The following is a 57918-nucleotide window of genomic DNA, read 5'->3' as shown; positions in this document are numbered from 1 at the left end:
CCATCCGATCTGATCCAATCAATTTCAGTCATCCAATCGATCCAACGTCCATTGGAAAATTCATTTGATCGGTTCTATCCATTGGATGTATTTCATATATATTTATTGGTTTAATTTGAGTTTATCTAATATTTTAAACCTAGTATTTTTTCGATCGGATTGGATCCATCCAATATTTTAGGTCAAATATGTATTGGATTGGACTGGATCCATCCAATCCAAGAAAAAAAGAGTAAAATTTTAATGTTAATTTTCATATATACATATAGATTTGACGTATAACAATATAAAATCTAATTACTCATCGAAACTAAATGTAAATACAAATTAGTTCGATTGGATGTCAGATGTATTGGATTTTTAGACGCCACATCCACCATCCGATCCGATCCAATTGGATATTTAAAAATAACATCCAATCCAATCCGATCATAATTGGATATTCAATGTTTGGCGGTCGGTTGTAATTGGATCGGTCGGTTCTCATTGGATTGGATCAATTTATGCACACACCTAGTCAGGGTGGATGGCTCATTGTTTGCTTTGTTGTTTTTTTTCTTTTTTTATTTGATTACTGCACTTTTTTCTAGTATTTTGTTGCTTGCTGCCTGTTTTTGCAGCCAAGTTTTGTTGAAGTTTGCTTTAGTTTCTCTGTTTCTGCTGCTTTGTTTGCAGCTTGGTTCTGCTTGTCTGTTTGCAGTCCCGTAATGTGGTCTATATCTATTATTTTTAGGTTATGGTTATAAAATTAAACTTGGTGTGGTATATATATATTTTTTTTTTTTTTTTTGAGAAAGGTGTGGTATATTTTGATTTGTCATATATTAATAACATAAATTAAATTTTAATAAATATCTTTTTTTATTGGGATAATTGCATAAGATACCATTTTTTTATAAAAAAATTACATTTTTACGGTTTTTCATAAAAATAACACGAAAACAATAATATAAAACTACATAGAAGTAACTTGAAAATAACATAAAAACAACAACAAAAAAATAACATACAAATAACAAAAAATCAACAACAAATTAACAAGAGTACAACATAAAAAGACCGTATTTTCTGTTAATAAAATCAAAAAAATTGTAAGAATGTCTAAAATTCCATAAAACCGTATTTTTGTAATTTTTTTGTTCTTTTTGTGTATCTGTGAAATAATCCTTTTTTTATTTACTTTTTTATACTAATTAATGTAATTAATTTTTTTACACATTTCTATAAGAAAAAAAAATTTATCCTAATATATTAGAACATAATTGTAAAATTTTAACTAAATATAATATTAATTCATATTTTGGACTAAATTTAGCACAAAATTTACACTATTCATTAAAAATAGTCTAAAATTTCCAACATGTAGCATCTTAGATCAATTTTTTGTAATTATTATTAGATCGTCAACATAGCATTCCCTGATTAATTAGTAATTTAACATATTATTTAAATTAAAATGTTTATAATCAAATATATAATTTATAGTGTTTTAGTATCTTAAAATACCACTTAGCATTTCACTCTGTGTGTATTTAGAAGTAACTGTGTAATTACTAAGTAGGGTAATTACTAGGGTAGTAATTACACAGTTTAGTACACTATATTTAAAATGCAAGGTGTGTTTGGATATAAGGTGGTAATTATAAATGAATTCCTAATATCTTGCTTAGCAAAATAGTTAGTAATTACATGGGAAAATAATATTTTTTTAATAGCTAATGTTTAATATGGAAAGTTTTTAGTAATTAATGTAATTACATTCAATTCTCATGGGAGGCGGAGAGTGTAATTGAAACCCCTCAATTACTTCCAATTATTACAATGTAATTACATGGTCAGACAAACATGCCAAATTGTGTAATTACCTCTAATTACACACAAATCTAATTACATTGTGGCTTTCCAAACGTACCCTAAATAAAATATAAGAGATTCCATATTGAATTTCAATAATAATGTCTCAAGTGGTGTAAATATAGTACAAATGTTGTAAGAAGAATCTAGCTCACACAAACAAAGGGTTTGTCTAAAACTAACATTAAGTTATTTTAAGAAAATCAATCGATTAAGTTTTAAAGGAAGAATAATAACAGAAAGGGAAAAGACACACAAGCAATCTAAAGAAGAACAATATGTTAATAATTTCATTCAATGACTTGAATTGGTCAGCACAATAATTACTTCATTTGACCCAAAATAAAAAAGAAAAGCAATCAATGTAAAGTGATTGCTGAGACAAATCTCTTGTACACAAAATGAGGTGACCACCAATTTTGGACTTGTTCCTCGTTTGCCTTTGCCTGAGTGAGGTAAGAATATATAAAAATATGTGTATATATATTGCATATACAGAATTTGCGTGTTTTGTCCTTCTTATGTTCAATTTTTTTGAATAAAAAATGTGTGATTTCTTTGAAAAAATCTTTGAAGCAAGAAAAAATGGCCACAAAGAACCACCTATTTTTTGCTTCTTCCTAATTTTGTTAGAATCTTTTGTTCCAACATAGATGTTTCAGTGTGAAGATCAAACATTCTGTTTAGAGCTCTCATGTTCTCTAGTACCTCGTTTAAGCTCCGACCACTGTCGTCGCTCCCATCGCATCTGAGATGCTCCATTGGACCATGGAGGAGCTTTTTAACAATGCCCATGCTAAGATCATAAACAGCTTGTTTGTCTTTCTTAGAGATGTTTTCACCCAATTTGGACAAACACTTATCTAATTCTGCAGCCCTTATTCTTTCGACATAAGCTCTGAACTTCTTTATGGTGGGAACAGTTTCTCGAGAATCTTTCCAGGCTTCGAATTTGCCTAATTCCTCATCGATGATCACCTGAGCTTCCCTAGCTTTTCGGAGTCTGTCTTCCATGTTGGCTGACACAACTTCTTTTAGGTCGTCCACATCATAAACTCGTGCAGTCTCAAGATCCGAGATAGATGAATCCACATTGCGGGGAACAGAAATATCAACAAACAATCGGTTGCCAACTCCTGGATGAACTGGGGGAAGCATCTGTACTTCTTCTTTTGAGAACAAGATGGTTTCTGATGCAGTACTGGTGAAAATGAGATCAGCTTCAGCTGCACTTGATAGCAGTTCGGAAAAGGGTTTATAGGTAATCTCAACGTTTCGAAACTCTTCTGTGATTGCAGCAACTCTCTCCTCACTCCTGTTGACCACCACCATTTTTTCACACCCTTTTGCTATCAAGTGTTTGATCACAAGTTTCCCCATCTTACCTGCTCCAACCACCAACACTCTTGCATTGGCGAAACAAGGTTCGTGAAGCTTCAATAGAGCTAGCTCCACAGCAGCCGAACTGACAGAGACCGAGCCTGAGGAAATGTTTGTTTCAGTTCTAACGCGTTTCCCAGCAGTGATAGCATGCTTAAACAGCCCACCAATTCCACTACCAAAGCCAGCAACTCCCTGCCCAACTTTTACAACATGCTTAACCTGAGAAAGAATCTGACCCTCGCCTAAAACAAGAGAATCGAGCCCAGAAGCCACCTCAAACAAGTGCTGTGTAGCATCTTTGTTGTACAGCAAAATTCGGTGCTTACAAAGCTCTGAAACTGGAACTCCACTTGTCTGCCAACAGAGAAGAATTATGTCAGTATAAATTACAAACTAAAAAAGAACCAATAGTGTATAAAGTATAAACCATAAAGACAGTAAACCGCACCTTCGACATCCATTCAGTCACTTCTTTAACCCCGCGATGCTGAGATAAAGCCTTAACATATATCTCTATTCGGTTACAGGTACTAAGAACAGCAGCCTCCTCTATATGGTTCAAATCACAGAGTTCACTTATGGCTTGAGGCCACTGAGATTCAGGGATGTTAACTTTCTCGCGTATCTCAACAGGAGCTGTGTGAACATTGAGTCCTACAATCACAAAGCTACTCTTTTCTTTTGTATACCCTGATAGAATAAAGTGGACAAATTGAACAAGTTAGGTTAGGTTACATACTTCACTTGATGAACAACTTTTGGTAACAAGAAAAAGAACCAAAAGTCTAAACTCAAAAAGTATTCTGAACTTGATTCATTTTTTGTTGAAAACAATTAAATTTGCATATATGTCTCTATGCTCCAAAAGAGAATATCACAATTAAAGAATTAACCTTGACACTATTTTTTTTTTGCTGAAAAATCTTAACACTATCTGAAAACTCATGTTACCAGCAAAATAACAGATAAATTTGCCAAAATATAATAAACTAGCAAAAACAATTTACTTTTTTTGATGTTCTTGGGCCAAATTCATATTGAATATAATATTTAATAAATGAAAATTTTCATAATCAAAAAAACAAAAGGAATTTGCTATTCTACATATAAATGTTTTAACAACAAATTTCGAAAGAGATACTCTCAGCCAAGAGAACAATTGACAATTAATTCAGCAAACTAATTAAGCAATTTCGGCAAATCAACGATTAAAAGAAAAAACATATATTTGAATGAAACAAAAAATACAAGCCTACAAATAATCGGGACTCACTCTCAGCCGCGGAGGTCTTGAGTTTCTCGAGAGCCGAAACACCAAGAGTCATGGACTCCATCGCCATACGACTGTTTTGCATCGAATTATCAGAGTCATCAATCATCGAACATCTAAGACCCAAACTTAGAGACGAAGACCGTCTATCGGAGACCAATCTCTTGATCCGCAGAGGAGTGTATCCAAATCGGATCTGAGAAAGAGAAGTCGAGGAGGAATTCGAAGTGGAGAGCTCAGCAACCGCGTTCGGAGAGCGGGTGGGAAAGCCATTGGTGGCGGTGGCGGCCGCCATTGATGAAATCGGAAGCTAAGAAAGGTGTGAAAGTCCAGATCAGAAGGAAAAAAAAGCGCTTGGCCGGCACACGAAGATAGGAATTTATGTATATATATATTTATATAAAGTGGCCTGCGAAATGGTTGACCGAAGAAAAAACACGTTGTTTAGTTGTACCTAATCAATTTTTTTTTTTTTTGAACAATAACCAAAATTATGTTTGGGTTTTTTGCTTATATTTTTTTGGAAATTTATGTAATAACTCATAAAATAATAGGATTTTTTTATTTTTACACTTCAAAATAATTTTGTTTGTATTTTTATGAAATTCTATATAAAAGTTTCTATTGCAACTAGCGCTGCAACTTAAATTGCAACCAAAAATCGTATAGAAATCCCTATTGCAACTAGCGCTGCAACCACTTTAGAAACTTAAACCGTAAATTTAAAAAAAAAAGTTAAAAAAATAGTATATGAAGTAATTCTCCTATAATAATTAATAGACTAATATAAATTGTAACTAAAATTCATATAGTAACCTACATAAAAACTATACGAATAACTACTGTAGCAACTTAAATTATAAATTTGAAAAAAAAAATAAAAAATACGGTTTTGGTTGTTGTGGTAGTTTCTATATGGGTTACTATGTAGATTTCGGTTGCGATTTAGATTACTCTGTTAGTTCATATGGGATTTTTATGTAAAATTTCATAAAAAATGCAAAATTAAAACTATTTTGAAGTGTATTTTTGAAAGGCTAATTAGGATTTTTACCTTTGATGTGTACTAAATTATGTCTCGGAATTTTTTTTGTTGTTAAAAAATTTTCTTAAACTATTGAGATTGTTGAATTTAATGACTTTTGTTTAATTTTATTCAATTTTACTAATTCAGTGATTATTTATATGCTAAATCATGCTCATATATCTACCTAATTACATTTTTTGAACTTTGATATGTATCAAATTATGTCTTTTAAACTTGACATTTTTTATTAAATTAGACAAAAGTCCTTAAATCTAACAATTTTAATATAGGGGATTTCTAACCGCCTTAAAAATTTAGGGAAATGATTTGATACGGAAACAAAAATCATAGAGTAATTTACGGCCAAACTCTTTGTACTTTTAAGTTCAGTAGGATTTAACTCTCATACAGAAAAAATTATGGCTAAAGTCATTAATTTTTACAATCGTTTTGTTCAACACTCATATTATCTACTTTGGTCTATTAAGTGCTAAAGTGGATTGTCACGGTGAACCAATAAAAATTCGCTACACATAACTTTTGTACACTGTAGCAATTTACTTTAGAGCTTAACCGATTAAAGTGAATAAAAGGACTCCTAACCAATACGATTGTGAATATTAAGAATTTTAACTATAATTTTTTTAACATGAAAATTAAATCGTACCAAATATAAAAGTATAGTGAGTTTAGCTTTTTTGAAAACATCAATTTTAAAAAATTAAATTAAAAAGAAAACGTCAATTTAAGGCAAGAGAAAACGTCGATTTTAGTTATAAAAAAATAATAATAAGATAAAACGTCAAGTTTAATTTATTTTTTGAAAGAGAAAAAAAAAAAGAAAACGTTCATTTTTTCACGTAGTTAGTGGCCGCGTGACTTACACGCTCCCGCCGTCAATTTTGTTAAAGTATAATTTCCAATCCAAAATTAAAAGCAAAAACTTCTTTCTAATTTTCATTTTTTTTTTTCTGAATATTTTTATTAGTTAATTGGACGGAGAGGACACATGGGTTGAGATTTTGAGATTATTTAAAACATGTAAAATATTTGAGAAATCTTAAAAGAAGTTTAATATGGGACGTTTTAAATGTAATTTTTAATAGAGAAATTTGAATTTATATGTATGGATTAAGGGATAATTTTTTTCCTAAATTAATACTTTACAACATTGAAAATATATGACCACTTTTCCAAAATTCTAAAAATACCCCTCTCAAAATTTCAAACCCTTTCTCTCTCCTTCCCTCAGACTCTCTTTGCCTCTTCCCCTTCGCCTGAACCCACATCGCACAACCCACTCCAACTGACCACTCCGAATGAGACCTACACCCACTATTCCGACCCTCATCATCACCCTTCGCCCGAACCCACATCGCACAACCCCCCACACAACCCACTCTGACTGACCACCCTGACCGAGACCCACACCCACCATTCCGACCCTCATCACCGTGTCACGGTGGAGACCCACTTCGGCACGGAGGAGACCCAAACGGTGCCCAACAATGTCCAAGGTTTAGATTGCGATTTGGGTAAATCGCAGTTTGGGGAAGACAATGGCCCGATGGGGTCCGATGTATGAGCGAAAAAATATAGTTTTTGGGTCCGACGGGTCCGATGCATGTGCTGTAAATGGGAGTCTGACGGGTCCGATGGGACCCCGATTGGGTCTGACTGGTCCGATGAGTATGAAGAAAGAGAGAAGAAGAGAGGGGACGGGTCCGATGCATCTGCTGTAAATGGGAGTCCGACGGGGACCCCAATTGGGTCCGATGGGGGTCCGATATGGGTATGAAGAAAGAGAGAAGAAGAGAGGGGATAGGGGATAATGTAAATGGGCGTATTTTAAGGATATTGTATAATGTGTCACATCCCACAAATATTACATGTTATGTGTTTAGGAGAAAAATATTAGTAAGCATAAAAAGTCAAATTTCCCTTTTAATTTTATACGTGTTTGAAATAATTTGTTTGAATTTATATTGTAAATTATTCTCAATTTTTTATTTTTTACCGAATATCTTAAAGGGTAAATAGTGGCACAAGTACCTAAAGTTTTAGGTTTGTAAGCGGCATAAACCGAATAAGTTTTTTTAGTGGCATAAGTACTCAATGTTTATAAAACTGTAATTTTCTTCCAGTTTCATCAGTACATACTCTGTTATTGTCTTTAAACAAGACACGTGTAAGACAAAAAATTTAGATTATTTGGTAGGGGTGAGCAAAAAATCCAAAAAATCGACCAAACCGAATACACCGACCGTCCGAACACTGAAAAAACCGACACCGAAAAAACCAAAAATCGAAAAAACCGCTTTCGATTTTAGTGTCAATGGCAAATCGACCGATTAAACCAAAAACCGACCGAACATATATATTATAAATATATATTATTTTTATACATATTTAATATACAATTTTATTAAACTAGTTTTACTTATATCCATTTTTATTTAAAGTCTCAATTATTCATTACTTTATTTTATTATAGTTTGATGCATTTACATATTATACATACACATTCATAAAATAATACAAGTTTTTTAATATAACTCATTACCATATTAGTAGCATAAATAATTTGAACAAATTTAAAAAAGTTTATTTTACATTATTTATTTAACTAAGAAAGTTTTATTCTTAAATTATATGATATTTGATACAATACTCTATTTTTTTTAGTTTTTAAATAATTATAAAAAATTTTAAAACTTATTTTAAAAAAAATGAAGTTCGGTTTGGCCGGTTTAAACCGACCAAACTGTGGATTAAAACAGTCGGTTTTTTTACATTTGTATAATGGTCGGTCGGTTTTCGGATTATAACCATGAAAACCAAAAACCGAATTTCGGATTTTTTTGTGTAAAAAACCGACCAAACCGACCGTTGCTCACCCCTATTATTTGGTCTGGATGAAAAATATGTAGTATTAGTTACTTCCAAATCTTTTTTTAATAAATTTAAAACAGAGCTTGTACTGACGAAAATAGAGAAAAATTACAGTTTTACAAATATTAGGTACTTATGTCACTAAAAAAAATCATTGGGTAAATGCTTACAAACTCAAAACTTTGGGTACTTATACCGCTATTTACCCTATCTTAAATAAATAAGTATAACATACACAACTAAAAAAAAACTAACTAAATCTTTTTCTCCATGCCAAAACAGTAGAGATGCATTGTTACTCTTTTTTGGGTACATTGGAGAAACACTAAAAATTATGTATTTTCTCTCCTACTCACCCATAATTCATTGTATTTTTATTGAGCATTAATACTTTATTTATACAATAATTATATATTATAATTATTTAAAATATTTTCTAAATTTGAGAAATTTTAAATAATTCACAGTACAGTAAGGTCCGAATGGTCTTTTAGATGACTATTTCCATTTTTATTCTTTTTAGGAGGCGTTTGGTTGGGAGGAATAAAAATACAGGAATAGGAATGGGAATAGAAATAGGAATAGGAATGGAATGGAATAAAATTTAAAATGCATAAAAAAAAAATTGATAAAAAATCATGAATTTTTTTTCCTTGTTACATTGGAATGGTGATTCATTTTTTTTTAAAATGGAATAGCCATTCCACCAAAATGGTAGAAAGAGCATTCTATTGGAATGCCATTCCAATACTTTAAAATACAACCAAACAAAGGAATAGAATAAAAATTGTTTCCTTTCCATTCCATTCCATTTCATTACCTCCAACCAAACGCCACCTAGTTTTTTTTAAGAAGAAAGACTTATTCTCTTCTACTCTTTAATGTTCATGAATTATACAATAAATTAAGTATACTAAATTAGGAAAAACATTATAAATTTTAGATAGAAACTAGCTAGGTATAGTTTCTTTCCAGAAAATAAATAAATAAATGTAGCTAATTATAGTACTTTGTCAAACTTTGGTTAAGAAGTCTAATATTTTTTTTTTTTTTTGAGAAAAAAAGTCTCATATTATTTTTTATTGTTGGGCACCTAACCTTGAATCTTATAACATGTCATGTTATATGGCAGTTTTAAAAAATTATGGTCAACCAAATTAAAATGGTAAATTTGACTTTCTTTTTCCATTAAAATTTACTTAACAAATTTCTCTCTTATCTCATCTTTTTTATTATTAAAGTTTAATCCATTTTATTTTTTTTAGAGTAATTTGCATCATAAATATTTAAGTTTAATTCTCAGTTGCAAATAAATAACTAGTAATAATATCTAAATTATAATTTTATTTACACGTGACAATTCTAATTGGTCCAAGTCATTAAACTTTTATTAATTTAAAAAAAATTTATTCAAATATACCAATGAGAAAATGACACGTAGATATAATGGCTTAACATTTAACGGTTAGATACCTACAGAATTTCAAAAATATAACTTAGGTATTATTACCGCAAAAAATTAAACTTAAGTATTTATACCATAAATTACTCAATTTTTTATTGAATACAAGTGGATGAAACAAGAACCAAAATTCAAATAAGCGCATATATATTACTATTTTAGGTGTGCCTCGAAGGAATAATTATATGAAACACTATTTTTATAAAGAAAATTATATTTTTACGTTTAAAGATTTTTTTTTTTACATTTTTACAATTTTTTTTATAAAAACAACACGAAAACAAAAAAAAAATTACATAAAAAAATTAGAAAAATAATATCCAAACAAAAACAAAAAATAACAAGAGTACAACATAAAAAACCATATTTTTTGTATATAAAATCATAAAAATTGTGAAAATATTTAGAATTCCGTACAACCGTATTTTTGTCATTTTTTTTTTGTTGTTTTTGTGTATTTGTGAAATAATTCCAAATTTAAATGAAAGTTATTTAGACACAATAAATATAGGAAAATTCTACATTGCACTTTCTTAAAGAGAAATGCTAAAGGGCACCCATGGTGCTAAGCACCCTTTGCGAGGTGTAATATCGTTATTGGTGCAACTCAATATCGTGTCTCACTTATTTTACTTAAAAAAATATTATAAAAAATTGCTAACTAATTATAAGGCGCTCTTCATCATGGTACTAGGCACTATAGGTGTCATATAGCAATGTTCCTTCCTTAAAAGGAGTGCACCGATTTACTCCCTTAAAAGAAGTGCACTGATGTACCCTTAGTAACTAATTAATGCTAAAATATGTATATTTCAACTTTCAAGGCTTTAATTGTACAAGTAAATTCCATTTAAATTACTTGTTTTCATGATTTTAGTTGTGAGGTTATTATAGTTGAAAATATTTAATTCAATCAAATTTGTGCTATATTGCAGATTTTGTGTATAATTGATAAAAATAAAAATAAAAGTGACAAAGGTGAAAAGCCCAAAGATAAGTAAGCACATTCACACTAACCCAAAACAAAAATACTTAATCAACATTTCTCCCATACCTAAATGCACGAATCTTATTAGTTTGGGATCAAATTAGTATAAATGAAGGGCTTTAAGCAATAAAAGAGACATCAAAATTTTAGAGTAACAAAATTATAGTTCATTTATTTATTTATTATTATTATCATGCTTTGAATTTACTTATTTTAGTGATTAAATTAGTAATATTGATAGGATTAAAGTGTAATTTTTATATTCTCATCTTAACTTTCGATATTAATTCTTTTTATGTGCTTTTATTTCTATAATTGATATATTAATTGTTCTTATTTTTAATTTGCATCCTAAAAATACATGATGCAAATTGATTTCGGAATATATTTTGTCATATTGTATATGCCTAAGGTATTAGACAACTTAGGTTAATCAAGTATTACAAAAAAAGAAAAAGAAAAAATGCATTTATGTATTTACTTACAATATTTACTCACCGTGCATTGTTCTTTAGTATAGAACAATGATTGTATTTCAAATATATACACATCAAGCCAAAAAATTAAAAAGGTCTATAGATTCAGTATATTTACCTATGTCCCTACTTATTGATTATACCTCCATATTTTGGAAACTTTCAACAATGATTTGTGCTTTAGAGAAGAACTTGACTTATCCCAAGAAGTAATATGATGTCTTAACCAACCAATCTAATTTTCACATTCATCCAATTTTACTCATATCTCCATAGAATCATAGCCACTGGAAATGCTTTCGAGAGCTAGCCACCATAAGTGTCACAATTCCAACCTAAACTTGTAAATAATAAAGCCCCAATTGCTCCATCCAAGAATAATATGAAAATAGAGTAACAATTCTTGTAGAGAAAAAATGAAAATAATATGCTCTGTACTATGCTATATATGACAAATGAATTTTATGTATCAACCCATATAAAATGCCTAAACCATTAAGAAGAAATTGAATAATGAATGACTTAAAGCAAAACATGTATGATTGATGATTGGTGAATGTGACAAATGATGACATTTATAACAATGCATGAAGCTAAATATTATGTGGTTGTGTCACTAATCCCACAAGACGAAGAACAAGTATACAGAATGCAACTACAAAAAAGAAAGAAAAAAAAGGGGGAAGATGTTGACCGATGACGACGAACTCTATGACAACTGACATGTTGTACCAATGCAGAATAATCTTTGATTTAACCATGGCCGCTGAAGGGGCCGCCCCGAAAGACTGAGTTCAACCCCAGAAAAACAGTATGACAGGGCAGGTGGGGGCAAATTTTCCATCTCATTCATTCATAATTTCATTGATTTTCTGCCAAGATGGCAGAAAAACACACATGGTCATCGCCACTGACTTTCCTGCACGGCAATGCAAGGACAACGGAAAATTATAAATAATTGACCCCGAGCTGCTGATTGAAATACTGCCCTTGCCACCGACCGACCCAAACAACGTCATTTTCCCAAAAATGTGATGACCTGACTCATGGTATGCAATCCCAGACTCCAACTCTAGACACCCAATGCATGCAGAGAAAAGAAAAATATGGCAAGTACCAGCAGCCTCAAAAAGAAATTGCACGACTTATGGCCAACTTGGCCCACTCAGCAGATTCCTTAATCAAATGATCATCTGATGTCAAACATTCATTTAGAAAGTCTTTGCTGGACAGTGATTGCTGAATCAAGATACCAGCATTACTACCCAGTGTATCGGCTAGATCACCAAGGACCCCAATGGCTGTCTTGGTCACCACGTCGTCCCTGAAAGAAGTAGCAGAAAGCATGAGAAACAATAGTAGTAATGATTATATAAAAGGAAAAGAAATCACTGTTATGAACAAGATGTACACAAATAAAACTGAGCATACATGTCTTTCTCCATAAACAGACTGTCCAAGAACTGCAGGACATGAGGCGCAAAAGGCATCAACAGTTGGATCTTTGCGGATCCTTTGAATCCCTGAAAGATCCCAGAGTATGCCTCCAAAATTCCATTCCTCAAAGTATTGGTGTACTCTATCATGTCATCATCAGCCCCAGAAGTATTGACAGATAGTTCTGCAGCACCCTGAAGCATGGGCATTGAGTAAACCAAGTACTTCTCAAAATTCTCTCCAATTGCCAAAGCAATGTCACCAAAGCATGAAAAGATGGGAGGCTTCACCGAACGGTGCAACTGGTTGCTGGACAAATTCTTCAGGAGTTGAGTCATTATCCCATCACAATAAGGCAATATACCACCTTCTAGAGCTCTGCAAATATCCCCCACCACACCAACCGTAATGGCGCAGACCTGGTAGTCCTCAAAATCTTGCAGACCCATTTCCAAGTATTTATAGAACTCCTGCATGTACTTGGCGAAGTCAGTGCCTGCACAATAAGCAAGAGCTCCAATGGCAAGCATAGCCTCCTCGTGTGCTGTGGCACTTTTACTACCGAATACTCTCAGAAACAGGGTCATCATCTGGTCAGCATGATGCAAAAAATTACTCTTGGTTGGTTCCGATGAACCTAGCTTCTGAATCATGACCTGCAAGCAACCACAGAGAAGACCTTGTAGTTCATTGCGTTTCTCTCTCTCTTCAGATGAATTACACTGTGCAGTAAATGTCTGATCTAGCTCCCGAATAATGACAGGAACCAACTGTAACACTATTGGAGCTGTATCGTCAGTGGAACACCTGACAACTTCGTTTAAAGTCTCATAGGCTGCTGTTCGAAGACGCGACTCTCCAGAATCAGCCCGATGAGTCACATTGAGAAGAGCCTGAATAATATCTTGAAAGAACGGAGTCAACGGGGAGGAAGATTGTTCCACATCCTCATAACCCTGAGCTAAGAAATACAAAGCACCACAAGCTTTCTCAGCAACATTAGGCACATCATTCATGCTCTGAAGAAGGACTGTCATAATCTGTTGGCAATTTGCTTGAGTAATTATTGGTGTCTCCGAGATTGATACATGCATAAACTCAAAAATTCTTCCAAGGGTCCATGCAGTAGTGTCTTTCACATGATTGTTTGGATCATTCATCAGGGCATTAAGCATAAAGGTCAGAGCTACATTAACAAGAGGCATGAGCTTGTCTGGGGATGGGCCTTCTAGAATCGAACCAAATGCATAAGTGGCTGCTTCTCTTTGTCTCCAATCTGGTTTTGCAATGTTCTCCTCAATAAATGGCATTACCAATGGGACTACATCATCACCAACTGTTCGTGCAACCAAACCCAAGCATGTGCCTCCAGCCATTGCAATATTCCAAGCCCCTTCATCCTGATCCTGATCTTCTTCTTGCTTAAGTAAAGTTTCCAACAGCAATGGCACAAGAGCCGGGAGAGCCTGCTTTACAAAATAAAAGCATGGAACATCAGAGTCTCCACTAAACTCCCCTCCGTACTCTTCTAAGATATCTATCTCCTCATCACAAATCGAACTCCAAAACTCAACGGCTTGTAGTGCAACAGGTTCTTCATCTTCCTTGATAGCCTTCGCTGTAATGTTAAAAATATCCTGAATATAAGGAGCCAACCGTTCATAGTAAGTTGAAGATATAGCAACTAAACACTCAAAGGCTGCCTGCCGAATCCTCAATTCAGGAGAGAGAGTGGCCTCACAAACAACTCTCATAATATAATCTCGTTCCATGTCATTAGAAAAATTTGCCTGAGCAAAACCCAAAGCATTATACAATGCTCGAGTAGCAGCAAGTCTGACATCATTGTTACTCTCAGATGCATTCATGCCCTGAACAACAGCTGTTAGTATCTTATTCACTTGAGCTTGCTCTATCACATCAGGAGAGACTTCCTCACAAATGTAGCCAAGAGTTTCCAAAGTTGCCTGCCTCGTGTGAGCCGGAAGCTGGTGAGTATTTGACAACAAAGCTTCTATTAGTTCAGGCCATTGTTTGTGTGGCAACTCAATGCTAGCAACCTTTGCAATGACTTGGGATGCAGTTGACCGAGCCTCAAGGGCGGGAGAGGTGAGAGTCTTTAATAAGCATGCTTTAACATGGGCTTTTACAGTTTGGTCCAACGATAACCATCTTTGTACAAGTTCAAGCTTCCTGTTGTGTTCCTTTGCGTCCAAAGCATTCTTAAGTATCAAACCAGCTAATTTACGACTCTCGGCAGGCTTCTCATCGTTTGCCAACTCCCCAGCAAGTGAAAGCAAAAAGCTTGGAAGATTTTGCTCTTGAAATTGTTTAAGATTTTCTTCTGCATGATTACGTACGCTACTATCCACGGCCTGTGCATTTAAAAGTATTTGTGTGACTTCCATTGCCATTTGAACCTGAAATATGTATTTTTTAAATTACAGCAACTTAGTTGGATTAAACTTTAAAGGATGCACAGATCTTACAGCTAGTGCTATTATCACTATATTCTAACAAGCCATATTATATTGCAATGCACAAATGTAAAAGATCAAACATGTAGCTATATAGTATTAAACATTGGTCATTTTTCAACAGAAAATTATAACCAAGGAAAAAAATGTAAATATAAGATTATCAAGTTACTAAAAACTCAATCAAGTAACCAAAACAGTAACAACATCCATTTTAACTAGATTCCACTTGTATTGCAAGGAATTAAATCATAGACACACGCACACACTGAGATACGAAAGTACAGACTGATGGAAATCTAGACAACTAGAGCTTCATATAGATGGCAAAATTCATGAATTCAGTATAACATAGAATTAGGATAAGAAACAAGGAAAATAAGTTGTATACTAAATTCCTGTTACACAAATGAGTAAGAGTTTAATATAATAAATGATTTCTTGTAAAATCCTTAAAATGTAGACAGTTGTTGATGAGTTAAAAAATCGTCTTTCTTCCTCCAAATCCTAACTCAATAGAAAATCAACCAAGTGATTGGAGCCGTCAATGAATTATAGCAAAGATCATATACTAAATCCTCTTCTAACCAACCAAATAAGATTATAAGAGAAAAAAAAATAGATAATACCCATAATTCATGAGAACAAAAAAAGAATAGAGGCATTTCTTTTTCATTTTCTCTTACTCCCAAATCCTAAATCAATCAAAAAAAAACTCAGTGATTAAACTGTCAAAAAAAATCAATCTTTTTGGCATGAAGTCAAAATTAATGAGAAGCTAAAAAATTATTTTCTCTTTTATCGTCAAACTTATTGTTTTACCATCAAAACAGAACCTAAACTAATAAACTAAAGATCTATGTTGGAAAAAAGAAAACACCATCAATTAATCGTTTCATAAATCATGAGCAAATTTTATCATATGATAAACTGAATAAGTGACTATATCCCATTGCTCCAATAATAAATACTTAAAAAACATCGAAAAAAGTAAAAGGGAACTAGCAACCCTAAAGGTATCACTTTCTCGCGCCCTAATTCCAAAACTAAAAAACTCAAAACGTTCTCCACCATCAATTGTTAAAATCCAAGTGACCATTTTCGAATCAGATTTTCTTATAAATCAAATATCTTTTTTTTTAATACATTTGTAACCATTTTACCGCAATCAAACATACACAACAATGAAAATCAGATACAAAAGCGATCTCGTTAATATTCAAAGTATTCACATATCATGGATCTCAATACACAGATCCATAATCCAATAAGATTCAACTGTTAGATAGCATACTGTAGAAAATACGAAACAAAAAGAAAAACAAAAACCGCTTACTTGGAGCGAGTTGGCTCGGGACAATAGTGAGTGATGAATCCGAGTTAGGCGAACAAACGAAGAAGAAGAAGAATGATTCGTGACTCTGTAAAACCCTAGCAGAGACTCTGGAAAGGGAAACACAAGCAGAAACGCCGATATTGTAATGCTGGGATTTACAGAACAAAGAAAACCCAAAAAAAAAAAGGAAAAAGAAAAAGAAGCAAAAAAAAAATAATGTTTTTATATTTTTCTTCAAGTGAGCACACGCGAGGCGTTTAGCGCGTGAGAGGTGTGTGGTTAAAAGAGAGGATCAAGCGTTTGGAAATTGGCTCTAAGGAATTCGTATATTCGTGTTTTCATAAATATTTTTTTTTTTTTTAGTAAATAGCGGCATAATTATTTAAATTTTTAAATTTTTAAGCCGTATAAATTCAATAATTTTTTTAGTAACATAAGTACCTAATATTTATAAAATCGTAATTTTTTTTTTATTTTTGTTAGTAAAAGCTCCGTTTTAAATTTATTAAAAAAAATTAGAAGTAACTGATACTACATATTTTTCGTCCACACCAAATAATATAAAATTTGGGTCTTATCCTGTTTAAGACAATAACAGAGTCTGCACTGATGAAACTTGAAAAAAATTACAGTTTTATAAATATTAGGTACTTATGTCACTAAAACAAATCATTGAATTTATGCCGCTTACAAAACTAAAACTTTGGATACTTATGCCACTATTTACCTTTCTTTTTACAATAAGTTTGAAAAGGGTGGAAGAAGAAGAGAGAGAATGGATAGTTTTTTTTTTTGAAAGACCAACAAGTTCATTAACAAAGGAATTAGATGAGAATCACAAGAGGACTTTCCTCTCCTTGGCAAAGAGCAACCAATTGGCTAGTAAATCTAACACTTTTAGCTATACCATCCGCGACAGAGTTAAAAATACAATTAATATAACAAAACTTACAAACTGAGAACTTCTTAGATAAGTTAACTACTTCATAGAATAACTTGAAAATCGTCCAATCCGGAGGACCTTTGATAACTGACAAAGCTTGGACTAAAACCTTCGAATCCAATAGAATTAGAATTATCTTCCAATTCATCTCCTTAGCCTAAGTAAGAGACAGGAAGATAGCTCTCCACTCGGCTTCAAGAACCGAAGCATCCACAATCTTCTTTGGATTGGATGCCTACCATCCAGTACTTCTATCGATTCTAATGATAGCTATGCTGACTTCCCCACTGACCCAGGAAGCAATGGTGAATAAAATAAAATTTGCCTCTTCCTCGCAAAGGATCTTCTTGGTACTATCCTCTAGCCTCAAAGAAGGCCCATCAGGGGGTCGTCTCCTGTCACAGTAGAAAACTCAAAAAAAAGCTGATGTTATACTAACCATCGCCCGAGTAGGATCTATAACAGCTCCAAAAGCTAAGAAGGTTCCTTTGATGCCAAATTTCAGAAAAGAGACAACCAGCAAATAAAATGAGATCCTTTCTAGAAGTACCAGGGCTACTTAAGATTAAGTTTTCCATGAAAAGAATCATGGAATTTCTTGGTACTTTCTCAATCACCATAGGAAAACAACTAGTTAACCATAAAGCCTTTGCGAAGCTGCAATCTCTAAAAATGTGAATATTGTTTTCATCATGCATTCCACAAAGATCACATCCCTGGACAAAAGGCAACTTTTTCTTTATCAGGATAGCTTCTTGAAGAGATCTCCAAAGAAATATAGAAACTTTAGGATGAATGTTTCTATCCCAAATCTATTTCCATAAATCTCTCTTTGGGGCAAACCTCCAGCCTTAATCCGCCATATAGGCGTCTTTGACAAAGAATTGGTCATTATATTTGGATTTCTAGAATAATTGATCCCTAAAGGTCTTTGGTAACCTCGGAATAGCCAGAATTCTATCCCCCAACTCAAGACCAAAGATTTGAATGACCATTTCTTTATTGTTGGGTTTTGTGCCCTAAATAAAACCCATTACAATCTGATTAGTTTTCAATTTAAGAGTTTTGAAGTGGTTTATGTTAACATGTATTTTTCATGTTTATGGTTTAATATATATTTAATATATGCACAAAATCAGTTAAGTCCAGAACATATATTTATTCACAATTACAGTATTGTCAGCACAGTGGAATGTGATTGTGATTATATGATTCAAAAGACTAAGTCCATGTTTCATCAGTGTTCTGAATTTACACTGATGTGATAATCAGCGATGAAGTATACTTACACTTGGAGTAAGTGTTATGTTCTTTCCAGGACATTGGTAAAGTATACTAGTTTCGAATGTATGGAGTATACATTGGGAATGAGATATTGAACTTAGTTAAGATATTATAAACTTACCGTTGTATCTTTCCAAGTCAATATTACTAGTTGATCTTAGATTAAAAGAATCTAAATCCTGATATGCTTAGGCTCAATCTCAGGAGTGTTATTCATGTTCTTTGATTTATTAGTTAAGCCTACTTTTGGGTCAAGGTGCTACGTATATTTTGGGAACATGATAGTATGACTGAGTGGGAGCGCTGAACATAAATATGGAATCTATAGCTTCTACTAGTGTATAGAAGTCAAGTGATGATTCCCTTTGAGCTTAGCTAAATAGAAGTAAATGGATGAGCTCTTGTTTCAGTGACTATTTCTTAGATAACTAAAACATCATTTACAGGTAGCTAAGTGTTTTAAGGGGCCAAATACATTGAGGGGTGAAAACGGTAAATTTATCCCATCTCGATGTAAATCATCTATATAGAGGATCTTTGATCACATTAAGATTATAACAAGGTTAAATGAGATAGCATATCTATATCGTGGAACATATAGAATGCTCTATATAAGTCTGAGAGTGCAATTCCAAATTCTAAGAGTGGATTCAACAAGGAATTAATAAGTTAGGGAGTTTACTTGGTAAATTCGGTTCGACTTATTGGGAGCTCCGCAATATAGATCCATGGTCCCCATTCTAGTTGAGACCATACTGTTTGTAAGACTCAATAATTGATTTATGTTTAATCAATTATAATTCTAAAAGTTAGACTATGTCTAATTTGTGAATTTTCACTAAGCAGGGGTGAAATTGTAAAGAAAAGAGATTCTAGGTATATTTATTCATTAAGAGACTCTATATGTCTAATTAATAATTATGTTAAATGACAATATTATTTAATAATCTATTTTAGTTATTAAATAATTAGTTTTGGCATTTAAATGGTTAGAATTGGAAAATTGGCATTTTTGGGAAAATAGAAATAAAATTGTGAAAACTGCAAAATCCAACTGAGGCCCAATAACACCCATGGCCGGCCACTTGTATGTGCATCTTCCAATTATTATTTTCAATTTTTTAATGCCAAATAATTACTAACCTAAACCTAGCAGTTATCTATAAATGGAAAGTGGTGGCTCACACCAAATAAAGCAGTTAAGCAATTGTTCAGTAATTCAGGAAACTGCTTCTTTCAGGAATTTGAGCTTCCCTTTTCTCTATATAAAGCCGCCCATCTCTTCTTCTTATTGGATAAGAAACATACAAGCAAGTAGGGGTGTTCGCGGTGCGGGTGGTGCAGTTTTTGACTATTTTTTCAAACCAACCCGCACATGCGGTTTTTTAAATTTCCCAAACCGCACCCGCACCGCGAAATTAAAAACCCGCAAAAACCGCACCGCAAAAAATAGTGCGGTGCGGTTTTTGTGGTTTATGCAGTTCAGACTATCACTAAATAATTAAACTATCACAAATACAACAAACTTTGAGCAAAACTTGTCAAAATACCATAAGGCTTGAAAATAAATATTAAAAAAAATTAAGTGTCAACAATACAATAATTAGTAGACTTTAAGTTTTTTTTTTGAAAGAATAGTAGACTTTAAGTTGAATATTCACATATTGGACCTAAATAAATATAAAAATTGGTATTTTTATAATATGCGGTGCGGTGCGGTTTGAACCGCATATTAACAATTCAAAACCGCAAACCTCACTGCACCGCGCGGTTTAGGAAAAATTCAAACCGCAACCGCACCGCAAAGAATTTCAAACCGCATTTTTTTGCGGTGTGGTGCGGTGTGGGCAGTTTGAGCGGTTTGGGCGGTTTGATGAACACCCCTACAAGCAAGACACAATTTTGAAATCTTAGTGAGAGAGTAGTGCCCACACACAGCAAACGGTACCTCAATCATAGATTGGAAGACTGTGAAGGATCCAAATCCAAGAGAAGGACATCGGACTCAGATCTTGATTATACTCTGCAACAGAAAGGAATCAAGGGTTAGAGATCTGAGTGGAAGGAGACATATTATTCCGCTGCACCCAATGTAAGGTTTCTCATACTTTATATGTGTTTATTTATTGTTTTAGAAGTTCATATTTAGGTTGTTAATCAACATACTTGTGAGTAGATCTAAGATCCTGGTAAAATAATTCTAACATTTATTCCATTCATTACCGGTGGAGATGTCAGCGGAGACGTCAGCCAGGTTCTTAATAGTGAAGCCCTTATTCTTGAGTTCAACCATTGTCTCCTTGAAAGTCTGAAGATCCATCTAGGGAATCCACAGTTGATTCCGAAAAATCAATAGATTTTCCACTTGCTACGATGGAGATTGATCCTTTAGCAAGGATATCCCTCACTTCCAGAATGCATTTCAACTGATATGAATTATTGCTTTTCTGCTCTAATCTTTAAAAGCTTTCGTGATGGAAATACTTACTCAACAGACATATGACACACGAATTTTCTTCCCTGTTAACTAGACTCCAAGCAAGCTTAGCAAGTAGGGCTCTATTCATATCCTCAAATCGTCTAATACCCAAACCCCCTGACTCTTTGGGTTGACAAATCTGATCCCAAGCTTTAAGAGCCAAAAATATGTCCTTATCAACCGTACCTAGCCACCAGTATTTTCTCAACAAGGCATCTAGTTCCCGGCAGGTTGATATGGGAATTTTGTTGGTGGACATAGCGTAAACAAGCATTGAGGACGCTACTGACTTAATTAGCGCGGGTCTTCCTGCTTAGGAGAGAAGTTTCATCTTCCAACCTTCCAATCTATGTAACATTCTTGTCTTTAACCTGATATAATCATCTCTTTTTTTCCTCTTGAAAATGAAAGGGTTTCCCATGTGTCTCTCTTCACCATAAACCGGAGCAAAGTGTAGGTTTTGCTGAATTGGTTTTTTCTTACTAGTACTTAAATCTTTGGAGAAAAGGACACTAGATTTGGAACACTACAAGTCTGGCCAGACCAATTTTCATACACCGATAGATATTCTGTCAGAGTTTTAGCTTCATTCACATTGGCACCGATGGAACCACCTCACCTTTTGATTAATGGAAGAAATAAGGGTGAGGTGGTTCCATCCAGAGGTTTGAGACACTGTGATCCTTTATCACCTTACTTATTCCTATTTAGTGTTGAGGCATTCTCGAGGTTAATTCAAAAGGCTAAAGGAGATGGAAAAATAATGGACTGAAGTTTGGTAGAAGCACAATTTTAGTGACACTTTTTCTTCGCCAACAATAGTTTTATTTTTATGAACGATAAGGAGGAAGAGTGTAGGGTGTTCAAGGGGATCCTTGATACTTATTTGAAAGCCTCGGGACAACTTATTAATCTCAAGAAGTTTAATCCTAGTTGTGGTAAGTGCATTCCTCGGGATGAAATGATGAATTTGGCTAAGTTGCTTGAGGTTAATCTGGTGGAATCCCATGGTAAATATATGGGGCTGCCTTCTTTTGTTGGAAGGAATAAGAAAGATTTGTTTGCTAGCATCAAAGATAATGTGTGGAAAATATTAAAGGGGTAGAAGAGATCTTTGTTCTCAGCAGCATGGAAGGAGTTTATCTAATTCACGTTGTCCTAACCTATGTAATGAGCTGTTTAAAACTTCCCAAAAAAACTATCAAAAGTATCCAGTATGGCTAGCCATTTCTGGTGGGGATCAACAAAAAAAGAAGAGCAAAATACATTGGTGTGAGTGGGTTGTGCTTTGCGAACCAATGTAGAAAGGTGTTTTGGGATTCAGAGATTTGCATCTGATTAATAAATTAATGCTGGTAAAACAATGTTGACACTTTTTGAAGAACCCAAATTCATTGTGTGCTAAGGTCCTCAATGTAACGTCCCCGCTTCAAGCCTCCATTGGGTCCTTACACCCACGGACTGAATGGCTCTTATACACGAGTACGTCACTTTGGCTGCTTCATGGACTGACGACTGGCCCTACAGACCAACACGAGTGTTTCCAGCGTGCTTTGTCCTCACTCGCACGCTTCCTGGGAAAACTTCCCAGGAGGTCACCCATCCTTAAATTACTCCAGGCCAAGCACGCTTAACTGTGGAGTTCTTTCGTGATGGGCTACCGAAAAACAAGATGCACCTTGTTGACATAGGTAGTACCAATCAATCCATTTAAGCCCTCTTCAACTGTGTAGTCCCATACCTACACGGTCTCGAATCATCCCACTTGACCTTCCCAGGGCGGTGTGGGATTGCACGGCTACCGGTATTTCCCCTTACGGATCACAGGACTACTGACTGTCACAATCACCCCCCCTTATAGGGTCCGACGTCCTCGTCGACCACACTTCCGGCTGGGTCAAGGCTCTGATACCATTTGTAACGTCCCCGCTTCAAGCCTCCATTGGGTCCTTACACCCACGGACTGAATGGCTCTTATACACGAGTACGTCACTTTGGCTGCTTCATGGACTGACGACTGGCCCTACGGACCAACACGAGTGTTTCCGGCGTGCTTTGTCCTCACTCGCACGCTTCCCGGGAAAACTTCCCGGGGAGGTCACCCATCCTTAAATTACTCCAGGCCAAGCACGCTTAACTGTGGAGTTCTTTCGTGATGGGCTACCGAAAAACAAGATGCACCTTGTTGACATAGGTAGTACCAATCAATCCATTTAAGCCCTCTTCAACTGTGTAGTCCCATACCTACACAGTCTCAGAATCATCCCACTTGACCTTCCCCAGGCGGTGTGGGATTGCACAGCTTACCCGGTATTTCCCCTTACGGATCACAGGACTACTGACTGTCACAATAAAAAATAAGGTGACACCACACCACACCCCGGCACGATCGGACGGCGGCGGCGCGCGTGTGGTGGTCCGGTGTGTGAGTCCTCACCCATGCGCACAAAACTGGGTATATTATTATTATTATTATTATTATTATTATCATTATTATTATTATTATTATTATTATTATTATTATTATTATTATTATTATTATTATTATTATTATTATTAACAGTATGTATATGTGTTACGTATTCACGAACCGAACCGAACCTAACGCCTATTTTGGTGGAATGGGAATCGCTCCACTTCGGTTCAATGCGATATTTTGCTTGGGTTTAAACACGATAGAAATTAGGTTTTAAACTCTATTTTCGTTCACCCAAAACAGAGAACCAACGAGAGAGAGAGAGAGCACGTATACGGCGTATACGATACCGAAAATTTTTGTTTCTTCAAGCGGAGTGAAACCTGGGTGAACGTGGGGGTTTGGGATCACTTATATACGACCTAAGGAAGCTTTTTAACGTGGTATAAGGGGCGGAAGTCGTCGTTTTGAGATTCGCCATTTTTGAAGCTTCAAAGGTGCGGCTTAGTTACGGACTCGAATTCGAACGTGTTTAAGCTTGTTCTTGGGTCAAGGGAGGTTATATTTGAGTGCATGGGACCCTAAGGATTGTTTTTGACGTAAGAAAACGAAGCTTTAACGTCCAAAACGGAAATCCAAAATTTTGACTCCATTAAAGGCGGTACACCGCCAACGAAGAAGACAACCCCAATCTACCCTCTCGGACCACTTTTCTTGATCGTTTTGAGGTCCTGAGCATTGTGGAGAGCTTCCCCAATCGAAAGGACGCTTCAAGAGCCATCGGAGACAAAGTTACACTTTACCGGCGACGAAACCGACGAGAACTCCGGCGACACTCCGTTCAGGGGTTTCTGGAGGTTATTTTTCGATTTTCTTTCAGTTCTTGACTTGTGCTAGGTGTTCTTAGGCCTACTATGAAGTTTGATAATTTTCTTGCAATTATTTGATTTATTATGAATTATTTGGTTTGTTTATTAAATTAAATATGAAAAATACTTAGATTACTCAGAAAAATCTAAATATATTTTATATGATTAGTTATGAGATATAAACTATTGCAAAATTGGTAGATTCGAATTTCGGTTAATTTTGTATTTTTCATGAATTATTTGTGTTATTTATTAAATTAATTATGAAAAATACTTAGGGTGCTCAGAAAAATCTAGATTTATTTTATATGATGGACTATGATATATAAACGGTTATAAAATTGGTAGATTGAATTTTCAGGTGATTATGTATTTTTCATGAATTATTGATGTTATTTCTTATTTTAATTATGAAAAATACCTAGGTTGCTTAGAAAATTCAAAGAAAATTATTTATGACCTATTACAGATTATAAAGTGTATTAGAAGAGTTAGATTCGGTTTTTAATCAATTTTGGTATTTTTCATGAATTTACTTAATTAATGCTTAAGTTAATTATGAAAAATAGATAAGTGTTGTTAAAATAGTAAAATGTATTTTTGTAATACCATTTACTGCCTATGTTATCAAATGAAATAGGTTTTATTATTTATTGGTTGCTGTAGGTATTTATTATAATTATTGGTGATTAATTAACTAATTGTTTGGACTTTAATAAGAATAAATAGTATTTTAGTAAATTTTACGTAAAAATGTGTTGTATGAATTCATGTTTTACGTTAAGAATGTTTGTTTGAGTCCATGCAATATGTTTGGGTGAATCAAAATAATAAATGCTTATGTATGGTGTGTCGTACGAAGTGAAATGGACCTATGTGTTACGTATTTTTACGTAAGTTTACGTATGAGTTTAGAGATTCATACTTGAATGTATTTTGAGTGTATTGTTGTGTTAATGAATGTCTAGGATCTTGTTCTCAACAAGGAAATTCGTTGAGGTGCTCGAGGTAGAAGTGTGGTCTTAAGAATCGAGGTAAGAAGAGTGGACATCCGTACACGGGGTGTATGTTATGCATACAACTTGGGTTGGTTGTTATTTAATTTGATAGTGTTGTGATTTCCTTATATTTTTGTGAGCATCATTAGCATGAGAATAATATTAGTGGTCTTCTGCTTGTGTGAGCATAACAACTGCGAGGTTATAACATTATCATGGGTGAGTACAACTTATGGTAATTAATTGCCCTGTTGGATGCCAAGTGTGAGAATAACACAAGGCAGGGTAGGTTACCTCATGTCTGATCAACATGAGAGAATAGTTGATTATCGTATGTGAGTATAATGTGCGGTATGAGACTTGATGTGTGCATGTGAGAACAACATGCGTTGTGGATATATTTATGGAATGTGAATTACTGTTGATTAATATTAAAGAGTAATTTATGTCAAGTAACTAGTTAGGAGGGTTATGTCCTACATAGCTCTTCTTACTGGGCGTTAGCTCACGGGTACTCTGTGTGCAGGTAAGGGTAAGGCCAAGCAGTGAGATTGAAGAGCTCGAGGCGTGGACTGCATGTTGTGGCACGGTATTTTGCTTTTAATGTTTTTAACTGCTAAACATTTTGGAACTATTATTTTGACTTAACTAGTTCTTATTTAAGTTTACAGTACTAAAAGTATTTTGTTTTAAACAATGAGATCTCATGCTTGGATATTTTTCATTAAAGCAGTATTTGATTGTCTTTATCTTATTAAATTGTTTTATACGGACTATCCTATGTGACATCTCGGGAAATCGGGGTGTTACAATATGGTATCAGAGCAATACGGTCCTAAAGATTGTGGTTAGCCCTAACATGTAAAGTTCAGCGCCATGAGACGAGCTCGACTCACTGTACTGTAAGTGGTTATTACTTATAATTAAGTTGCCTTGAATTTCTGCATGCGAGAGGGTAACATTATTTTCATGTAAAATTGATGATCAAAATGATCTTGATGTGTATTGGTTTGTGTGGTTCAGGAGTTTAGAAATGCCTCCTAGAAGGTCAGTTAGAGTGGGACGAGGTCGAGGTCGAGGTCGAGGCCAAGGCCAAGGCCAAGATGATGGAGGGATCAATGAACCACCTCAAGCACCACAGGGATGGGAAGAGCGCATTGCCGCACTGGAAGGAATCATTCATAGGCAGGATGAAGAACTTCGTCAGCTGAGACGTCAACAGGAGCCGCCAGTCCAAATAAGGCAGGATGCAGAAAATAGAGACCCACCAGCTGCAGTGGTATATCCTGCTATAGAGGCTAGACATGAGTTGTTAGCAGAGAGATTTCGGAAACAACACCCACCTGAGTTTGAGGGAGGCATAGACCCGGTAGTGGCTGAGGAGTGGATAAGTCGCATAGAAAGCATTTTGCAGATGCTAAGGGTGGATGGGAATGACCGAGTGAAGTGTGCATCTTACATGCTGAGGAAAGATGCTCGTATCTGGTGGGAGGTGGTGGAACAAACAAAGGATGTAGATACCATGAACTGGGACTATTTCAAAAGGGTCTTTAATGAGAAGTATTATAACTCAGCAATTCTAGCAGCAAAGGTCGATGAATTTACTGGGTTAGTCCAAGGGAGTCTTACTGTGACTGAGTATGCACAAAAATTTGATAGATTGGCGAAATTTGCTCCAGATCTGGTACCTACTGATAGAGTGCGAGCACATCGATTTGTGGAAGGCCTGAAACCAATGGTTGCTCGAGATGTGGAAATTGTGTCAAGGGGTCAATTCAGCTATGCTCAAGTTGTCGAAATGGCTCTTACGGCTGAGCGGAGTGAAAACAAAATTTGGAAGGAAAATGCTGCCAGGAGAGAATCTAAGAAAGGTGGAGCCAATTCTAATGACCACAAGAAACGGGGACGGGGACCGGTCCGGGCGGCCAAGTCAAGACAAGAGGTACAAAAGTGATAACGACCAACGATTTAATGGCGGCGGTGGGCGAAACATTCCGAGAATGCCCTAAATGTACCAAACGTCATCTCGGTGAGTGTCGCGCAAAAGCATGCTTCAAATGTGGAAAAGAAGGACACATCAAACGCAATTGCCCACTGTGGGGACAGACTGGGAACAGAGCAGAACCGAAGAAAGATGACAAGTATGTTCCAGCTAGAGTTTTTGCCATCACTCAAGCAGAAGCTGAGGCCAGTCCTTCGTTGTATCAGGTCAGATTCCTATGGCCAACACCACTTGTAAAGTTTTATTTGATTCTGGTGCAACTCATTCCTTTATTGCTAGCACAATTGTAAATCATATAAATGCACCGAGTGAATTATTTCTTGTGGGGTTTGGGACCATGTTACCATGCGGGGAGGTTGTAATCTCTAGAAGTTGGCTTAGGGGCGTACTGTCGGGATAGATGGTAGAGAATTATTTGTAGACACGATTTTATTAGATTTATTTGATTTTGATGTAATCTTGGGCATGGATTTTCTTACCAAATATGGAGCATCAATTGTTGCAAGCAAAAGAAAGTTGTTTTCACACCAGAAGATGGAGAGACTTTCGAGTTCAGGGGGGTAGGAAAGAAACCCCGCACTCCTATTATTTCGGCAATGAAGGCTGGGCAACTATTGCAGCGTGGGTGCTTAGGGTATCTAGTTAATGTGGTTGATGACAGAGAAAATTAAAAGAAAGCGGAGGAAACACGGGTAGTTGCTTGAGTTTCTTGATGTATTTCCGGAAGGAGTTACCGGGTTACCACCACACGGAGAAATCGAATTTGTGATAGAATTAGTGCCGGAACGGCACCGGTTTCCGCGCACCATATAGGATGGCACCATCGGAATTGAAAGAACTCAAAATACGATTGGAAGAATTGCTTAAGTTAGGGTTTATCGAGACCTAGCTACTCTCCGTGGGGCGCACCGGTTCTATTTGTTAAAAAGAAAGACGGTACTATGAGAATGTGCATAGATTACGAGAATTGAACAAGGTGACTATAAAGAATCGGTACCCATGCCGAGGATTGACGACTTGTTTGACCGGCTTCAAGGGAAAAAGGTGTTTTCTAAGATTGATCTTCGTTCAGGGTATCATCAGCTAAGAATCAAAAATGAAGATATACCGAAGACAGCCTTCAGAACGAGATACGGGCATTATGAGTTCATGGTGATGTCATTTGGACTTACAAATGCCCCAACAGCTTTTATGGACCTCATGAACCGAGTCTTCAAGGAATATACGGATCGGTTTGTCATTGTATTCATAGATGATATATTGATTTATTCTAAGACAGAGGAGGAACATGAGGAGCACTTACGCTTGACCTTGCGGCCGGCCGAGAGAACATCAATTGTATGCCAAGTACAAAAAATGTGAGTTACGGTTGTCCGAGGTTGCATTTTTGGGCCACATTGTCACTAACGGGGGAATAAAAGTAGATCCTGCCAAGGTTCTTTGCGGTGAAAGAATGGCCTAGACCAAAGACCGCCTCGAGAGGTTCGAAGCTTTTGGGTTTAGCAGGCTATTATAGAAGGTTTGTTGAGGGGTTCTCAAAGATAGCCACACCCTTAACGAATTAACTAGGAAGAATCTAAAATTTTCTGGTCGACAAGTGTGAGCAAAGCTTCCAAGAGTTGAAGAATAGACTTATCTCAGCACCAATCCTCAGTTTACCAACAGAAGAGGGACAATTTGCGGTATATTGTGATGCATCTAAACAAGGGTTGGGTTGTGTTCTAATGCAAGAAGGGAAGGTAATTGCTTACGCTTCAAGGCAATTAAAAGAATACGAACAGAGATACCCGACACATGACCTAGAGTTAGCGCGGTGGTTTTTGCACTAAAAATGCGGCGTCATTATCTCTATGGAGTGAAATGTGAAATCTACACCGATCATAAGAGTTTAAAGTACTTTTTCACCCAGAGAGAGTTAAACATGAGGCGAGAGGAGATGGTTGGAGCTAGTCGAAGACTACGGCCGCGAGATAATGTACCATCTCGGTAAAGCCAATGTGGTAGCGGATGCACTCGGCCGTAGAGGTCCGGACTAGTTTCCACTTTACAAGGAGTATCAAGGGAATTAGTGGAAGACATGGAACGAGCTGGTATAGAGTTTATTACGGGGCAACTTGCAAAGGTCACACTTCAATCCACTTTGTTAGAAAGAATTAAGGAGGGGCGGACGACGGATTAAAAGCTCGGTGAACTAAAGCAAGAAATTTTGAATAGTAACGCCAAAGATTATGAAATATCGGACACGAAATTAATTCGGTTCAAGGGACGAATTTGTGTGCCCGATAATGATGAGCTCGAAGAAGGGATATTAGTAGAAGCTCATACTACACCTTATTCGATTCATCCCGGGACCCTAAAATGTACCATGACTTAAAAGCATTGTATTGGTGGCACAGGTATGAAAAAGGATGTAGTTGAATTTGTGGCCAAATGCTTAACATGTCAACAAGTTAAAGCGAGCATCAAAGACCCGGCGGGATTGTTACAACCCTTTGAAGCTCCACGAATGGAAGTGGGAAGAGATTTCCATGGATTTTGTGGTGGGTTACCTAAGACTACAAAGCGGCATGACGCCATTTGGGTAGTCGTCGATAGGTATACAAAATCGCCCATTTTCTACCGGTACGCATGACTTACTCCATGGACCATTTCTTGAACTTTATGTGAATGAGATTGTGAGATTACATGGGGCACCGTATTCTATTGTTTGTGATCGAGTTTCTCGGTTCACTTCGTCTTTTTGGGAAAGCTTACGGAGAGCAATGGGAACTCGATTGAAGTTCGACGCATATCATCCGAGAGACGGATGGTCGAGAGAGAACAAATCGGATCTTGGAAGATATGTTGAGGGCATGTGTGATAGATTTCCAAGGATCATGGAGCAAATACTGCCTTTGATTGAATTTTCTTACAACAACGGCTATCGATCTACTATCGGGGTAGCACCATGAGATGTTGTATGGAAGAAAGTGCGGAGTCTCTTGCATTGGGATGAGTTGGGAGAGAACAAACTCCTAGGGCCGGATGCGATTCGGCACACCAACGAAGCTATTCAGAAGATCAGGGCTCGAATGATCACGGCGCGGAAGCGGACGAAATCTTATGCAGACCTGAAGCGGAGAGACATTGAGTTCGAAGTGGGTGATCATGTGTTTCTTCGAGTGACACCACGAAAAGGACTCTCGGTGAAGAGATTTGGCAAGAGAGAGAAACTAAGTCCCAGATATGTTGGTCCATTTCAGATATTGGATAGAGTGGGCAGTGTAGCTTATAGAATAGCTTTACCGCCATCATTATCTGGGGTGCACAATGTATTTCATGTATCTCAACTCCGGAAATATGTGTCAGACCCATCGCATGTTTTGAGCTATGAAACACTGGGTTTGCAGGAGGATTTGTCCTACAATGAACGTCCGGTAAAGATTCTTGATCAAAAGGATAGGATTTTGAGAAATAAGACAATTACCCTGGTGAAAGTCCTATGGAGAAACAGTGTGGTTGAGGAAGCTACTTGGGAGCTTGAATCTGATATGCGAGAACAATATCCAGAATTATTTGAGTAAAATTTCGGGACGAAATTTTCTTTTAGAGGGGGATAATTGTAATATCCGCTAACTCCGAAAGGGTATTTTTGTAATTTTATTTAGCTGAGAGTATTTTTTTTTATGTTACATATTTATGGATTTGAATATGTATGGGATTATTTTTGTGATGATATAATATTTGATTTTATTGGCATTATGTGTATAATGCCTAATAGATACATATGTCTGGATATTGTTATATGGGTATATTATTATTATTATTATTATTATTATTATTATTATTACTATTATTATTATTATTATTATTATTATTATTATCATTATTATTATTATTATTATTATTATTATTATTATTATTATTATTAACAGTATGTATATGTGTTACGTATTCACGAACCGAACCGAACCTAACGCCTATTTTGGTGGAATGGGAATCGCTCCACTTCGGTTCAATGCGATATTTTGCTTGGGTTTAAACACGATAGAAATTAGGTTTTAAACTCTATTTTCGTTCACCCAAAACAGAGAACCAACGAGAGAGAGAGAGAGAGAGCACGTATACGGCGTATACGATACCGAAAATTTTTGTTTCTTCAAGCGGAGTGAAACCTGGGTGAACGTGGGGGTTCGGGATCACTTATATACGACCTAAGGAAGCTTTTTAACGTGGTATAAGGGGCGGAAGTCGTCGTTTTGAGATTCGCCATTTTTGAAGCTTCAAAGGTGCGGCTTAGTTACGGACTCGAATTCGAACGTGTTTAAGCTTGTTCTTGGGTCAAGGGAGGTTATATTTGAGTGCATGGGACCCTAAGGATTGTTTTTGACGTAAGAAAACGAAGCTTTAACGTCCAAAACGGAAATCCAAAATTTTGACTCCATTAAAGGCGGTACACCGCCAACGAAGAAGACAACCCCAATCTACCCTCTCGGACCACTTTTCTTGATCGTTTTGAGGTCCTGAGCATTGTGGAGAGCTTCCCCAATCGAAAGGACGCTTCAAGAGCCATCGGAGACAAAGTTACACTTTACCGGCGACGAAACCGACGAGAACTCCGGCGACACTCCGTTCAGGGGTTTCTGGAGGTTATTTTTCGATTTTCTTTCAGTTCTTGACTTGTGCTAGGTGTTCTTAGGCCTACTATGAAGTTTGATAATTTTCTTGCAATTATTTGATTTATTATGAATTATTTGGTTTGTTTATTAAATTAAATATGAAAAATACTTAGATTACTCAGAAAAATCTAAATATATTTTATATGATTAGTTATGAGATATAAACTATTGCAAAATTGGTAGATTCGAATTTCGGTTAATTTTGTATTTTTCATGAATTATTTGTGTTATTTATTAAATTAATTATGAAAAATACTTAGGGTGCTCAGAAAAATCTAGATTTATTTTATATGATGGACTATGATATATAAACGGTTATAAAATTGGTAGATTGAATTTTCAGGTGATTATGTATTTTTCATGAATTATTGATGTTATTTCTTATTTTAATTATGAAAAATACCTAGGTTGCTTAGAAAATTCAAAGAAAATTATTTATGACCTATTACAGATTATAAAGTGTATTAGAAGAGTTAGATTCGGTTTTTAATCAATTTTGGTATTTTTCATGAATTTACTTAATTAATGCTTAAGTTAATTATGAAAAATAGATAAGTGTTGTTAAAATAGTAAAATGTATTTTTGTAATACCATTTACTGCCTATGATATCAAATGAAATAGGTTTTATTATTTATTGGTTGCTGTAGGTATTTATTATAATTATTGGTGATTAATTAACTATTTGTTTGGACTTTAATAAGAATAAATAGTATTTTAGTAAATTTTACGTAAAAATGTGTTGTATGAATTCATGTTTTACGTTAAGAATGTTTGTTTGAGTCCATGCAATATGTTTGGGTGAATCAAAATAATAAATGCTTATGTATGGTGTGTCATGCAAGTGAAATGGACCTATGTGTTACGTATTTTTACGTAAGTTTCTGTATGAGTTTAGAGATTCATACTTGAATGTATTTTGAGTGTATTGTTGTGTTAATGAATGTCTAGGATCTTGTTCTCAACAAGGAAATTCGTTGAGGTGCTCGAGGTAGCAAGTGTGGTCTTAGCAACTGAGGTAAGAAGAGTGGACATCTGTACACAGGGTGTATGTTATGCATACAACTTGGGTTGGTTGTTATTTAATTTGATAGTGTTGTGATTTCCTTATATTTTTGTGAGCATCATTAGCATGAGAATAATATTAGGGTCTTGCTGCTTGTGTGAGCATAACACTTGCAGGTTATAACATTATCATGGGTGAGTACAACTTATGGTAATTAATTGCCCTGTTGGATGCCAAGTGTGAGAATAACACAAGGCAGGGTAGGTTACCTCATGTCTGATCAACATGAGAGAATAGTTGATTATCATATGTGAGTATAATGTGCGGTATGAGACTTGATGTGTGCATGTGAGAACAACATGCGTTGTGGATATATTTATGGAATGTGAATTACTGTTGATTAATATTAAAGAGTAATTTATGTCAAGTAACTAGTTAGGAGGGTTATGTCCTACATAGCTCTTCTTACTGGGCGTTAGCTCACGGGTACTCTGTGTGCAGGTAAGGGTAAGGCCAAGCAGTGAGATTGAAGAGCTCGAGGCGTGGTTGCATGTTAGAAATTTGGCACAGTATTTTGCTTTTAATGTTTTTAACTGCTAAACATTTTGGAACTATTATTTTGACTTAACTAGTTCTTATTTAAGTTTACAGTACTAAAAGTATTTTGTTTTAAACAATGAGATCTCATGCTTGGATATTTTTCATTAAAGCAGTATTTGATTGTCTTTATCTTATTAAATTGTTTTATACGGACTATCCTATGTGACATCTCGGGAAATCGGGGTGTTACACTCAAAACCTCTTATTTCTTAAATAAATCAATCGTGGAAGCCAAGTGTGGATCTAAAGGTTCTTCGATGTGGAAGAGTCTGGTGTGGGGAAAGGAAATTCTCCACCAGGGTGCTAGGTGGCAGATTGGTGATGGTAATGAGGTTGATTTACTTAATGACCCATGGATTCCTAGACCTACTACTTTTAAGATTTATGACAAACTTCACTTGCCTCCTGGTCTCAAATTTATCGATCTTAAGCTTGCCAATGATCAATGGGATGCAGAATTTATAAGAGCTATTTTCAACGAGGACTCAAGGCTGATTCTCAACATCCCTAGTGAAGAGGCTCGTATCAAAGAAACTTTTATTTGGCATTACACTAAAAATAGGGACTACAATGTTTGTAGCGGTTATAGAGTTGCCATAGATCAAATCTATGAAAACAAAATCCCTTTGGATGTCAATCTGGAAAATGAGAGCACCCCCTAAATAGTTTTTTTTTGGAAGCTAAGCCATTCGTGGCTCCCAATTATCAATTTTTTTTTGCAAGAAAGTGGCTAGGGAGGCTGGTTGTTTTAGATGCATTGTACGCAATTTGGAAATGCTTGTCAAGTGCAAAATATTGGAAAAAAAAAACTCCCTACTGACCGATGATTAAGAGTTGTAAAGAATGAGACTCGTTGTCTTTTATCTACCCATATGAGAAGTTGTTGCAATAATGAAGACATTGATCTATTCCTCATCATCTCTTGACAGCTTTGGTATGTAAGAAACAAACACAAACAAGGAGAGAAAGAGCCACACCCCTCAGACTTGGTAAACTGGTGTGACCATTATTGCAGGAATTTTAAAGATGCAAACATCAATCAGAAGAAGGACAACCAAATGGAATCCATCTCCTGCTGGTTAATGTTGATGCGATGTGTGATAAGTCGGCTAAAGTGTGCAGTGCTGCAGTGGTAGTTAGAAATGAAAATGGATTGTGTGTCGGTGGTCAGAGTAAGTTTTTTGACAGACCCTTTAATAACCTTACGAGTGAGTTGTTTGTTTGCCATTAAAGAAGTAGTGCAAATAGGGAAAGACTTGAAGTTGAATGGGTTCATTGTTGAATTGGACTCTGCCCAAACTATATTCCTCCAGTCCTCTCACTCAGAGTCTTACAATGGAGACTTAGATGGTCTTATTTGGTGCATAAAAATGTCCCCCAAAGCTCTGGTTTCTCGGGGTTTAATTATATTCTTAAAGAGCTAACTTTGTTGCTCATCATCTAGCCAAGTACACTCTTTCTTATAGAATTTGTGGTTTGTGGAATAAGAATCTTTCCTCTGTTGCAAACTCCGCTCTTTTAGCGAACTTGCCATTTTCGTTATAAGTTTTCCCCTCAGGGTGTAATATTTTTTTTTTTAGAAAAATATTTTATCCATTAAAATTTTTCTCTACACTACTCATCACACTGAAATCTAAAACTTATGTATTTTATTTTTAACAAGAACTTATGTTAAATTTAATCCTATGAAATTATGTCATTACCCACACTTAAAATAAAAATTAATAAGTAAATTAATTTTAAATATTCTTATTAATCATTAACTAGTCATAAAAATTCAAGATTAAAAATGTAAAATAAGTTTATCATCATGTGAAGATATTCTCATATTGTTTTCGTCTAGTACAAAGTATAGATTGTAAAGAACAAATTTTTTTTATGAATTTAGTATTGTATTTCATGATATTTTTTATTAGTGGGTTTCTTTTTCTTTAATTATATTCTTATTATAAGTGAGCTAATAATATTGGGCGATTCTATAATGCACACCCTTAAAATAGATGTACTGATGCACCCTTAACTTGTTTCGGCATCTACAAAAATTTTTTAGTCTAATTTTTTTCATATTCATGTACGTTATATCTATTTAAGATATCCTACAAAATTTTGAAAAATTCGGAATAATTTACAATATAGAAAACAATGTTCAAACAATGTATTTTACACGCGTATAAAATAAAATAGTCACGCGTGCAACACGCTGTTTGAACGTAGTTTTCGGCATGTTAAACTTTTTCGAATTTCTTAAAATTTTGCAGGATTTCTTAAATAACTATAACGTACATGACTATGAGAAAAAATTTGACCAAAAAATTATTTGGGATGCTAAAACAGATAGGGGTGCATCAATATACCTATTTGAAGGGAGTGCATTCTAGAATTTTCCAATAATATTAATACTTATTCGCTTACACAATTAGTTTTCTCTCTTAAGTAATTTTCTTGGCGACGTACCTTATAAATTTATAATATTGATGAAATTTCTTTAAAAAAAAATAACTTTATTTATTTATTTATAGAAAAATAGTCTTATTTATTTATTTATTTATTTATTTTCATTCATAATTGAGAATATCTATAACCAAACAATGGGGAAGCACCATCACATAATAGTCCTATTGTTCTAGAATGTTGTTTGAGATGGGGTTTAACATACTCAGAACCTCACCAATTCCTTCTTCCTCGAAAGCCATCGTCCCAATCTTCAACCCCATTATAACCAAATCCATACCAAACATTACTAGGCCTCTCTCTCCTTCTAACTCTTTCTTCAACAACACCCACCATTTCTCACTACTCTCTTTTCCCAAACCCAATCCCATTTCCATTTCTTCTTCTGGGTTTGGTGGGTCTTGCTCTTTTCACCGCATAAGTAAGCGTGGGCTTCGTGGTTCCACTGTTGTGGCCATGTCCGCATCTGGGTCGGTTCAGAAATCCGAGGAGGAATGGCAGGCAATCCTCTCGCCTGAGCAGTTTAGGATTTTGAGGCAGAAAGGAACAGAGTATGTTTGAATTGAATTCAATTGTTTAAATCTTGTTATTAAAATTAACATTCTATTTGTTTGTTTAATTGGAGTGTTTAGTAAAAATGAAATTTTTTATTAGTAAAAATAACTTTACAAACAAATTTATTAGCAAAATAATCATGTATGATGGCAGAAATGATTATAAATCACAGTAAAACGATCATAGATTATGGTCGCTTAGAGTAAATTAAGTGAGCTTATTTTACAAATTTTAGTATTTAGTTTGTCAAATTTCACTCCATTAAATAAAATAAAGTTAAAAGCTAAAATCTTGATTCCATTCGCCATCATATGAGCTAAATTTTCTATATTTTACTATTTTTTTAGCTATTTTGTTTAGCTAAATGTAGCTACAAATTACTCTTTAGTTAAAACATTTTAACATATTTTCTCACAACTTTTGCTTTTGTATTATTATTAATTATTTTTCTTAATATTTAATTAATGAAAGGGTTTGAAGATACAAATACAATATTTAAATGATTGTAGCGAAAAACATAGGGAATGTGATGTATGGAGTAACTTAAATGTATTAGGTAAAATATATAAAAAAAGTAAGATTTTGGTAATGCATTTTAATGTATTTTAAAGGGTGGAGAATAGTAGCTGATGGGAGTGGTGAAAGATATAATTATACATATATATATATTTATATAATATTGGTTCTGGGAGAGGAACATGAAAAGGGATGACTTTAAACAATCTGTTTGTGGATTGGGTTGAGAAGAAGGTTATGTTCAGTTATTGAGATGTGAAGTTTAAGGCTGTAGTTTCTCAGGGTTATGTTATTGTATCCATTTTTTTTGTGTGTGGAATTTTGATATGGTACTTGCTTTTCTATGTGGTGCCATGGTTACAGTCTAGAGAATTTAGAGTGAGGGAGTAGAATTGTTAGTACTTGTATTTAAAACTTATTTGATACAAAAACATTATTATTGGAGAGATGGGGTGACAAGAAATGAAAGGAATCATCTTCTTATGCAACAGAAGATGATGATGATAGAGGATCATATAGGACTACTATTGCATCCAAAGGTGCTAATCTCTAGTATTGAAGATCCACCCAACTACCTAAAATATAGCTTCTTCTCAATTTTGTGCTTATAATGTGCTCTTAAGTAGTAACTATACAAGTTCTTTGGTTCTCTTTCCAAGTGGCTTATTTTTCTGCATAGTATTGCGGATTACATCCTGTTCTTGAAAAAGCTATCGAGGCTTATGCCTTGGTGAGGTGTAAGACACTTAAAAAATACCTGAGGTTTAGTTGAGGCTCACTCACATTGCTTTTAATGTATTTAGTCTTTCTGAGTGAGTTTTTTCTTTTATTTGGCCTTTTGTTTTTTTTATATGTTTTTAACACATTTTTGGCTTTTAAACTTGGTTTATATAACACAAATTAACCCAAACTCCAAATAAAAACGACATCTTTTCCCTGCCCCTGTTCTCAGCCTCAGCCCGAGCCTCTCATACTCTACAGTTCTTATGTTGTCCAGCCTCCATTTTTAGCAAATCTCAGTAGTGATGATAATGAGGACTTCTTAGTCTTTTAAAATGTTTAGACTTTAAGCTCTATTAATCAGGATTTTTAATTCAAAACTTTTAGTTTATGGTTTTATGACTTAGAACTAGTAATCTCATAAATTTTATGATTGTGTTATGCAATTATGTGTATCCCTATAAATTTTATGAATCTTATGATGTTATGACGTTTTTGCTCTAATTGGTTTGCCTCGAGGCATAAGCCGAGCTATTGCAAAACACCTCAGTTTTCGATTAAGCTTCTTAAAATTTATTCAACTTTACATTCTATGACACTTATGACATTGTCATTGGGATTATATTTGCAATCAAATGACACTTATGTAGTCCTTTGAAGTGTAAACTAATGAGTGTTTGTTCTAAATCATCATATTCTAGATACCCCGGAACAGGTGAATATGACAAGTTCTACGAGGAGGGAGTCTATAAATGTGCAGGCTGCGGTACTCCACTTTACAAATCCAAAACCAAGTTCAATTCCGGCTGTGGCTGGCCAGCTTTCTATGAGGGTCTTCCTGGAGCCATAAACCGAACTGTAAGTTCTCCAATCGCTCTTCTTTCCTTTCGACCTATATAACATAGCGTTTCTAATATAGTTTTTCATGTTATCAGACGGATGCAGATGGAATGAGGATCGAAATTACTTGTGCAGCTTGTGGTGGTCATCTCGGTCATGTTTTTAAAGGAGAAGGTTTCCCAACTCCAACGAATGAACGCCATTGCGTGAATAGTGTTTCTCTAAGTTTTGTTCCTGCAAACTCAGATTCTTCTCTCTGAGTTCTTTATATGTCATTTGAAGTTTAAGTTTGCTCTTGTTCATAATAAAGATTAATCATGGAATAAATTTTACTGTATTTTTATGTTCTATTTACTTATATATATAATTACATATAGGGGTTTTAAAGTTAAAATATGTATATATCTGTGTGTGTGAGATTGGAATGAATCTTGTCCACACATGTCCAAGTCAACAGAAGAAAAATGTGTTTCAAATTGTCAAAGATTTGTGGTAGAGAAAATTTTCTTTCATTTTAATGGATGTTAAGCCAAAGAATAAAATGGTGAACATTTCTCAATTGTCAATTTTAGACTACATTAGATTTTAACATGAAATTCTTTATAGAAATTTCATACATATAGGAAAATACAAGTTAGAAAATAAGAATAGGTTGCTGTCATATTATTTCCATATAACTACTATTTAATTGTTTTCCAATTTTTTTGTTGTTAAAAAAATGCTATATAAATGGTTGGTTTGTCACAAGACACAAACCTTTTTTTTTGTTTATATTAATTTTTATTTTTTGGACTTTCAATGAGAGAGATTGATGAATTTCTTATGCAAGTACTATTTTTTATTCATTTCATAAAATTATTCATAAATTTTGAGGAAATTAGGAATTTTGAAACTCAATCATTTTTAATATTTGGTGATGTGAATTCCAAGTCATTTTCCAAAATAAAATTCCAAAATTTCCATCAATTTGAAGCATATATATTTTTAACTTTTCTTTAAGCAAATATAAATTCTTTATTAATTTACCAAATCAATCAAAAGATAAGACTGTACCTTAACATGAATATGATTCTTGAACACTCAATCTAGAAAAGAATAAGATATTCTAGCAAAACTATAACTCTATGAACAACCATATTAGCATATCGTTTAATAAAAAATAAAAAAAATATTGTTTAAAGATACAAGAAGTTTACTATAATTTTCTATAATAATTTTAAACGAAGAAAACATAGATAATGAATTTCGAATAGCTTGGACTGGTACCAAACAATCTTCTAATTCCAGCTCTATTTTTCGCCATATTTAAGTTTTAATTTAACTTTAGTATTTTTTTTTTAAATTTTAATATAAGAAAAGAATATGCTTTTAATATCTAATTTATTTTTTCATAAAAATTCTTCTCCTCAAGTCAAATGTACCAAAATATTTATTAATTTATGCCACCAAAAAAATTAATTTAATTTAAATTAAATTAAATTTTTGGATAATATCCTTGCCACGTAGACATAACGTCTTAAGCTTTCAAAAAAATGAAAACCAGTCATTTCCTTCTTCCGATGTCTCTTTTCCATTTTCCTCCACAATTCCACTCTTCACTTTCAGACAATCTCTCTCTCTCTCTCTCTCTCTCTCTCTCTCTCTCTCTCTCTCTCTCTCTCTCAAAGTTCTTAACAAACAGAGCTTAAACGTGTTCAGTTATACTCCTCACCTTTTGTTACTTGTTCTAATTGTTTTACTATTTTTTTTGTTGTTGTTGTTATAGCTTAAACAATATTTGATTAAAGTCCCCCAAGAACATTGGGGGAAGGAAAAACATATCCAAATTCAAAAACCCTTCATTTTTTGGTGATTATCTGCAAAACCCATATCTTATAATTGCAAAACAGAGAATGCTTTTCTGTTTCTTTAATGGGTTGTTCTTGTTTCATCACTCATCATAGCATTATGTTGGGTTCTTCCACTTCTACAACATATTTCAAAGCTTCTAAGGTATGGTTTTTTCTTTGATTTAAATATTTTGTCGTGTTTATGAGAAGAGAATTTGTTTTACTCATCTATTTTAGATAGCATGGATTGGATAGAGTTGCTATAATTAATATGCCTTTAGTGATAAATCAGTTGATGCTAATTGGTAACTGTGTCAGCATAATTATGGCAAACCATGTCATAATTTGGAACCAAAGAACTTATTTTTGCTTCCCAGGAGGCTTTGTAGAATGTGCCCAAGTTGATAGTTGGTTATTGAAATGAAATATGCACTCTCATTATGGAAATTATCTCACAGTTTGATTATTCATTCTACTTTATTCATTTGTGAAGTGACTTTACTTGATCATCAATGTATAGATTGGCTTGTCAATGACTGGAAAATTTCTTGTGCCTCTTTTGCTTTTCACCTCATTTCTGAATGCCATAATTGATAACTATTGAGTAAAAATTTTCAGACTAGAATTTGTTTGGCCCATTGTTGTTTAATAATTTGTATCATTGAGATGGGAGAAAACTCTAACTCTAGTAGTTTAACACATTGAAAAGTAATGGATTGTTTTTGGTCTTAGTGTCATTGCTTCTTCATCCCTTGTGGTCTATATTAATACAAATACTTTGAGTTGCTGGTGCTATTGTTGCTGTTAGTTTGTTGGTAATGACTTCACTAATTTTCATGAAAAACATGAGATGCTGTCTGAGGTTGTTGACATTTATCATAACTCATAAGGCAGTTCACCAATTATAGCAAAAGTCTACAATTACCTATTAATAAAACGTGTGTAGTCGTGTGTAAATGCGTGTGTCATTATGGAAATCTTGGTGAAAAACTTGTCATGGTAATTCTAATTGTGTACTTTGCAGGGATGTGAGGTTACCAAGAAACATCGCCCCTTATGGACATCCTGCTCCCATGATGCTTCACGATCAAGTGGACATCGGCCTAATGTTATATGTTCTAGTAATCCACAAAGCTGTTTGTTACCATTTGCCATCAATTATAGCACAAGTTATAGCTCTAATGTCTCAAGAAACTTCTTTGAGCGAACTCCTTTGCGGTCCTCTTTGTTATGTGATCTAGGAGGATTATGTGTAGCAAACAAGAGATCAGCTCGTAGAGTGAGATCACGTATTTATGCAACTATTGATGTTGCCGCTGCTGTTGATGTCATTAATGATCTAGGATTGGATACTTTGACATTTTTAGCTGTGACTGTCATTGTTGTTCCTGCATTCAAGATCATTAAAGCTAGCCCTGTAAGAATAACAATGTTTTCACAATCCTTAGTATTAATTTTTATCCTTGATACCTCTATTCACACATTTAGTTATCTTTTGTAGAATTTGAATTCATGCCAACAAGCTTATTTGATATTTTGGTCAGATTCTTGGTTTTTTCTTCGCCGGTGTTATACTCAATCAATTTGGCTTGATTAGAAATCTAACAGATGTCAAAGTACTGTCTGAATGGGGAATTCTTTTCTTGGTAAGCCTTCTCACATATTACTAAGAAATAGCATTTTCTTTTCCACTTCCTCTTGTTAGGCAATTGTCTTGTCGATGTTCTTAATATTCTCATAAATCCTTTACTCATTCATAAGGTGTGTACTATGAATGTACTCCAACTTCAGAGTTGGTCTCATTTCGAGTTTTAAACTTAATTTTGAAACAATGCTGGAATTTCCATTCATAAATTTGAAGGTAGATTATTTAAATGAATTATAGTGTTAGTAAATTATGCTAAGAATATTGTTCCTCGAAACAACTCTTTCATCTTTTATTTTCTTTTCTTCATTATATTTTTGATGCAGGCTATACTGTGAATGACAATTTTACTTGGTACTTTCTTAGTTCAATCATATCAAAATTTGCAAAGGTCATATGGAGACTAGTGAAGAGAAATGAAATGTAGTATAGAATTTTGAGGATCAATGCTTTTAATTAACAAAGAATTATATCTAGGATCATTTGTTTAGTGTAGTTTGAGTAGAGACCATATTAACCATTTAATCATTTATTGCAATATATTATGTAAATCACACCTTGTTTACTTTGGACTCTCAATTTTATTTTACTTTATTTATTTTTCCGTTTCAGCTGTTTGAGATGGGTTTGGAGCTTTCATTTGCACGTCTAAAAGCTCTTGCGAAATTTGCCTTCGGTTTGGGATTGACTCAGGTATAATGCTGAAACCTGAAAACAACAGTATAATACCTTGTAATCCTTGTTATTCAAATTGTTCTTTTGAGGAATTAAAAACTGGGCGGTTCCTATTCCAAGGGGAATATATGATTTCTTTGTTTATAAGTGGCAAGTGCAGTACCAATATTAGTCTATGAAATTTATGGTATTGAACTTGGTTTGGTCATATATTTAGTCTTAATGGACCATTTTCTCTGGTTCAGACATGATATGGACTAGTCCTCTATGAATGCTGAATGGACATTTGACCATATGGTCCCCATTCTTGTTTCCTTCTTGAAGGTCATCTTGTCTACTCTTGCTTTCACGGCGTTTGAACTTCCTCCTAACAATGCTATTGGAACAAGAATCCTGGAGTTCCTTTTCCACTCGAGGTCTGATTTGGTGAGAATTTTCTTCTGTATGCAACTTTAATCATTGTGGCAAGTCATCAACATTTCTTTCACTTACGAATTGCTTTTCTATAGCCCTATTACTTCTCTAGTTTATAGCATGAATTTATAATGTCTGATTTGTTCAGTAAACCGAGTCAAATGCATAATGTTTTCATTAATCTTGTTTAATTTGTCTCATCTTCATCAATAGACAAGGGCTAGTATTTTTTTGTCACTTGATTGAAAATTTTCTTTCTCGATAAGGTAATATGTAAACAACCATTTTTTTTCTTCCAAATTTTCTATGGAACTCTGATTAGAATGTTACCATGGCAGGTCAATATAAGAAGTGTTGACGAGGCTATTGTGATTGGTGCTGCTCTTTCTTTGTCTTCATCAGCTTTTGTTCTGCAGGTAATTGTGGCATGTCCTGTATATGCTGATGGGATTCCCTTATATTAGTTGAATTTTCTTTTTCTTCCTCTAATTTTTTACATATATAGAACAGAAATATTATTGATTATATAAATAAAAAATGCTTATATATGTTCATATACCAGCAAAACAAGAAAAAAAAACATTTAAACAACAAGACAAATAGCTGTTCTCATAAGAAGAAGAAAAAGAAACAAGAGAAGAAGAGCTACAAGAAATCTCCCTTTCTGAAACCTATCAAACATTACAAATAATTATTACTATTTACTGTCTTCAGATTAGAAATACAAGCAGAAACCCAAAAGATTAGTCTTCTCATTGCATAGAGCTTATGTGCATTTTCTATAGTTACTTGCAGAGAAAGGTGAGCTTCCAACAAGATTCGGCTCAGCAACTCTTGGAATACTACTATTACAGGTTCTATATAACCTCTACTTATACAGCTACATTTGTTTATTATCTTCACTTAAAATTTAAATACGCTTATACATTCATAGAGTCCCGACTTATTACTCAGTATTTTGGTAGGGGGGCATAATTCTATTAGATGTCAATAACGTATCTTACTCTGTGTTGCTTGAAATTTGCAGGATATAGCAGTTGTTCCTCTCTTGGTCATACTTCCGGTGCTAGAGAGCCAGGTAAAATTTGTTCCAATAATATGCTAAGTGAAAATGCAATGTTTTTTTCGGCTGCCTTGAGTTGCTAGAGGCGCATGGCCTAGTACAGCCCCTTCAAGCTTGTGAGGTTCCTGGCTCTATATATAAATTTTTTCCATTGCTCATGGCTCTCATATGGAGCCTTGGCCCATTCAAGAGCCTGTTTTGTGTCACAAAAGTTTCTTCTTATGGTCTTTTCAATTTTGAATTCGATCACACGTGCAACTAGTCATTGCATAAGTTTTGTCAGCATATCTACAAATATGTAATTCCGATGCTTTTCATTATTGTTTTAATGTTTTTGATTGTTTTTGTTACATTTGTACTTTGTCTTTGCCTTTTCTCTTATACATTTAGTTCCTTTAGTAAAATCCTTTGTTTATCTTTTCTGCAGAACCTGGTAGGGGAAAGTGTTTTGCCAATGCTTGTGAAAGAAAGTTTAAAGGCTTTAGGTGGATTGGGTCTGATTTCTTTTGGAGGAAAATTCATTCTTAGGCGAGTTTTTGAGGTGTGCCTATTTTTCAACCGACAAAAGTCTCTCTTTTTACTTTTCTTTTCTAGTCAAAATCTAAATTATTGTTTTAAGGTCAGGTTGTTGCTGAAGCAAGGAGCACTGAGGCTTTTGTTGCTCTCTGTTTATTGACAGTTGCTGGGACATCACTTCTAACGCAGAAGTTGGGTTTCAGTGATACGGTTAGACATTTCTTGTCACATAATATTTGAGAGGATTGTATGCCATTTTTATTAGAAAGACTCTTATATGTATCTCATTGCAGCTTGGTGCATTTTTGGCTGGAGCATTATTAGCAGAAACAAATTTCCGAACACAGATTGAAGCTGATATAAGACCCTTTAGAGGCTTACTCCTCGGGTTATTTTTTGTAACTACAGGAACTTCCATTGACATGCAGGTAGTCACATAACAAGAGTTTCCTACTCCATGTGTTAAAGAGGAAGATTTTGTGTTTTAGAAATATGTATCATTGTCTGTAGATCTGACATGAACAGCTTGTAATATACCATAATTTCAAAAGCAGAACATTAAAGACACGGTTTGTTTAACTTAATTAATTTTCTTTTCTGTGCAGCTTCTCTTCCGAGAGTGGCCAAATGTACTTTCACTCCTTGCAGGCTTGATTGTCATCAAGACGCTGATCATAACTGCAATAGGTCCTCGTGTTGGGCTCACTCTACAAGAAAGTGTTAGAATAGGGTTGCTTCTATCACAAGGAGGTGAATTTGGATTTGTAGTTTTTTCTCTTGCAAACAGGTGGGTAAAAAAATATCATTGCAAAGACTCGCCGAAATAAATATTAAAAGATTTCATTTCTCCCCCTTTAAAGAAGACTTGACAACTTTTTCTTTAATGGATGCAGTCTTGGTGTGTTGCCGCTCGAGCTCAACAAGTTGCTCATAATCGTTGTTGTCTTGTCAATGGCATTAACTCCTGCCCTTAATGAAGCTGGAAGAAGGGCTGCTAAAATCATCGATGACAAGTTCAGTACAGAGGACGATGTATGTACTAATTTTAACATTGAATACAATTTTCATAAGCATTGTTAGAGGTCACAATTTGGGGACTTTTACAGCTTGATATAGTCATAATATGAAGCCAAAAGACCATATTTTAAAGCCATATTACAAACAAGCATGAAACAAAATTATGATGCCAGAATCTGTGTTTTCTGGTTATATTAATGGCCCTTCATTCTTATATGATATTAATTGGATTCCTATTTAGTTCTGGCTCTTGTGATATGTTATAAATAGGTACATTATTATAACATTTTCTTCAGTGAAAATATAGTGTACCTTATCAGTTGGTGGTGATAATAAATTCACAGGAAGCTGCCGAAATGGTGAACTTCGAGGCTAGTGAACCTATTGTTATACTTGGATTTGGACAAATGGGTCAGGTACAAGTTTCTTTTTTTCCTTTTCCTGCAACATGAATTATCAATTTAGCTTTACTGAAGCTTTAAAGTTCCAATGGATTGATCTCTCTCTCATATGTACAGGTCCTTGCCAATTTATTATCCACTCCGCTGGCTGCAGGTGTAGATAGCGATTCACTCGGATGTCCATATGTAGCTTTTGATCTAGATCCTTCCGTGGTGAAGGTCAGTGATAGCATAAACAACATAGCTCTCATTTTCTTAGATTTGTAGGATTCTATTTATGGTTTGATGCATCTACAGACATCTAGGAAACTTGGTTTTCCAACTCTTTACGGGGATGGATCGAGACCATCAGTTTTGCAGTCGGCTGGAATCTCTTCTCCAAAAGCTGTCATGGTCATGTACACAGGGAAGGCAAAGACAATTGAGGCTGTTCAACGGCTTCGAGTTGCTTTTCCTGCAGTAATTTTCTCTCTCTCTCTGGATATAATTTCTGGTTCAATTATGATCAGAATGTACAAGTTTTGGGTCTTGGCTTGGTTTGAGATTAAAATTACTCATATACTAGAAGTTGGCTCAGAATTTTTGACTATTTTACTAAAAGATTTTGTTAGCAAAATGGGGTTATGGGAGAGATAAAGGAGGTGGCAGCATTGTTTCTTTTCTTTATATGATTTTGGTTATGTGATCTCTGGCTTCATTTGTTCTTTTCTTCTATAATTTAACTGGTTAAATTGCTGATATTGTGGTGAAAATTCATGGCAGATTCCCATTTATGCTCGAGCTCAGGACCTCGGACACCTATTAGATCTGAAAAAATCAGGAGCAACAGATGCCATTTTGGAAAATGCAGAGGTAATACAAGAATCTTATAAACACAGCAGAAAGTTGCACTTCCTTGCTCTAATTTGAGACCCTTTGCTTTGTTTGCAGACAAGTTTGCAGCTAGGATCGAAGCTTTTGAAAGGACTCGGTGTCATGTCTGATGATGTGAGCTTTCTTAGTCAACTTGTTCGCGACTCCATGGAACTACAAGCTCAAGATTCACTCAGCAAAAGTGATGAACGAGAAACCGAAATTATGAAGCCGTTACAGGTATGTTTCTTGATGTTATCCATTTCGTATACCTAATATCACTCCCAACTGTAAACACTATCTATTCAACTAAAATGGTTTGTTTCACAAGGTGAGAGTTGCTGATTTTACTGGTTCTTCGGGCTCGAATGGATCAACTTCACCCGAAGGAAATTCGTCAAGGGAAAACCAGACAAATGAGACATCAGAAGATGATGGTGTTCTATATTGTAATCTAGATAAAGGAAATGGTGTTCCGAAAAAACCAATTGGCGATAAGGGAAATAAAGAAAAAATCATGATAGAAGAGCCATAATCCCAATATGGATAAAAATGAAACCTTTACAGTTTCAATTGACAAGAATATTATTTTTGTTCAGCCTAACAATATGGATAGGATCCCATTAAAGCTTGTGAAAAGGGAAGATAGCAAAAAGGAGGGATTCTTAGGCTGGATTTATTTAACACCAAAGAGACCATAGTTATAATTTAATTAATCATAAAATCCTCATTAGTGTAACTTTTTCTTCATCATTTTTACCTTAATTTTTATTGCATAATGATCCTTTGTATATTCCATTTTTAAAGCCCTATTGTTGGGGGACTTTGTAACATTGTAATGTTGAACCAAAACTTGTTCTGTTTTGAATGTCATTTAAATAATTGAACAAGTTTAAAATGAATTCGATGAATATTTAGAAATACGAGATTTTATCTTAAAATCAATAAGTGGAGTAATCCGTGTTTGTTTGGATCTCAAGTTTTTGCACTATCTGGATTTTATTTTTGTTCAAATCTCAAGTGTATTTGCACCATAGAGATATGGTTTTGATACTATGTTGAGAAATATAGTTTCTATTTCAAAATTAATTGGTGATAAGTGAAGCAACCCATATTCTTATATAATATGGTTTAATATTTTTACAATTCACGTGAGATAATATTCTCCAATTAAGATTTATTTTGATTAAGTTATATTAAAGTAGACTTATTGTCTTTGTCTAAAGAATATTCAATCATTCTTGAAGCAAAAAAGTAACTAGAGCCAAGTTTTTGTTTTACCCTTGTACTTTTTTCTTGAGATAGTTAAACATAAATCCCTCATGATTTGCACTTAAATTTCATAAATTTACTATTACAAGCAAACATGTTAAAGTTAAGAAAGCTTACACATCTTCATAATGCCTCTTTTCCAAAAAAACAAAAAAAAGAGAGAGAAAAGAGAAAAGGTCATCTTAATAATGGTGGATGAGAAGCTTTGATTACCAAATTTACAATCTTCATAATTGATCAATTCTTCTTGACTACTATTAATCAGCTTTAAACTTTATCATTATTAATTTGTTATTGGTGGGGTTCATTTACTAAAAAGTAAATATAATTATTTATTTTTTCAGAATAGTATTATAGTTTTGACCATGTCTCTTTCATATCTAACATTAAAGTACATTGTAGCTTAATTCTTTTCATATGTCATCACACAAATTTATATATATAAATATATATATATATATATATATTTATACTTTACATATTAGAAATAATGAGTACAATTATTTTCAACACATAACATGTAAATGATCCCAAATTCTATTTACAACACAATTAATGTTTTTTTTTAATTACTTACAATTTATTTATTTAGTATTTTTTGAAAACAGATTAAAAATAAAATGTAGTTGAATTATCCTTTTTTTTTTTTAAGGTATTTGAATTATATTTTTATTATTTTAAATTAAATTAAAATTTTGGCTAATTAGGATTTTTGTTCCCTGAACTTTGACATATACCAAATCATACCCCCTGAACTTTTAAGGTCGTTAAAAATACCCCTGAACTATTGAGATTGTTAAATTTAAGGATTTTTTTTTCTAATTTTAGTAAAAAAGTATAATATGGATGAAAGTTCAGAGGACATAATTTAGTACATGTCAAAGTTCGAGTGGCATGATTTAGTAGATATCAAAATTTGGGAGCATGATTTAATACATAAACAATCTTTGACATAGTAAAATTGAATGAAATTTGACAAAAGTCCTTAAATCTAACAATTTCAATAGTTCAAGAGGTATTTTTAACGATCTTAAAAGTTTAGGGGCATGATTTGGTAATCCTAATTAGCCTAAATTTTTTAATTAAAAATAAGCGTGGACTAATTATATATTGATATGCTACTTTAATAAACACAATCAACATTTAGAAATTAGTAGTAATAAAAATGGATTGAAAATAACATTTGGTAATTAATTTCTTAAAAAAAATATAATATTTAAGTGTATAAAATTGAAAACTTAAACAATACATATAATATATATATATATTTGTGCCTTAAATTCTGGTGAAACTTTTAAACTCATGTTACAAAGTATGAACCCCCCACCACTAAGCCACTAATGTGGTGGTCACATGTCATAATGTTTATCTAAGAGTCTATTGGATATCTAATAATTTTGATATGGATTTTGATTTCTTCATTTAATGTTATTTTTTTGAAGTTTTTTCTTTAATGAGGTGTGAACTACTTATGTATGAAAAGAAGACAATAAAGGGTTATGTTGAAAGAAGAGAAAACCTAACCTAGTCTTAGGTAGTTTATTAGCTTATATAATGTGGTTGTTGTCTTCTAGTAAGAGTTTTATTTATTTATTTATTGAGTATTGTTATTAAATATTAATGGTGCTTAGCACTTCTAGACATATCACTTTGCGAATAACTAACGATATTCTTTAAAAATTATTATATTAAACTATATGGGACACGATACTTAATTTGAACCTGTAGCGATATTGACACAGAAAAAACATAGAAAAGTATATTTTAATATTTTTCTTATTTATTTTGCTAAAGTGAACTTTATGCTTAGGTTGTTGAAAAATTGTTGTGCTCCAATAGAAATATCAAACTAACAAGATTACAATTCAATGACAAATAATACAAAGGACAAAAATATAGATTAAATAATATTACACATAAATCACAATATATATTATATATATAAAAGAGATGTGAGAGCAATCTCAACACCACATACACCACAAGTGTATAATAGGAGAATCACAAAACTTGAACAAGGTTTTACACCTTTGTCCAAAAGCTTATTTCCCCCTACCACAAGCACTTAGGGAAAAGAAAAGAATAGAAATAGGCTTTCTGGATTTATCAAGCCTATAATGTTTGTAGCAATGTGCTCTCTTGATAGAAACTTGTTCACTCCCAAAGTAAACTCAAGACCTCTATTTATAGTGTTTTGAAGATCACATTTGAAAATCAAATCCTTTCATCACATGGTTGTTACCAACACTTTAATTAGTGTTCAATGAGATAAAAATGTTGGACAAGAGAACTGGAAACATGCTCAATTAATTTATGTACGTTTATGAATGTTTTCAAAAACTTGTTCCAGGTGTTCGTAAAACAACCATGAAACAACATAAAAACAACTATTAAACAACTATTTCCAGAGAACTCAAAATGTAACTCCTCTCTGAGTTAAATCTTTTCCCAACGTCCCAATACTCATTTAAATGATATACTTGAGTATTGTAACAGTTTTTAACAGCTAGAAACTTATCCCATTAATTTCATAACTCATATATGTAACAACTCATATAATTACATATTTATCAATTTTGATCCTTAGGTTACAATCTATTTTCAGATTTGTAACTCCTCATATGTTACAATTTTATGTGTATTATTATACTATATATGATATAATATAACCTCCAACACATAATCTATATTAATCTCATATTAATATATAACGTGCCACATTTTAATCTTCATTATATATTTGTATTTAACAAATATATAACATGGGTATGAATAGGTTAATTGGGATTCTTTAATCATAGTTCTTTTTCTCTTCTGAAAATTAAACTTTACTTTGGCTTTTTTCTTAGTAATTTCACTTCATGATTGACCCGAAATTTAGTGAAAGAAAATAAAACTAATTAAGACTTAGTTAATTCATTTCTTTTCTTTTATCAAATAACAGAAACCTCTATGAATTTTCTGATCAATTAGCCTGAAAATACCTTTAAGATTTTGTTGTTTTTAAAGTAGAAAAACAAGTACTACTACTACCTAATATTGGGAAGAAAAAAAAAATCCATAGAAAAGAACAAGTCAAAACACTAAATTAAATGACTTGTGAGTCAAGTAATCAAAGAAATGTTGTTATAATTATATGAAGCTTCTTAACAATTTTATTTATTTAATTTATTTATTTTGGTGTGTAAGATGTTTCTTGTATGGTTCATTGTTCACCCTTGACCATGTCAATAACTTGGACCTTACCACTATTTATATTGATCACTCCAATGAGCCAATAACTTCACATTTCATTTTTCATTTGTGTCATTATATTTTTTTTGAACCAAAGAAAAAAGTTAAAAGAAAATGGCAAACACTACAACTGAGTCCTCTCTTTTCCAACAGCTCTCTAACAAGTTAAGTTCTTCTAAAATGGAGGAGCTTTCTGATAGACACGGTGTCAAAAACGAGTTGAGTGAGTTGCATAATGATTTTCAAGCGAAAACTCGAGATGTTGTTAGTGAAGATGATAGATTGAGTTCCAAGAAGGCTGCTTATGATAATGAAGACTTGTTAGACAGATTTTTCAGTAACAATCGTTGATCTTCATTAATTCATGGAAATTTAGAAAGTATTGGTAAGGTAACATTGAATTTAGGGCATACTATCTAAGAAGAAAAGGTTATATAGGATTTGTTATTATATATATGTGTATGACATTATTCTTCATACATATTTAGGCTGAATTTCTAAATGTTTTGACTTGTTCTATTGTAATGTTTTTTTTTTTTTTTTTTTTTTTTTTTTTTTTTTTTTTTTTTATCATTATTATAAATTGGTGTCATTGGATGTTTTGTTGGTCATTATTTATTTAGATGGTGTGAATAATTGTTTTTATTATATACTATCTAACCTTTTATTCTTTAATATTTAAAGAAAGTTTGCTTATAATTTTACTTAAGAAATACTAAAAGGCGTGTTTATAGCACGGTATATCGTTGTTGATAAAATTAAGTATTAGATTATATACATAATTTAATTTAATAATTATTATAAAACACCTTGTACTTGTAGTGGTGCTAGTAGTACTAATAATACTTAATAATAATGCTCTTTTTACCTTCCATTGCTCTATTGTCTTACAAAATTTGAAAGAAAGGAAACCCTTACAGAATCAATTGACCATTTCTTTTTTATTAGCAACCTAAGAATGCGGATATAAGATCCCACTAAATCTTGTGAAAAAATAGAAAAACAAAACAAAGTAGGGATGGCAAAATGAGTTTTTTTTGCGGGTCAGGTTGGGCCGTGACCCAGAATATATTTGGGTCTTCTTTTTGGAAAATTTACAAAAATATTAGAATTTGGGTTAATTTTGTACAAAAATATTGTCACACGAATTTTTTTTCAAAAATACTGTGTTTTTATAAAACACCAGTAAAACACAAAGCAAAACAACAGTAGAACACTAGTAAAACACTAGTAGAATACTAGTGAAAGCTTGACACAGTATACTGCAGTATGAAACTTACAAAAAAATACAATAAAAAAGTAAAAAATACCGCCTGACAATATTTTTATAAAAAATGGCAAAAGTTAGTATACCGTGTAAATTCCCCCCTTCTTTTTTGCCTCGGCCCAATTCGCTACTTTTTCTTTCAGGACGCGTCTGACCCGGCCCAACTTTTTTTTCTTTTCGAGTCAATGCCTACCTGTCCTGATTTAGATATTAATTAAAAAATAGATTTATATTCTTCTTCATCTAGGTTCTTCATCTTTTCTACTCAGGTTCTCCTTCATCTAATAATATTAATGCTTACATAAATATATATAAATCTATACATATATATTAGGCACAAAATATTAGTAATTTTGCTAAGAAAGCGCATTTAGTTCTAATATTATTATATGCAATATATTATATATATAAAAAATTATTTTCTAAAAAAATGTTAGCTTAAAAAAAATGGGTTGGGTTGGGGTTGACTCGCACCGATTCAAAAAGCTTAATTGGTCGAGTCGGGTGAAAAGATAATGGGTAGGGTCGGGTCGGTAGCGGACCGGGGCTGACCCAACCCATTTACATCCCTAAATTAGAGAGATTTCTAGGCTAAATTATTTCACACCGAACAGAATATAGTTATATTGCTTAATCATACAATTAATTCTCCAGTGTAATTTTATTTATCTTTTTTCGGCAATATATTCATTCTATACTTTATATTTTAACGAAATACACAGTGACTTAATGTTTACAATAATAATTTTTAAGTACTTAGTAGTTTAAGATTATATACACTCTATTAGATTATTTAAATTAGAAAACAAACTGTGCTTGAGTGCAGTTGTTTATTAAAATTTAAAGGGTTAATTTCACAAATGCACAAAAACAACAAAAAAACAATAAAAATACGGTTTCACAGAATTTTAAACATTTTTACGATTTTTTTGATTTTATTTACATAAAATACGGTCTTTTTATGTTGAAATTTTGTTCATTTGTTGTTAATTTTTTGTTATATGTATGTTATTTTGATGTTTTTTTTTCATGTTACTTTTATGTTGTTTTCTTGTTGATTTTATGCTGTTTTCGTGTTATTTTTTGGAAAACCGTAAAAATGTAAAAAAAACATTCTTTGAACGTAAAAATGTAAATATTTTACAAAAAATGGTGTCTTATTTAATTATTTCAAATTTAAATTCTTTTTTAATATATATAATATGGTACTATTTTGTTTGATGATAAATAACATATAAATGTATCAACATTGAAATGGAATAATTTCTTGTATATATATATATTCTTTGAGAGATTTCCAACGAACTCAATATCAAAGATTACATGTTATAAGGCCTCTTCAAAGATTACATGTTATACAAGTTACTTTAGACTCAAATCAAATTGGTATATTCAAATGACTCACATTTGTTATATCAAAGCATTTACACAAATTGGTGTAGACTACTTAACCATTTTTCAAACTTTTTTTTTTTTTTGAAAATTAACGTTAACCATTTTTCAAATTTAATGATAATGTATTTTCTCAAAAAAAAAATGTAAAAGGTAATTTGATGTTGACTTTGACTTTGAATATTATTGACCAAGACACCTACGAGCTTGACTTTGACTATGAAATTTTCTTTATCTGCATTGATCAAGAGTTTTGTTTTTTTTTTTTTTTTTAATTTAAGCGTTTATATATTACATCAGCATAACCTGAGACTCAAACTCAGGACTTCCAATACACACGCACCCCTATGGCCACTTGAGCTAGCCTCAAGTGGTTTCATTGATCAAGAGTTTTGAGTAATGTTCTTATATATATATTTAATTTGTTACGAGATAGATATTATTATGTAATTTTAGAAAAGTTATCTAATTTAATTTAATTATTATGTATATATTTTTAAAAAATTAATATATAGTAAATATATTTTAATAATTTTTATTAACTAATTTATTATATTTAGCCATTTTGTTAATTTTTTTTTTAAAAAAATGAACATATACTAATTTAGTTTATAAATTTAGAGCTATTTTGTACCTCAAACCTTCGTAATAATAACCTTGGGAAAAAAATAAAATTGAATTAACTATTAATACGTGAAAAATTATTGTTATTAAACAATAGTAGTATCTAATCCTACTATGTTTTAGCAGCTTTGTTAACGATTTTTAATAATAATTAGTAAATTAAGATTAATTAGAATTTTTACTTTTTAACTTTGATATGCACTACTAAATTTTACCTTCTAAATTTTTTAAGCTGTTAGAAATTTTTTTTTATAACTATTGAAATTGTTAGATTCAAAAATTTTTATTCAATTTCACTAATAGAAGTTTCGAGGGTACAAATTAGTGCATATCAAAATTCGAGAGTACAATAAAATCATTCAATCCAACCATTTCAATAATTCAATAAAAAAATTTACAGTCTAAAAAATTTACCAGCATAATTTATTATCTCAAATTTAGATATCACAAATTCAAATTAGCTTAATTAATACAAAAAGACAATAATGTCTTGTGGTCAAATGAGGGAAGGAAGATTCCATTGAATATTATAATGTTTTTTCTAAAACATTAAAAAAATATTTTTATTAATACATAAAAATTGCATTGACTTATAAGTCAACTAAAATAAACAAATCAACATCATTAAATAATTTTAATTTCTTTTTTTTTTTTGTTCTAATTAGTCTTTATTACCTAATTAAAAATATTTCTATATATATATTCTCTCTCACTCAAACCTTCAAAGCTTGATTTTTCCAATTTGGTTTATCAATGGCGAACACAATCGAATCCTCTCTCCTCAAACTATTCTTCAATGCCTTATCTTCTCCAACCCTACAAAAGATCGCCCAACTTTGGGATCTGAAAAACGACGTCGCAGAGTTACAGAGGTGCTTAGCAACGGCATCTGAAGAAGAAGAAGAAGAAGAAGACTACGATTTCAATGGCGAATTGAGGTTAATTAAAGCTTACGAAGCCGAAGACATGCTTCACAGTCTTACGATCATCGCCGGAAAGTTAATCGACGATTCTGGAACAAATCGACGGCCAATAAGCTAAGGTACTAAGTAACTACGACAACGACGACCTTGATGATCTTGAAATCTTGATTATGGAGTTAAATATTCAATTAGGAATGAAAATTCACTCCTTTTTTTTTAATTATTATTGGGGGAAATTTATATCTCAATAGAGAGCTAATTAATTAAGCTCTGTTTTTTTTCTTTTTTTTTTGATTGTTTATAGATCAATTTTGATTATTTATTTAAATTGAAAAAGAAAAAAAATAGGAATGATTATTAACCATCCCAAATTTTTCAAAAAAAAATTGAATGCATTAATCCTCATTAGTATTAGTATACCATGAAAGTTGGAGTTTTTTATTTTTAATTATTATTTGTTTTTTATTTTTGATAAATTAATTTAGAAAAATGCTAAAGTATGGGTAAGATTGTTAATTAATTGAAGTTGAAAAATATTCCTTTATCAAATTTGCCTCTAATTTTATATTTAAATGAAACATACCTCTTTTTATATGTATTGTACTCAAAATACCCTGACACAAGAGAGTGGAGAGTATCGAAGTGACATGGACAAAATTGGTACAATATTAAAAAAAGAAATAAAAGTGATAAACTTTAAAAAATAAAATAAAAATAAAAGAAGACAATATAAAAAAGAGTATATAGTATAATTTTTTCTTTAAAATGTGTTACTACATAGGGATAAAAATGTAGCGAGTAATAGGCCGAGAGTACTCTTATTGTCCCCATCTTTACATATTTCTCGTTAGGGCGGGGTGTTGAATCCCCGTTGGAGCTGGTAATATTCACGGAAAATTCATTTATTTAGAAAATATAAAATTATAAAAAAAAAATATGTAAACTAAAATGAAAATATTTAAAAATTTATTAATAAACTACAAAAATATATAAAAATACACATGTTATAATAAAATTTTTTATAAAATAAATACAAAATTAATCATGTTGTTGAGGCGCTTCATTTAATATTCAAAAATCAAATTGTCTTTGTTCCTATTCCATTCAATATTTAGACAAAAAAATTATATTTTATTATGGTGGTTACATGTAGGATTTATATCCACAGATTAAATTTTCATATTTAATTAGATAACACTAATATTTAATAGTAACAATAAAAATAGAGGACTAACTTGTGTTTAAAGACTTCATTAATTAGATAACACTAATATTATTATGATAATAATAATATTAACAATTAAATAATATCATCTATTTTGTAAAAATTATTAATTAAGTTTTTTGTTTTATTAATTGATTTAAAGAATATATTTTTGGATATAGTTAACCACGTGAAAATTCAAACCAGATTCTTATATTCCTATTCTTGTTTTCATTTTTATTTAACTTTTTGAAATCTTTCCTTTTTTACTTTTAAAAAAATACATAACTTTCATAATTTTCATTTAAATTTCTTTCCTTTTTATTTTTAATTTATTTAATAATTATGAAATGATGTGTAGCATAATTGCCAAGAAAGTGAAAGTACACTTGTCTCATTTTAATAATGTGGGGTTGGATTTATATGAAGTGGAAGGTTTGTTAGAAAAATTTAATGATTGAAATAAATATGCATGCCATCATCATCTATATGTAACTCAATTTAACTCAATTTGTAAATACCTAAAGTTGTCACTTATTATCCAAAATTTAAAATATAATATTTGGATAAAATAACTAGACCTTTATATTATTAATAAAATATAAAATATAGTATTTTTAAAAAATAAATTAAAAGCCTTTTCTCTAAAGAAA

At 33.1% G+C, this 57918-nt stretch overlaps 4 protein-coding genes across 4 annotated transcripts; 2 read left to right on the top strand and 2 right to left on the bottom strand.

Moving 5' to 3' along the window:
- Positions 1 to 2118: 2118 nt before the first annotated feature.
- On the bottom strand, positions 2119 to 4915 carry LOC115719658 (glutamyl-tRNA reductase 1, chloroplastic). The gene is made up of 3 exons (XM_030648778.2): positions 4511 to 4915; positions 3686 to 3927; positions 2119 to 3591 (listed from the first exon to the last, which is right to left on the bottom strand). Exons 1-3 carry the CDS (start codon positions 4800 to 4802, stop codon positions 2458 to 2460), a joined length of 1668 nt encoding a protein of 555 aa, XP_030504638.1. The 5' UTR covers positions 4803 to 4915; the 3' UTR covers positions 2119 to 2457.
- A 6951-nt stretch (positions 4916 to 11866) lies between these two features.
- LOC115721266 (importin subunit beta-1) lies at positions 11867 to 16927 on the bottom strand. The gene is made up of 3 exons (XM_030650530.2): positions 16603 to 16927; positions 12784 to 15209; positions 11867 to 12676 (listed from the first exon to the last, which is right to left on the bottom strand). The coding sequence occupies exons 2-3, from the start codon at positions 15201 to 15203 to the stop codon at positions 12478 to 12480; spliced, it is 2619 nt and encodes an 872-aa protein (XP_030506390.1). The 5' UTR covers positions 15204 to 15209; positions 16603 to 16927; the 3' UTR covers positions 11867 to 12477.
- Positions 16928 to 36385: 19458 nt separating this feature from the next.
- LOC115721056 (peptide methionine sulfoxide reductase B5) lies at positions 36386 to 39331 on the top strand. The gene is made up of 3 exons (XM_030650290.2): positions 36386 to 36857; positions 38799 to 38955; positions 39033 to 39331. The coding sequence occupies exons 1-3, from the start codon at positions 36484 to 36486 to the stop codon at positions 39195 to 39197; spliced, it is 696 nt and encodes a 231-aa protein (XP_030506150.2). The 5' UTR covers positions 36386 to 36483; the 3' UTR covers positions 39198 to 39331.
- Positions 39332 to 40460: 1129 nt separating this feature from the next.
- Positions 40461 to 48270, top strand: LOC115720743 (K(+) efflux antiporter 3, chloroplastic). The gene is made up of 19 exons (XM_030649916.2): positions 40461 to 40929; positions 41791 to 42183; positions 42311 to 42412; positions 43024 to 43104; positions 43411 to 43512; positions 43839 to 43916; positions 44286 to 44354; positions 44528 to 44578; positions 44991 to 45104; positions 45188 to 45289; positions 45373 to 45507; positions 45685 to 45866; positions 45973 to 46111; positions 46441 to 46512; positions 46615 to 46716; positions 46795 to 46956; positions 47260 to 47349; positions 47428 to 47589; positions 47681 to 48270. Exons 1-19 carry the CDS (start codon positions 40849 to 40851, stop codon positions 47882 to 47884), a joined length of 2421 nt encoding a protein of 806 aa, XP_030505776.1. The 5' UTR covers positions 40461 to 40848; the 3' UTR covers positions 47885 to 48270.
- Positions 48271 to 57918: the final 9648 nt, after the last annotated feature.

This window comes from Cannabis sativa, chromosome 2 (assembly GCF_029168945.1).
Source record: "Cannabis sativa cultivar Pink pepper isolate KNU-18-1 chromosome 2, ASM2916894v1, whole genome shotgun sequence".
NCBI classification, from domain to species: domain Eukaryota; kingdom Viridiplantae; phylum Streptophyta; class Magnoliopsida; order Rosales; family Cannabaceae; genus Cannabis; species Cannabis sativa.
Note: the sequence above shows the minus strand (reverse complement) of the source record. Positions and strands in the feature narration are given on the sequence as shown.

What these genes read in the sequence shown, in the direction of transcription:
- LOC115719658 (XM_030648778.2), bottom strand. Translation starts at nt 4,802, where the DNA reads ATGGCGGCCGCCACCGCCACCAATGGCTTTCCCACCCGCTCTCCGAAC. An exon ending in CAAGACCTCCGCGGCTGAGA is followed by an intron (nt 3,928 to 4,510) that starts GTGAGTCCCGAT and finishes TTATTCTATCAG; the next exon opens with GGTATACAAAAGAAAAGAGT. An exon ending in TGACTGAATGGATGTCGAAG is followed by an intron (nt 3,592 to 3,685) that starts GTGCGGTTTACT and finishes CTCTGTTGGCAG; the next exon opens with ACAAGTGGAGTTCCAGTTTC.
- LOC115721266 (XM_030650530.2), bottom strand. Translation starts at nt 15,203, where the DNA reads ATGGCAATGGAAGTCACACAAATACTTTTAAATGCACAGGCCGTGGAT. An exon ending in CTGTTTATGGAGAAAGACAT is followed by an intron (nt 12,677 to 12,783) that starts GTATGCTCAGTT and finishes TACTTCTTTCAG; the next exon opens with GGACGACGTGGTGACCAAGA.
- LOC115721056 (XM_030650290.2), top strand. Translation starts at nt 36,484, where the DNA reads ATGTTGTTTGAGATGGGGTTTAACATACTCAGAACCTCACCAATTCCT. An exon ending in TTGAGGCAGAAAGGAACAGA is followed by an intron (nt 36,858 to 38,798) that starts GTATGTTTGAAT and finishes ATCATATTCTAG; the next exon opens with ATACCCCGGAACAGGTGAAT. An exon ending in CTGGAGCCATAAACCGAACT is followed by an intron (nt 38,956 to 39,032) that starts GTAAGTTCTCCA and finishes TCATGTTATCAG; the next exon opens with ACGGATGCAGATGGAATGAG.
- LOC115720743 (XM_030649916.2), top strand. Translation starts at nt 40,849, where the DNA reads ATGGGTTGTTCTTGTTTCATCACTCATCATAGCATTATGTTGGGTTCT. An exon ending in TCCACTCGAGGTCTGATTTG is followed by an intron (nt 43,513 to 43,838) that starts GTGAGAATTTTC and finishes TTACCATGGCAG; the next exon opens with GTCAATATAAGAAGTGTTGA. An exon ending in TTCGAGTTGCTTTTCCTGCA is followed by an intron (nt 46,957 to 47,259) that starts GTAATTTTCTCT and finishes AATTCATGGCAG; the next exon opens with ATTCCCATTTATGCTCGAGC.